Here is a 72,089-nt window from a genome sequence, read left to right as displayed (position 1 = left end):
ACAAAATACAAAAAAAAAAAAAAAAAAAACAATTTATCGTGTCAAATATACCTAAGCCATTGGACTCAAACATTTTGCATGCTGTAATTGGATTCCACAGAGAACATATAGTCATTAGATTCTTTCCCTCCTTACTGTGTCACCATATTAAAGGACTCAATACACTACCATATACTTCAACCACAATGAGTACTTTATAATGTCTCAAAGGCGAAGTACTTTAGGAAGACAATCTCTTCTGCAAGAAAAGTTGTTTTAATCTACATGGGTTTGTTTACTTTTGTGCGAGTTTACTCTAGCTAGTGTTATCAATAATATGATATAGTTGTTCAAGAAGGGCACTTATGATACCAAATCCAGCTAACGAAAGCGAGTTTCATAGTCCTGAAGCTATATTAGCTGATGTACAACACTGCTTCGACTTTCTCGTTGGAGACTGCACACAGTCATTACATTTTGTTTTCAAAGAAATCTCCATAGTCTTCTAACTTACTTACTTTATCATGCAAATCAACATGACATAGCATGTAAGTTAGCATCACTCTGCATTCCAACCCACAAAGAAGAGAAAATAAGACCATGGTCAATAGACTTAAACCATGACATCATCGGAACGGGCCAACTCCTTCTAAACCATCCAAGTAATTAGGCATTTTTGACAACGATCATGACACAATAGTTATAGTGCTTTTGTAATCCTTTTAGCGGCAATCATTGTCTGATTGCCATTGTCTTTCTTGTGTCCAACAATTTTACTAAACAACTAATATCTTAATCACAAATACCATTTAGTAAAGACAAAGTTTGTCTAGGCAATCCTTCTTTCAAATGAACTCTTTGGTTTTGAAAGAGACCCAAGTGCAGGTTCTACTGAAGTGGTATGTGTTAGCCTCACATCTACATTCCCTTTTAGCACTCTTCCTGAGTCAAATAGGTGGAATTGGTGGTAGTGCCAAAAACACACATGTATATGCTAGACAATAAATCTTCCATCTCCTGACAGATAATTTGTTGGCAAGTAAAACTAACAGATGGCATATAAAACATAATACGTAATGACAATGAACATTCAATAACCTGGACGACCTGCTTGTCGATTTTGGAGTGGGTATCAAATCGCTGAAGCGTCAGCCCATCAGTCCCACTTCTTCCTATGTAGGTTCAGCAACATCTTACCCTCAAATTCATTCATTCTTCCTGAAATTATATTGATTGAGTAGTAATGCATGTTCAACCCATGAATCAATGATCTTTCCATTCATGCCATCCACCTATTTGAAAAAATGTATATTCATAAAACCTCAAACTCGGTGAATAATCATATATGTTCGATTATGTGTATATAAGGAGTAGATAATTCAACAAAATCATAGCATCTGCTCTGCCCCAAGAGCATTAAGCATCACATGAACAAAAACAAATACTAAAACGGTGCATATCTAATAAGCAAAGGGATTATCTAATGGACCCCAATCCTGTTTTGCGTCTTTGTAAAAAATCATAAACTTAAATCTCTATGCAAAAATGCTATAAATTAGAAACATGTTTTCACTTCTTGACATGTAAAAGAATATATAAAAACTTTCAAGGGATTCAACTATACGTAAGCCACTTGCAAGGGTTGTAATTACCCTAGTGCAACTCGGCAAACTCTTCTTTCTAGATAAATATAGTAGTATTTTTTTTATTCGTTTTGATAACATAATAGTATAGTGGAAACCATTCTTAATTCTTAAACAATATGACCAATGAAAATAGGGCCTAAACTTACCAATCAAGTAAAGTGAAATGGACTAAGTAAGAGCATGGAGGGACTTTTGCTTACACATTTGGAGCAATAACACCACCAGCTAGTGCCAAAGATTGACGCCGTATGTATTAACGACAGTTATTTATTTCTCCTTTTCACCCTCGTTCTTCTAAGAGCATGTAGTCTCCAACTTTAGAAAGGGTATACATTGCTTATAGATTGGTTTTGTACCAACAATGAGAAGCAGATAAATTAAACCCAAAAGCATTAGCTCTTAACGAAAAACATGACAATCTTGTGGCTTATATTAAAACTAAATCCAGTTAGGACTCGAAGTTCGTGGGACCTTTGGTGGAGAAGGGAGATACCCTTCTGGAGTATGAAATTCTATGTACTGGTGTGATCAACAATTTCTATTAGCTATAAAATTTTTCTTTTTTATGGTAAAACTTCACTCCTCTGGTTCAATAAAAACTCAACCTAATAGATTGACTGAACACTCAAAATTGAAATTGATATAAGTGTTGGAAATTGATTGGAGGTAAGAGAAGAAGAAGAAGAAGGAACAAACCGTGAATTTGTAGATTGAAGAACACGGTTGGAAACGATTATTTTCTCTGCTGATTTAGTCCCATTGATTATTTTATCACTGTTCAACTAATCCAATACCAAACCAATCTTGAAATACAAAGACATTCTTAATCAGTACCAAACACCAATATATACTGTTTCAACCATATCGCAAACATAATTTTGAAGGGGGAAAAAAATCAATTCAACAGGATTGTTTATGCATATGCGAGATGGTATAATTACTAAGAAATTACACAGGAGATTTAGATTTAAATCTCAACTCTGAAATAATCTGAAGAGTTAAGATTTTACCTGATTCCCCAATGTTCATCTATAAAATTACATTATTGACTGATCTGTTTTATTTCTTGGGGTTTATGAACTGATAAGGAGAAGATGTATAAACCCTTAGATATCTGTGCGGAGAGCTTTTTAGCTTATGTTTTTTTTTTCGTGAAAGTATATCTATTTTCTTTCTCAGGGTTTTGTTTTTTTATCTTTTGTTTGGGTTACGAACAATTAAAATTGGGAAAAGAGGGCATAGAATTACTTTTTTTTCTACCGAATTATTATAAAAGCTGAGGTGACCACCTTAGAGAAAAAAGGGGGGCTGACGTGGCTTCCTGGGAGCATTCTCAATTGCTGAGTATTAATGGTTCAGGAAATTAAAAAGAAAATAATCAGGAAGAATGGTTTTTATATCCTTTCTTTTTTGGCATGAGTTTTTATAGGGTTAGAAGGTTAGAATTCCGAAGTAGAACCTCATTAGTTTGAGAGAAAGAAACTCGAAGAATGGATCGGAGGCGAATTTAGGAGAGCTTTTTTTTGGTTTCTATTAAAGCGAACAATTGAGAAAAAAGGGCATGGATTACTTTGTTTTTGCCGTATGTATGATCGTTTTTGCCCCAAAAAATTTACGTACATTTGAGAAACAGGGGGGTGGCGACGTATTAGTCACTAACTATCAATCAGACATCTAACCACAAAGTAAGTTTAAAGTGCAAAGCCATCGGTTTGAAACTACAAAGAAGAATATGTGTGGAACAAAGAAATTAAAACAATATATACACGGGGTACGCGAAACTAAGAAAAACAATGGTATACATTGGTGATGAAGCACACATGGTATATAGCTAAAATATATATGTGAAACTATTATACCATTGACTGGGCACAATCAAGTGGTAATATCTAATCATCATAATACTAAAAATACTTGGTTAAGCAGGGCTTGCTCAATAAGTTCAACAACTATCGTAAAAGATTTCTTCTATCTTTGTACACGTCAATCAAGTAATATCAGTGAATATTGAATAAACCTAGGATATGAGTTTGTGTAAAGTTGTCTCACCATTTGGAGTATCACCTCCATTCCTTTGTGATCACCATCAAACGTAACTGGGAAAATATCAATTTTCTTTGTATTAGCTTGTTCTCAATCCCATGAGAAATTCACCCATTAAACCTGAAATCCAATATAGTATAGTATTAGCCAATGTTTGCCTCTGGAAATCATAGACAAACTCACTAACCTAACCAATCAATTAAGAATCCAATGTGCACAATTATAATCCAAATGTTTGGATCATTAAACACACAGAAACAAAGTAAAAATAAAGTACTCAAAATAGATGAGCTAGTAGTGGCATAACGATTTTGAAAATGTTTGCACTGGCCTCTAATCATCAAGCTAAAAATTCTAAACCCAAGCAATAATTTGAATATCCCTATTCTACAGCTTAATTAGAAGACTTGACCAAAAAGTAACTTACATCTATCACCAAAAAAAAATTGGTAGATGAGTTAAAGTTGTGATAACTTCTTGCCAGTCTTCCTCATTTATTGTGACCTAAAAATGCAACCACACTTAAACATTGATAATCTTAAAGATGCCCGACTAAAAACAATAGAAAAAGTGTCAATTGAGTCATGGAATTTTTAATGCTCATTACTAAATAAATATTATGCTATAAAAGATGGGTACATTTGAGATGAAGTTAATCAAAGATGCCTAGCTAAAAAAGCAAAAACTTCCCTAACTCTAGCAAAGAAACAAATCTAGCAAATTAAAGAAATAAGCCACTGGTAGAGCATGAATCATATATAACACTCTCTAGTAAAGCAACAATTCTAGCAAAGAAATGAGCCACTGTAGAGCAAGAATTATATATTAAATATAATTGTCATGTAGCATATAGTCTTTCTTGTCGCATACTCAGCAAAATTTCATGTTATCCCCGCAAGAATGCTTTGTAAAATTCGTACACCTAGCCAATTTGTGAAATTGCTGAGAAGTCACTCAATCTAATTCTTTGAAACTTACATAATCATTGAATCCTCCAACTTCCGCACATCAATTGAATTCTTTGGTGGCGGCGCGACAACATCCAATCTTCCTCATCGAGAACACTCTCATTAATCGCACCACAGCTCTAATCAACAAATTCTTCAAAAATCAAACAAACCACTTACATCTGTAGGTGATTGAACATTATTCTTCAAGCATTATGGAGATGAAACCAATGATTTTTCCGAATCAGAATCATCTGTAAGGACCAACAACGTTCAGACAATATGAAAAACAAACAAACCAAGTGCAGTGAAGTACAAAAGTGATCAAGGACACTGAAACAATAAGAAATCAAATGATTATGCAAAATCAACATAACATTAAACAACTTTTCATGTCAGATCAATAAAAATTAGTACAACTAACGGTTGATCATTTCGACTGTATAAAAATCAACTCTCGTAACACTTCACACCAACTCAGCTGGCATAACAATGATCCATCTGTACACTATGTTTTACAATGTAGAGAATCTTAAATTATCATGCATATCAACGAACAAAGTAGATGAACTGTGAAGTTTGCTTCATTTGGCAAGTATGACAAATAAGAAAACTCGAGTGTACCTTAATTATGAGATAGTCCACAATTAATACTATTTCCCACATTTAAGAGAATTGCCTCAGAGCAGAAAACCATTTAGGGCCAAGATTTGTCATTTATAACCATCAAGTCATGTCTTCATATATCACCGAAAGAAATATAACACAAACTCATACCTAACAAACAAAAAGAGAATTGAGCTGAAAATTGATATAGCTTTAACTAATACTGAAACATCAACTATGCTACACCTGTAATGACTTAACTTGACAGTCATGCATGATCAGTAGTAGAGAAAATTGCATAGACTAATATCTCTGTTGATATGTTAAAAAATAAATCACTTATTTAATTAATACACAAAGATATATATATATATATATATATATATATATATATATATATATATATATATATATATATATATATATATATATATATATACTCAAATAAAGATGCAAATGTGGGGTTTTTTATATTATTACCTCTGAGAATTCTACAATCGTAATAAGTGAGCTGCTTCCAACCCATTTTCTCCTTTATTCTACACTTGCTCACTTAATGGTTCAATTTTCAAATCAAAGAGAGAAAACGAGTGTGATTTAAATAGAGAAGTGTTAGAATTGAATTAGGGTTTTCACATACCTTGTTTGTCTGGTCACAAACCAACTCGAGGTACTCTAAATAATTCTTAGTTTCTCTCTGAACATGGGGAACCATAGTTAAAATCATCTCGAGATTGCAGAGATACATTAAAGTAAAATATCTAAGATCTATTTTTGTGAGAGAAAGAGGCCAGTATTGTTTGGAGAAGGGTTGGGGTTTCTTTTTTGGGTTATTACTTGCCGAATAATTAAAAAAGGGCTGACTCGAGAATGGAATCATGGTAAAGTCAGAGAGAATGGTTGAGTATAACCATTTCTATTTTGTTGTTGAGAGAGGTAGGACGAATTAATTGACAAAGGGTTCTTTTGTTAAAATTTCCACCTTTCTTTTTATTGTTTATCAAGCTGGGTTTTTCTATTTTGGTAAAGGTGGGGAAGGTTTGTTTGATCTTTTTATGTTATTAGGGTTGTTACACGAACAGTTCCCAAAATTGGGCGTCAGTTTGTTTTCTTTATGCCGAACTTTTGTGAAATATGACGTGTCCACATTAGAGTTAAAAGGGGGCTGACGTGTTTTCGTGGGAACATTCTCAACTGTTCAATATTAATGGTCTTTGAAGTCTTTTGTTAATGTGCTTCTATAACGTTAGCTAAGCTTGTATGCTCCTAATATAAAATAAATCAAATACACTAAGTTTTGTAGTAATTAATTGGGTCTAAGTTTTTCGTACATAATGTCGATTAATCAAGTGAGCAAAGCAAACGTTTTTGGGTCGGGTGGGGGGTACGTGGCCCAAAATGTGGTTTGGTAGGTTTCTGTCTGTCCTCAATCTCTCTTCTTTTCTTCTTCTTCACCAAACACTCTTCTATCCAATATCGATCTCCGCCCGGAACCCTTCTTCTTCTTCTTCTTCTTCACCACCCACCCAAAGCCCTAACTCGCACTCTCTCTCTCTCTCACTCAACAACTCCGCTCACTCCCACTGCTTTGCAGTATACTAGTTCCTATCAACAAAACGAGTCTACTAGATGGTCAGTTTGGAGAGCACATCAGTTTCAACCCTGCTTTGAATGCTAGTCAATTGGTTTAAGTACACACTTTAGTGTTAATCAGCTCAAATATTTGTTAAGGGCATCTCCAATGGGGCGTGTAAAATTACACCTCCATTTAGGCTCCACGTAGGTGCCATTAGGATTTTACAACTCTAATTGCATACTATTATATAGCCTATAAATATCTACACTTTATACTCCCCAATGGAGAAGTGTAAAAACAATTTGATTTTAAATTAAACTGGGACATCACTTTAAGTGACGTCCGAGTTAAAAAAATTACAAATTATGACTTTAGAATTAGAAAGGAACGTGATGTCCGATTTTTTTTTTGTTCGGACGTTGGTTAAAGTGTCGTCCGAGCTATTTATCAACTGATAGCAAGATGGGGAATTCCCCACCTCCTCTATCAACTAATACTCTATTATCTACTCTATACCACCCCCATTGAAAAGAGTTTTTTGACATTTAGAGTGTAAACTTTACACTCTATATGGTTTACACTGTAGAATTAAAAGACTTCAATTCAATTCTATTCAGTGTATTGTATGATTCATCCCAAAACATGGGTTTATATACAAGTTAGTTTCTTGTCTACCAATACACACTATTCTAAATACATAATATTCTAAATATATCCTAAATATATTGTTTCCTATTTAGAATATATATACAGCTTTCTACACTCCCCCTCAAGTTGATGCATAGATGTCAATCATGCCCAACTTGTCAACTAAGCTGTCGAACACTTTTTTAGATACACCTTTGGTAAGAACATCAACTAATTGCTCTTCTGAGATTACGAAAGGAAAGCGAATAACCTTCCTGTCAAGATTTTCTTTAATAAAATGACGATCAACCTCCACATGCTTTGTTCAATCATGCTGAACTGGATTATGTGCAATTTGAATGGCGGCTTGATTATCACAATGTAAATCCATAGGCTTTTGAAGCTTGAAGCCCAATTCCTTCAAGACATTACGGATCCACAACAATTCACATACTCCATGTGCCATACCTCGAAATTCAGCTTCTGCACTCGATCTGGCCACAACTTTATGTTTCTTACTACGCCAAGTTACAAGATTTCCATCGACAAAAGTAAAATATCCTGATGTAGAACGTCTATCAGTTTTATCACCAGCCCAATCTGCATCTGTGTGTCCAACAATGTCCAATACATCATTCTTTCCAAACAGTAAACCTTTGCCAGGTGCGCAGAAGATTTTCTTTGGGCTTGCGCCACCATTAACGGCCCATAAAGCTTCAACCATTCAATCCCAGAGTTTCACAGTTCAGCAAATCAATATGCTAACCTTTAACAGTTTATCAATTCAACAATAGAATAAAAAAATATCGACAGAAGAATAAGCCTAACAAAAAAAAAATAATGAGCAGAAAAACTCTGACAGTAAAGCTTTTCCTCCGTACCTGTACAACTTTAGGTTCGGTGAAATAGAAAAAATATAACTATTCACCTTCGTATCGCGAAAAAGAGTATTTAGCAAATGAAAGAAAACCGATCCCAAGCTAGTTAGAAGACGCACGAATCCACCCGTTCTCCTTCTTATTTCTTTTAGTTAAAATTGTTTAATTCTTAAGAAAACCTTGTTTTTCTAAAAACCCTGAACTTATGATAAGTCATTCCATTCCAAAAATTATCTACCATATATTATGCTTAACTTTTTAGAAACTTCCTATTTTACCAAATATATCTATTAATAACTATAGAATATTTTTCTCTATTATAAGTACTATATTTATTATATACCTTATATTAATATATCTTTTGAAAACTTTCAAAATATTAAAAATCTCTACACAAAAATTCAAAATTCAAAATACTAATCTTCCCTCCTTTCTCTTTCTATCAAAAAGTCAAGCCCACATTTACTAGCCCATTGACCAAGAAATAAATATCAAATTTTGAAATGCTAATATTGTTACGAAATAATGGAAAAATAATTGGGGTCTTACATGGATCCATTAAGTCATTGTTTTTTTTTCCCACATACACAATTTGTAGTACTTACAATTTGCAAATTTATTTTCGATGTGCATCTTAGCTTTACATTCATCGAAATTAACCAAAATATTGTCTGCATGGATCTAAGTCTCCATTCAACAAATGATTGTTTCCTTTTCATAACATTGATTATTCCTTTAGCATTTCCTAGCTTCTATGATGATTATTCTGAGTTGTAGCTGTTATGCCAGGTGTATTGCCACCTCAATAGAAAATGATGTAAGCCTCCGTAGCATATTGAACTCCATTCATTTATGTCTTTGGCGCCACTCCCATGCTAACCTTGACATTTGATAAAACACCAACCACGACAACATATAGAGCCCCATTTGCAGTCAAGGTTGATGATATTTTGGTGAAAGACCACTGAAGATGATTTTCACTAAATTTTAGAAGATTTAGTGTTGATGTTTGAGTTGATATCACCATTGAAGATGCTTTAATATTGTAATTCAGTGTGGATCATGTAGTGGTGGGATCTAGGAGGTGACAGATCGACGGTGAAGTGAACCTGGGGTAACATATACTGCGAAAGTGCGGTGCACATGATCGATCCGTGAACCTTAAATTACTGTACGACACCCTACACGTGGAGATAGGCGTACTGCAAGATCAAGGGACAGATGGAGGGCTAGGGAAAAAGAGGAGTAGTATAAAAAGAAAGAAAGGGAAAGAGAAAAGAGGAGGCATTGTGAAAAGGAGGCTAGGCCTAGATAAAGAGAGAAGAGAAAGAGAGAGCGAAAGGAAAGAGGGAAATATTAGAGTGTGAGATATAATATTTGGTGTCGTCTGTGGGGACCGACAAGAACAAAAGTAGCATGAAAAGAGCTACAGTAGGAAAGAGAGGAGTAGGCCAACCGCGAAAGGTGGTGGCGCAGGAGATGGAGGCGGAAGTTGTAAGCAGCAAAAGGGGAGATCAACGAGAGGAAACAGACGCTGGAACGGCCTCGGAGGAGACACGGCTAATGCCGGAAGAAATCGCGAGATTGAGAGAGGAGAATGATGCACTAAGGAAAGAAAGAGAAATGGCTGAGGAGGAGGGGAGAGCGGAAGCAAGTGAGGAGTCTGACAATGAGGAAGAGGGTCCGGATCTCGTAGAAAATCCAGTAGTAGGCCTTACAATAGAGCAAGTACAGGAAATAATAAACAACGACTGGGAGGCAAATCTTCAACAGCCGAAGACCCAAACGGGCACGGCCAGTCAGGTGATGAGCTGAACCGCAACCCACTGGCGGATGTGATATGGGCTTCGGAGGTGTCGAAATAGTTCAATCAGCCAAGGTTTGAAAGATACAATGGTACAGGAGACCCAGCAGATCACATTCATCATTTTAGGCAACAGATGCCTCTCTGGCAAGAGTCGCGGTATGATAGGTTGCGATGCATGATGTTCCCGGCCAGCTTGAAAGGGGGAGCTTCGAATTGGTATTATCGGTTACCTTCGAAAAGTATAACCAATTTCCAAGAGTTGGAGCAGGCGTTTATAGATCATTTTATACATCAAAAGAGGCAGGTTGTGGACATTGCGGCCTTGTTCAATGTTAGACAAGGGTCTGCGGAATCTGTCAGGGAGTATCTATGCCACTTCAAGGCCAAGACATTGAAGGTGGAGAATTTGGATGAAAGGACGGCAGTGATAGCGTTCGGAAGAGGTCTGCGGCCGAGAACAGGGGTCCATCAGTCCATCGCAAAGAATGAGATTGCGACCTTGGACGAATTATATACGCGGGTAGAGAAGTACATTAGATACGAGGACACAATGCAGAAGGATTCGAAGAGGTCAACGAAAGAAGTACATTAGAAAGAAGGAGATCGCAGAAAGACGGAGTCGGCGGACTGAGGCAATGGAAGGTATCGCGGACAACCATCGCGTCCGGAAAGGAGTAGAGAGATAGCGCAAAGGGAACAGAGGGAAAGGAAGCCATACCGCGAGCTTGAATATACGCATTTAAACAGGCCATTGAGTGAGATATTGTTGTTAATCAAGAACGTGCAAGGGTACGAGGGACCGCGAAGCGTCCCTGCCGAGATGCCGAACAAGCCGTACTGTGCGTACCACCAGGTGCGCAATCATGAAACTAATGATTGTTATGTGTTGAAATGGTTGGTCCAGAGGTTGATAGAGAAGGGAATGATGAGAGAATTTATAGCGGAGGCCCCGAATGAGGAGCAGGCGCCAGCTCCAGGGAGAATATTAGGAACCATTAATGTTATTTTTAGTGGAGAAGTTCTGAGTCACAATGCCCACAGAGATAAGGTAAAAAGGACAGCAAGTATTCAACAGATCAATGAGGCTACCAGAGGACTGCGATCTAGTTCAGGGACAATGGACGAGGAAGATAGGATTGTATTTTCTAGTGCGGACCTCCGAGCCGTTCATACTCCTCATGAAGATGCGTTGGTCATTACTGTGGTGATGGGTAATTACATGGTCAAAAGGGTACTGATTGATTGTGGCAGTGCGGTGGACTTGCTGTTTAGGGGAGCATTGGATGAAATGAGGATCGACCCAAGGCAACTCAGGCCACCGCGGTCCAATTTGTATGGGTTTAATGGGAGTGTCACGGAGCCTATGGGAGAGCTTTTGTTACAAGTGACGACAGGGCCTATAACTATTTTCTCTCGATTTATGGTGGTCGATTCCAACTCCCAATACAATGCGATCCTAGGAAGGAGGTGGATCCACGAAATAAAAGCGGTGCCCTCAACCTATTACCAAGTTATCCGATTCCCCACCTTAACGGGAATGTATGAAGTCCGCGGAGATCAGGTGGCATCTAAGAACATTCATCAGGATACCGTTAAAAGGATGGTCCGCGGACCTGGAGGAGAATCATTGAACCCCAGGAAGAGGCAAGCATAGGAATTACAGTGCGGGCCGTGGAGGGGGAGGCGGAGGTAGTAATGGGACCGAAGACTTTAGATGAGATCGAGGTAGTGAATCTGGGGGCGGGCGAAGAAGAGAAATTTACATCAATAGGGTCTAACTTGACGGAGGAGTCGAAGAGTAAGTTGGTATAGTGTCTGTCAGAGAATAGGGATGTGTTTGCATGGGGGATAGAGGATATCACAGGGCTGGACCCTGATTTTGCATGTCACCGACTGCATATGAGGAAGGATGCAAAACTAGTAAGATAGAAGATGAGGAGTGTGAGGCCTAAGTACGCGGAAGGGATCCGGGAGGAGGTTGCTAGGCTGAAAGGAGCGGGAATCATCAGGGAGGTGGAATTCATGGACTGGCTATCCAATATAGTCGCGGTTCCAAGGAAAAATGGCAAGGTTTGAATGTGTGTTGATTTTACGGATGTAAACTTGGAGTGCCCCAAAGACAGTTATTCTATGCCGCGAGTAGGTGAGTTGGTGGACAGGACCACGGGGTTCAAAATGTTTTCATTTATGGATGCATCTATGGGATACAATCAGGTTGCGATGTATGGACCGAACCAGGAAAAGACGTCTTTCGTGGTGGAGGGGGGTACATACTGCTATACGAGAATGCCATTTGGGTTAAAAAAACACAAGAGCCACCTTCCAACGGTTGGGGGAGAAAATCTTCGAGAACAAAATTTGAAAGAGAATCGAGATATACATAGACGATATGGTGGAGAAGAGCATATCAGAGGAAGAGCACTTGGAAAGGCTGAGGGAGACATTCAGGATACTGTGAGTGCACAATTTGAAACTCAATCCAGATAAATGCACGTTTGGAGTCACCACGGGGAAATTCCTGGGGTACATTGTGACGCAGCGGGGGATAGAGGCTAATCCCGAACAGATAAGGTCCTTGGTGGAAATGCCATCACCTCAGACGGTGAAAGAGGTGCAGCAATTGGCAAGGAGAGTCGCGGCCCTAAACAGATTCATTTCAAAATCATCCGATAAATGTAGGCCGCTGTATAGGTTGCTGAGAAACACCACAGATTTTGCATGGACAGCAGAGTGCAAGAAAGCGTTTCAGGAGTTCAAAAGGTATCTCGGAGAAGCGCCTCTGTTGTCGCGGCCCGAACTAGGAGAGAAATTGTATTTGTATCTGGGGGTTACGGAGTATGAGATCAGCTCGGTCCTCGTCTGTGTTGTGGATAAAATGGAAAAGCCGGTGTATTTCCAGAGTAAAACTTTGTTAGATGGGGAGACTAGGTACAGCCGAGTGAAGAAGTATGCTCTGGCATTAATATTCTCAGCCTTGAATTTGAAACCATATTTCGAAGCTCATGCAGTGATCGTGGTGACAAATTTGCCCCTCAAAGAAGCTCTGAAAGCTGAAAAGTCTGGAAGAATGCTGAAATGGGCCATGATGCTGAGTTCATATGAAATCCAATATCAAATCAGGACGGCGGAGAAAGCTCAGGCAGTGACGGAGTTCTTGGCAGAGTTTCCTGCAAAAGATCCCGCTTGGGGGAAAGAGATGGTCCTGGAACTCAAACGAGAAGAGGAACAGGACCACTTAAACCCATGGGATGAGAGGAATGGTTGGAGGATGTTCGCGGATGGATCGGCGATAGATGTAGGCAGTGGAATAGGTGTGGTACTGGTTACGCCATAAAACAATAGGTTGGAACAAACAATGAAGTTGGGATTCACGACATCAAATAATGAGTCAGAATATGAGGCGGTGATTGTGGGCTTGAGGATGGCTGAGGATTTGGGCATAAAGAAACTTACCGTATACTCAGACTCGAATCTGGTGGTATGTCAAGCGAATGGCGGATTTGCAGCGAGATGTCCTCGAATGGTGAAATATTTGGAAGTCTTACATAGGTGGGCTGCAAAGTTCACATGGATCAGATTTGTACATTTGAACCGCGGGGAGAACCGTCATGTAGATGCTCTAGCCTATGTAGTCGCAGCCATGCCAAGACCGGAGGAGAGGATTATCGAAGTAAGGAGGTTGGACAGACCGAGTATCGAGGAACCTACGGAGATACTGAATACTGCGGAAGAGGATGGAGGATGGATGGAGCCTGTCAAGCAATTCTTGTCTGCGAATGAGGTGAGTGAGAAGAAAGAGAAGAAAATACTGGAACAGGCTTCACAGAGGTATACACTGATGGGAGGGGAATTGTACAGGAAGAATTTCAACGGGCCTTTACTAAAACGTCTGGGGTCGAGGCTGACGTAAGAGGTGCTAGTGGAGTTACACGGGGGAGATTGTGGGAGCCATTCAGCAGGCAGGACAACGGCCCATCGACTATTAACGCAAGGATACTTTTGGCCTCACATGAAAAGAGACGCTGTGGAGTTTGCCAAAAAATGTGAGAAATGTCAGAGGTTTTCTCAGTTGATATTTGCCCCAGCTGAGCCGCTGCACAATGTGTCTAGTCCCTGGTCGTTCACAATGTGGGCCCTCGACATAGTAGGACCGCTACTCATGGCCAGTGGTAAAAGGAGATTCATGTTGGCTGCTACCGATTATTTTACAAAATGGATTGAGGTCGTGCCGCTGCAGCAGGTAAAAGAGGTGCAAGTGGTCAAATTCCTGTGGGAGAACATAATATGCCAGTTCGGGCTGCCCTATGCTATTATCATGGACAACAGAACCCAGTTCACAGGCTCTAAGGTGAAGGAGTTTTTACAAGCCTATCATGTGAAACAGGGATTCTCGGCCCCATACAACCCCGAAGGCAATGGACAGGCTGAATCCTCTAACAAAACCATACTTAACAATCTCAAGAGGAAGTTGGAGGATAAAAAAGGGGCGTGGGCCGACGAATTGAACCATGTGTTGTGGGCTTATCGAACTACACCACGGACAACCACCAGGGAGACTTCTTTTTCATTAGCATATGGCATAGAGGCAGTGATACCGCCAAAAATGGTGGTGGCTACCACCAGAACCAGAGCTGTAGAAGATGGGTCAAACTGGGGCATTCTATCCAGGGATATGAATTTGGCCGAAGAAAGAAGGGACACCGCGCACATAAGGCTGGAAGAGTATCACTGCTGCCTCCAAAGGCAGTACAACAAGAGGGTGAAGCTGCGGAGATTCAAAGTGGGAGACCTGGTGCTTCGCAGAGTGACCCCCAACACCAAGAAAGCAAGTGAGGGAAAACTGGGTCCAAATTAGGAGGGACCCTATGATGTGGTCGACATTGGAAGGGCAGGCACATACAAGTTACAAACCATGGAAGGAAAATTGGTAGAGATACCTTGGAATGTGAGATTGTTGAAAAAGTTTCACTATTGAATGTAATATGAAGTTGTCATCAACTACATGAGCTATTTGTAAATATATAAAACCATAGCACTTTTGGGTGGACAATGTTGCTTTGAGTTTTGATTTCGCTTCAGAGTGGAGGTAGCGAGGGGGATGATCCTTTCGCGGACGTAAGGTCCAAAGTGAACTAAGGGCAAGCTGAGTTGCCTGTTCCCGAAAGAGAGTCCCAAATCTCTATCAAGGATAAGACGAGTTATCCCTCCTCAAACATGAGGTCTACTGCGCACTGGGGGCAAAATGGGTTGCCCTTTTCGCGGACATGAGGTCCGAGTTGAGCAGGGAGTACGGGGAACAAGGGGAGTTGCTCCCCAAAAAGACGACAATAATATGACCTAGACAGGAGAGGGCTTGGAAGCCCACAAAACATATCCAGGAGGGATACATGTGAGAGTTTGTCAAGGAAGAAAGACGAATCATTAATTGAGATTCAAAAACTGGACACTCCTTAAACTTAGCAAAATACATCATTGTTAATAGAGGATACACAGTAACAAAATGAAGCAAAATTACAAGAGTCGCAATAGTTAAGCATCTTCGGCAATTATTACGTCCGCGGTGTCATTAATGGCCGCATCCGCAGCTGCGTCAATAATCTCAGCCACAAAGACAGGAAGAGTGCCAGACTCCAGAGCATCGATAGGGCGGTCGGGGACCCCAGGGACCAGTGCAACTACGGACTCCTCAATAGGGGCAGGTTATTCAGGAAGGAGTCGGCCCTCTTTGATAAGGCGGTCATGATCTTCCTTGATCTTTTTGGCCACCCGCTTGTCTGCCAGGGATTTAAAGCGCTCTTGAAGTTTATCCATGTCTTACTCATGTTGTGTTAGAAGGGCCGCGGTTGCATCCTTGTGCTGCTGAGAGAAAGTGGGTAGGGCTTCGGTGTGTTGCTGAAAGAAGGTCTCTTGCTGGTTACTTAGGCGATCATTGACCGTGTCCATGTAGGCCTGATGAGAAGCCTCAGCCCCCCTGAGTTCATCCTGAGCCTTGACCTTATCCAGAGCTGCAGCCTCCAGGTCTTGCTTTAGTTGAGCGCAGGTCTCTTTCAGTGCCTCCAGGTGAAGGACTTCAGCCTTTAGGGATTCCACCTTGGACCGACCGCCGAACAGTCCGCGAATCATGTAAGAGATATCTAGGCTTACCTAAGAAAGAGAGAGAGGTTAACACAACCGAGATAGAAGGTAAAAACTAAGAGGAAGACAGAGTGGGAGTGCACCTTCTCCCAACTAGTGTAAAAAGAGGTCCGGTGTTGGTCAAATGAGCCCTCTTCCGCATATGCCATGTCCTTGGGAAGGTGGGACCCATAGAACATGGAGGAGGCGACTGCCGGATTCTCCAAGGCTGAGTCATTGATGTTGACGGTACGGCTGCGGACCTTAAATAGGGGGCGAAAGGCAGTTGAGGGATCTGCGGACTCCTTGCCCAGCCGCTGTGTATGGCGAACAGGAGCAGTGGGAGGGGGAGCAGCGACCGTTGAGATTGGTTCATCGAAAGCCGAGGTCCGCGGAAGCTTGGGAAGCGGGCCTGGAGGGGGAGCTGTGGGGGCGGTAGGAACAACTTCTATCACCGCGTCATCGTCTGAGTCACTGTCAAACAGCTTTCTCTTAGAAACATTCATATCTGAGCAAGGGGAGTCAGCGGTGGGGGAGTGAGGGGAGTGGTATTGGTCCTCCCAAGTGACCAGAGACTGGTAAGACCGAGAGGAGTGGCGAGCAGATGGGGAATGAGTAGTGAGGGGCACAGGTCGGCGAGTATTGGCAGGGAGTGGGCGATGCTTTCTGGCAGGGGCCCTTTTGGCTGGAAGAGAAGCTCGGGGTTTGCGTTCCTTCGGAGGAGGGGGACGGTAAAAGGGGGGTGTTGTAGGCTCCAATGGTTTGCAATTGAGGGTCGGACAGTAGAGGGGTGCAAGTGTGGGGGTCAACACCAAGGACCGCTGCTTGGGAAGGGCCTATGTCGTGAAGCTTCTAGAATATGGTGGAGTTCATGCCGGCATAAATGCTATACTTCGAGTCCAGTCTCCAACCTGAATAGAGAAAAGAGATCATGATATTAGGGTTCATACAGCGAACTGCACATGCAAGGGGAAAAGGGGTAAGGGGAACTTACCACTGGGCATAAAAGCGAGATGAGTGAGAGTTAAGGCAGGGGGTAGATCCGCAGACAGAAAATTTTCGGAGACATACAGCGGATAGTGGTGCCACATCTTGTCTGAAGAGGTGACGCGTAGGACAAACGACTGTTTCTTGGGATGGACACAGAAGGAATGATAGCCGACGCTAACATCCTTGGTGCTTCTCTTTATATAGTAATGAGCGACCATATCACGGCATGTTATTTTAGGCACACCAGATTTGTTATAATGGTTCGCGGCATACATGAGGTGCCAAAAATTACCGATACCTTGGCAGGGAGGGATGTTAAAATGGTTACATACCGCGACATCCAAAGGGCTAGGGGGAAGCGAAGTCCAGCGACAATCTGCCCAACCGTGGCCACCAGACACCCCGGCCTATGAGGGACTAAATGTGGAAAGTAGGTGAGGTCAGGCACGTGTTCCAGGATGACATCAGCTGGAATACCATAAGCCGCCTTGACTGCCTCTAAATTAGGTCTACGACTACGAGGCGGCGGTGCGGGAAGGGCAAATTGTTGCCCTAAGGTGGACGGGGCCTCGGAGGGGTCAAGCGGAGGGGGTGAGCCCACTGTGTTGGAGGTAGAGGGGGAAGAGTGGTCGGAATCGGAGTCCGACATTAGAGAAAGAGTCCAAATTGAGGGATAAGATGAACAGTTTTCAAAAGGGGGAGAGAGGAAGAAACAATTCTATGAAAGAAAACAGCGTAAGAGAGTGAGAGCTGGAGAGAGAGACAAACCTGGAAATGCTGAAAAAATTAGTCCTGTGTGGGAGGCAAGCGGGGGAACAAGCACCAAGAGCACAACCACCAACCAGTGAAACGAAGGTAGGGGAGGAGCAGAGGAAGAGCAAAATGCGAGAGGAAGAGTCTGAATGAGAGAGAGAGAGAAGTTTGAGCGGGCTTTTATAAGAGAAGGGGTAAAACCATAATCCGGAGGTGCTGAAATTGAGGAGACACCCCCAAGGACCAGCTAAAAAGTGACGCGTGGATGCACAAAGCTCGAAGAGGCATTGACCCATTGTGCATGTTGAGCACGCATGATCCAGTGGTACAGTAGGGGGGATGGACCGTGGCTGTCGAAGAGAGAGAGTGCGAGGACTCTCGACCTCCCGACCTCTGAAGATCGAGGCCTCGAGAGGGGGCATCTGTAATGGTAGGATCTAGGAGGTGATAGATCGATGGTGAAGTGAACTTGGGGTAACATATACTGTGAAGGTGCGGTGCACAGGATCGATCCGTGAACCTAAAGCTACTATACAGCACCCTACACGTGGAGATAGGCATACCGCGAGATCAAGGGACAGATGGAGGGCTGGGGAAAAACATAAGGAGTAGTATAAAAAGAAATAAAGGGAAAGAGAAAAGTGGAGGCATTGTGAAAAGGAGGCTAGACCTAGATAGAGAGAGAGAGAAAGGAAAGAGGGAAATATTAGAGTGTGAGATATAACAGATCAAACTTTTGGAATTTCCTCGTGTAACATGGAAAAATATAAAAAATTGTTTGGGGTGTTGCATTTGGGTCTTTGAACTTTAATTTGCACGTCACTGGTGAAAATTTAAACAGTGTACGCTTTAGCCCATTCCCTGAAAATAATATTCCAATAGTAAAAACCAACTCATAACACTTGCTCTCGAATTATTAGGGATCTGAAAAAAATAGTACCAAGCTTTCCCCAAATCTCTCAATTCCAAGTCTAAATCTCTCAATTCCAACCCCAATTCGTCCACTTCCATACCCAAAATCCCTCAAAGACAACCCAAATCAATCAAATCCCATCAAATTTCTTTCACCCCTAAACTTTCTATTTAATTTTCGATCGGTTTGATTTTCTTTGTTTAGAATCACTTCGGCAGAGATGAAGAAGAAGAAAAGGAAGAAATGGTGTTTCTGTTTTTAAACTTAGGCTCGATAAATCGTTTTTTGATCGGCAAAAGTCAAGTGCTCAGATGTATTTCCACTCATTGCGCTGTTTGAAGGAGTCAATCAATATGATTTTATTTTCTTCACCAGTTTGGGGTCAGCAGTGCATTATATGACCTATTATAAGCCAGATATGTATATAGTTTCTAGTGTTGTTTGATGTTTATTATCTGCTCTCTTTGGTTGTAGCAGTTGCAGCTCCAAGCACTCAAGTTTGAGTCCTCTTATTTTATCATAGAAACATGGTGGTGTGTTGTTTGTGCTTCTTGAAGTACCTGTTTCATAATTAATTTCATTTGCAGGCTTCCCGCTCTGTTTCCTCATTTCTATCCGCCATGATGTATCAATATCTTGGCATGGATTCCAGTTAGGCCACTACCGCACCTTTGTAGTGCATTTGGTGAGACGTTTTTCTTTTGGAAATGTCACTCTGACGATTTAGACTTTCAAGTCTCAAGTTATGACTTTCGGGTCTTGGTTAGGCTTTCGGGCCTTTTGAGCGGATGCATGATGATGATATGTGCTTTGAAGGTTTTGAAGTATCAGTAGATTGGTGGATGCACATTGATGACTCCATAGTTGCGGATCCACGACGGGAGGAGAAGCTCTTGGGGTTCGCTCACATGTGTTTATTGTTACTTATTTCATTATTTATTTTTTTTTATTTTTTTGAAGTGGAAATGTTATTGATACTAATAATGAATTTTACAAAAAAATTAGGACAAGCGTGCAACAAGCTACGCCGCAAGTCCTTTCTGAATAGCAAATCCTATCCTTCTAAAAACAAACTCGTTATCAGTAACCAAAAGTGTCGAAAGTGTCGAAATCCTATCCTATCCTTTCTGAATAGCAAATCATATCCTATACTTTCTGAAGTCTCTTGAGAAGCTCAACAGACTGTTGTTCCAAGAAACCAAAAGTGTCGAAACTAAACGGAATGAAACAATGTTTGTTAGCCCTACAAGCTTCTTCATGCTTCTCCATCTTCCTTGTCGCTGCTCTCTTATCTACTTCTCCCACCTCAAAGTCACCATTCCCCAACCCTACCAACGGAGAAACTCCAGTTACATCAACACATGCATATTTTCCCTCAGACCAACTGTAAATCAAGACATCCGTAGGCCGAAGAGTTGATATTCCCTCATTCGGATTAGTGAGAAAGTTAACAGGAGTTTCTTTCTTCACTTGTACCTCAGCCCTCCAAAATGCATCACATAAAATATCTCTGACATGATCATGTCGGTATTTGAAACCTGGAAAATGTCGACAATGTGCTGCATGGTCCCCAAAAGCATCTAATCTACTCTTTTTGCAAACAGGGTATAAACCACCGTAAGAGTACAAATGAATCATGAGACAATATCAGAGAATAGAATGATACTCTACCGGCGACATATGTTGTCCAAGTCCCTCCATCATAATAGCAAGTAGAAAATCTTTTGTGTGTTCCGACTGCAAGCATCCCATGATTGCCTTTTGACTGACAAATAAATCAAACTCCCTCTCAATACCAGCAACAATCTTACCGTAGAATGCTTATGCCAAAACGTTTTGTGGTTTTGAGGGGACGGTAGCATTCGCAGCCAGAGAATTAAGGTCAAAATCGGGTAGGCGGAAACTCAATGCACTGCTAGCAACATCAATAATCTCATCCAAAGGCATTGTACCACAACTCCTAAGAATGTGGTCCTGAAGCTTAGAAGTCTGAAAATGGGATGTTTTTTTTTTTTTTTTTTTTTTTGCTACATAACCAGCACACTGAAAGTTAGAGCAACATTTTGGTAGAGTACTTATGTCAGAAGAGCTATAAGCCCATTTAGCTAGATCATGAGCATCACCATTAAAACATTTTTTTAACCATCTAAAACATGAAAAATTAAATTTATTAGCAGTTCTGATAATTGATTTCATAATGCTTTGTAAATACCAAGCAATACTAGACTCCTGGGAGCTCAAACTATTGATAATGTTGATGTTGTCCCCCTCAAAAAGAAATTTTCCTCCTCCTAAGTGTTGTGCTAGCTTCACTACTACCTTGGCTGCAAGAATGTCACTCTCTCTGCTAACTTTGGTGTGAATCCCCTCACTGCAGCAGCAAGTAAAGCTCCTTCTTCATTCCAAGCCATAGCAGCAACAACTCCTGATAGAGATCTCTTATTAAAAGCAGCGTCAAACCTAACATTTATAGAATCTGGCATGTGAGCGATGTTACTTATATGATAATGCAAAGTAGATATATTATTATTGTTACTAGTAGATGTGGAAGCATGTGGGTTATGGTTTGAATTTATATTCCTACGTGTAGTGTTAACAGAAGAAGTTGGGTTTAGATTCTCCCTGTCAAAAGCTTTGAGTCTTCTTTCCCATTGAATCATTGTAGCTATTAGTATAGACCCCCTATCCGCTGCTCTATCAAACTTCTCCAGATTCCTATTATCCCATATAGTTTGCAGTAGGGTGCATGTATACACACCTAAATTTGCTATGTCAGGGGCCTTGTTTTCACACCATTCCATGATCTCATCCACTTATCTTCTAATTGACCATCCTCTGTTGACCTCTGTTCGTAAACCCAGTGGCGAAGCAAACCACAAAGCTTTTGCCCAATCACATTAAAAAAAGATGTGTTCCACAATTTCTTTTTTCCTGAAGCAAAAGCTACACATAGTATCATTATTCCTAATCCTCTTCTGTATCTTCTCTCCAGTTGCCAATATGTCCATGTATAATTTCCACATGAAAACTTGTTCCCTAGCTACAAGACGAGCTCTCCAAATCCTTCTGATAGTTTTTGCTTGAAAAGTAGAGTCACATCCTTTCCAATCCTTTGCTTTAAGCATATGAAATGCATATTTGACAGAGAATTTTCCTTTAGTAGCAGGCCACCAGGTTAACTCATCCTCCCCTCCATCCTGTGGTCTTATGTGCTTTCCCTTGATAAGCCCTGCTACTATAGGATCAAAAACTTCATCAATAAGTTGATCATTCCATGCTGATCCTTCCTTATCCATGAGATTTTTTACTTTCCAGTATTTCTAGATCCTTACTGGTGGGTGCACATCCTTTATCAGTATAGGATGATCATGGAACATAAGCCTAGGATCATTGAACACGGAGGTGCGAGCACCATCCCCGATGGTCCAGATACACCCTTTTATACACCAGGTCAAAACTTTTATTGGCCCCTCTCCAGAAGTAAGAGGCATTAGGCGGTAACTTTTGTTCTGTCCCCATACCTTTTTTTCCATAAGCCGCATGAAAAGTTTTAAACTAGATGGAATTCTCATCCTTTAAAACTCTCCAACTCTGTTTGGCCAATAGAGCTTTGTTCATATCAGAAAATTTCCTTAAACCTAGTCCTCAAAGGGACTTAGGCTTGCAAAGTTTATCCCACTCAATAGTGTGGATACTCTTAGATTAATCATGCCCATGCCACCAAAATTCCCTGTACACTTTATCCATAGTCACAAATAGATACAAGGAGGGAATACGAGGTCATGGCATAAAGGGGTGTAGCTTGAGCTGCAACTTGGATCAAAATTGTTATGCCAGCTTGGGATAAAAGTCTGGCTCTCCAATCTTTTTATCTTATTATGTACAATATCCGCCAAGTAATCAAAATCAGCTTTCTTACTGTCAATGAGTAAAATAGGTACCCCTAGGTACTTATCTTCAGTTGAAAATTCTCTCGTGTTCCAGTATTTTCTCAAAATTTTCCTATGTTTAGCATGCACATTCCTATTAAAATAGATACTAGATTTATCAAAATTAATCTTTTTGCCAAAGGCCAGACAATACTCATGCAGAATATCTTTAAGAACACCTGCTTCACTTAAAGAAGCTTTAGTGAAAAGTAGTAAATGACCAGCATATAGTAAATGAGCAATGGGAGGAGCATACTTCCTAATTTTAATACCATGTATAGCATGATCATTTTCAGCTTTATTAATCATGCGAGAGAGAGCTTCAGAAATAAGAATAAAAAGATAAGGAGATAAAGGATTCGCTTGTCTCAATCCCCTTTGAGGGAAGAACTGTTCCAAGGGAGACCCATTAAGGAGCACTTTAAAAGAAACAGAAGATAAACATTGGTTAATAAAAGTTCTCCATTTTTCACATAAACCAAACTTTTCAAAAATATTATTTAGAAAAGACCACTCTGCTTTATCATAAGCTTTAGCCATATCAAGTTTTAAAATTACAAAGATGTTATGGCATTGAAATCCCCCAGAAGAACCCAAGGCCCAGGAATTTTGGGTGCCAAATCCCTGAGCTCATTCCAGACTCTAAGTCTATTACTTGAAACAGGTTCACCATACACTAAGGTAAAGCACTAAGAATATAAATTAGGATAGTTTGTGATGTTACCTGTCACGTGATTTTGTGTTGCTCCCAAGATATTCAGTTGCACTTCATCCTTCCAAAAAATTGCTAAGCCACCACAAGCCCCAACAGCTGGTAAACATAATCTGCCCATATAATTAATCTCATTACCTACTTTTTCTATCTTTTTCTCCTTGGCCTTAGTTTCCAAAAGACATATCATATCTGGTTGATGTTGCCGGATAAGGTCCTTTAAATTATGAACAATTGTGGAGGTTCCTATTCCACGACAATTTCATGTTATCATTGAGAGAGAGTCAACTGTTAGGGAATAGCCACCGGAGTGTTCAGAAAAAATATCTGGTACGGCCAGCAAGTAACTACTCAAGTCGTTGAAGACAGGTGATCAAATCAAATAAAGCTTTCAAGTCTCCATATCCACGCCCGACAGTAAAACCTCATATATTTAGAGCCTAGCTCAAAAAGGATCTGCTTAGGTAGAGATGCTTTTCCCTCAAGGCAGGGCTAGCCTCAAAGGGAGCAGTGGACTCTGTCACTCCGATATTCCTAAAGGGGAGCAGGCTCCGCGGTGTTCCAATTTTTTTTAGACGAAATCAAAGAGCGCCCACTTTAGATTTCCGATCTTTCCGGCAGGATTGAGGAATCAAATTTGTAATAGCATATAGAAAAGCATCAACCAAGACCAGAAACATTTTTATCCTGCTGGAAGATGAGACTTGCTAGACCCCCGTTGGGAGAGAAGCTCAAGAGAGCTAGTGGTGGTGGCCGAGTTAGACAGAGAGAGAGATCTCCGGGTGATCAGATACGGTCGTGGTGTTGCGTTGCCGGATCACAAGGCAGTGAGAGAAACTGTTGTGAGTTGATTAGAAACTCATGTATTTTAGTTACCAAAAAAAACTCGTGTATTTTATTTCGGTTAAATTGGGGCCGTCGATGTAATCTTTGGAACAGTTGATGAATACGAAATACATTCTTAAAGCAAAATAATTCTGAAATCAATAGACGCGCCATGACCGTAGCCACAAAATATCTTTCCCGCGGCGTATTTCATTCCGGAATTTCGTCCCTATTCACTTTCAAGCCAAATTCTTCCTATAATTCTATCTAAAAATAAACTTATTAGTTTATGAGCTCTCAATCCTCTATTCTTTCCAAACCATGATAATTCTTCAACCTTCTCTATTCCCAATCTTAAATCTCAAACCATTTTCTCTTTGTCCATGTCGGCAAACTAGTAGAAAACCAAATGTCTCATTCCACACAACAATTGCCGTCTACACCCAACAACAACAACAAAAACAAACAGTAATCACCCAACCAAAAAGAATCGAGTCCACGTCAGACGATGACATCACTCTTTTAAACGAACGTATCCGCCGCGATTTAAGTAAAAGAGAAGGTGCTTCTAGAAACAACAACAACAACACAATAAATTCAGAGGAAGCAGAGAAGTATATACAATTAGTTAAAGAGCAACAACAAAAGGGATTACAGAAATTAAAAGGAGATAGAACTGGTGGAAATAATAATAATAGTGAGGGTGGGGCGTTTAGTTATAAAGTGGACCCGTATACATTACATTCTGGTGATTATGTTGTGCATAAGAAGGTTGGTGTTGGGAGGTTTGTTGGGATTAAGTTTGATGTTTCCAAAGATGGGGTTAAACCTATTGAGTATGTTTTTATTGAGTATGCTGATGGTATGGCCAAATTACCTGTTAAACAAGCGGCCAAAATGCTTTACCGATACAATCTGTAAGCGTTTTATTTATTTATTATATGTACTAGTTCTATTATTCATGTAATATAGTTATTAAGTTTTATAATACATTCGTAGTTTGGGAATTTAAACTTTGATCACTTACAAATGAGGCTATGTTAGAATTAAGAAGATTGGTTATTGCTATATTCTGTTAACATTTTTATACACACGGGTTTTTATGGTTTTTGATGATGTTCTTGTTTCTATGTGTACTTTTTTAAGTGTTACAATCGATTTGTAGTTTGAGAATTTAAATTTTGATGTTTCACACACTTAAAAGTTAAAACTACTATATTGAGGCTAGTAGCAGAAATCGTTACAATTTTCTGCTCATGTACATTTTTTAAGAATCTTTTCTGTTTCCAAATGTCTAGGTTGAATGATGAATAAGTTTCTGATAGGGTGAATGAAAAACTGTTCTCTTGCTTTTCCAGTCCAAATGAATCAAAAAGGCCAAGGACACTGAGCAAATTAAGCGATACTAGTGTCTGGGAGAAGAGAAGAATAAAAGGAAAGATTGCCATTCAGAAGATGGTTGTTGATTTAATGGAGTTGTACTTACATAGGCTCAAACAGAAGAGACCCCCATACCCGAAAACAACTGCAATGGCTGAATTTGCTGCTGAATTTCCATATGAGCCAACTCCAGATCAAAAGCAGGTACGACTTATATTTCCAAGTATTTTCTGTTTGATGAATTATTATTACTTTAAGTGGTTAACATTTGCATTCAACTCTGGTTTTTTCTCGTCATCAGTCTGCAAATAGTCTTTTGATAAGTCTACTCATATTCTAGTTGTCCATGCATGCGTTGCACGTGTATATTTGAATAAAAATATAAATTACATATCCGTACAATTTATTGTAAGTGTTTTTCGATAAGTTTAAGCTTTTAAAAAGGGTAGAAACAAAAGGAAAAAGCACTGGCAAAAATAACAATACTCGATCTTTATAATAAAAAAAATAATAGGGTTATATAAACTTGGGCTTTATAGTAAGACATTCACTAAGGCTTAGTCCATTTAGGGAACTACTATCTTGGCTAGCAAGAAAGCCCTATTTATGAGCAACGGTTTTTACCTCATTGCATTTAACTTTTTTTTTTTGAGTTTCTCTTATTGAAAGTGACAATCATTGCCTCATTATGTTGAGTTATCAGTTAGGGCTCTAAATCGAAACCCAAACTTCTAGGAATGATCACTGATCAATCTTGTTCCACTTCCAAGCAAGATTTGCCGGCTTGCAGCACTCCTCATGGAGCCTGGAAATGAGTGACTGAAGCTTGGTTCATTTTCTCGCTGGTATTTCAAAACTGAGATGTGCATACAAATGCAGAAAATGGATCAATATAATTTACATCATTTGATATACATGTTACTGTAGTTGGTGACATAGTTTTGGCACTATTTAAGATATATTGATATTACTTTCGGTCTGAGATTGATGGAGCAATACCTTTCAAGTTCCATTTGGCTATATGCCTATTACAATTTACATATACACTGTTTCACTTATCATCTTCAGGCTTTCATTGATGTTGAGAAGGATCTGACTGAGAGAGAAACCCCAATGGACAGACTAATTTGTGGAGATGTTGGGTTTGGTAAAACTGAAGTTGCACTTCGTGCAATCTTTTCTGTTGTCTCAACAAGTAAACAAGCTATGGTTCTAGCACCAACTATTGTTCTAGCGAAGCAGCATTTTGATGTTGTCTCTGAGCGGTTTTCTCAGTATCCTCACATCAAGGTTGGACTTTTAAGCAGGTTTCAGGTGAGAATTTTTTTCTTGTTCAGAGTTTATGGTCAGGTTTAGATCCACCCTATTTGAAACAAGCTTCCTATGAAATCTTAGCATGATTTGATTTAATTCATTCGTAAGTGTAGTTCGGACCTCTGTTTTGAATAACGTGCTAATATTCTTTGTATTAAGTCTATAGCAAATGTGACTTCCATTTAAGGATCTCTACAATGAAAGCCTGCCCTAGGTTCACCTATTGTCATCTATCTCATCTAAACCCTGTGCTCACCCAAGCACCTACTCAACACCTGTGCCTTTTAGATAGTGAAGGATGCACGTTGGTGTGCGGTGTATATGTACTAGTCGTTTTGAAACCAAACACTGGTGAAGGATGTTCCTATCGTTACCATCCTTAGATGATCACTTGAATTTGTACTTTGATGTCTTTGCTTATTCTATGTGTTGGTACATTAAAAGTATGAGCTCATTTCTTGTCTCATTTCATTCATTAGTTACTAGTATTTGCCCGGCACTGATTGGCCCCGGCCTGTAGAGAACCAGGCCCATAAGCAAATTACCCAGCAGCTAATGTTGACTAACATGGGGGACAACACTGACCCACCATAGTAGGTATTTTTTTTGACTTATTGCCAAGTGTGATTGAGTGAATCACACGTAAAGAGACTAAACAACTCAAAAGTATTGAATCCATTGATATGGCCACGTCATAAGATGGGAGAAAGAGTGTGAGCCGTTAGATGGGGCCCTGCGAGTCCCACACCAATGTATTTTGTTAGATAGATTTTGTGCTGAATGAGCTACTTCTTAGTTGTATATCGTGCAATAAATAATAAACAAGAATACAAGAAAGGTACGATAATCAAATAGCACATGAACCATGACTGTGGGCTTCGTGTTACTTTGGTGGCACACACAAGTGCACAAAGAATGATCTTGGACTCGAATTCCTTGATCTATGCCGATTTTAGGGTTTGTCATCCGTGCCCTTTAACAAGAACACACACAAAAGGAAACTTTTTCCTTAAACAAAACCAAACATATCAATGAAATCAATTATAACTTTTCCAAAGGCCTACAACCTTAGATTTGAACAACTTGAAAATGAAGATTTAAACAAAAAGCAATTCAAAATCAAATCACAATTTCTCTTAAATGTAGAGAATGGTGGGGCAGGCCATCAATTTAGAAAAGAAGTTGGCGTGAGGTGGAAAGTAGTAGGACCGGCTGGATAAGGTAAAGGTCAACTGTTTGGAAAGATAAATTACTTGGCCAGCCTCACCATTCCCTACATTTATGTACATATGAGCAATCTTTTGCTTCTTTTAACCAGCCTAGTCCCATAAAACATTCTATTAGCCTACCAAAATTAGTACCGTACCAAATCAAGACTTTATCCTAGTTTAAGCTTGCCCTACCACTGCACTTTTATTTTCTGCTTACACACTTAATGTCCAACAAGCCAATCTTTTACAGTTTTGTTTTCTTTCCAATTAATTTTATTAAGTCAGCCCTACCACTATTATACTCTCTCGACTTTTGGTTTTGTTACACAACTACCTCAATTTTATTTCAATAAGCTGGTCATATGGGCCGGTCAAAAGCTTGTTTACTAAACTTTTTTACATATAGAGTTGGATTTATATTTGGTCCCATTATTTAACTTTTCATTACACCTTTTTAAACAAGGCTGGCCCTTACTCCTTAAAGTGGTAATTTTGTGTTGCACCACCCGGTCTTAAAACTTCTACCTTTGTTCATGACTACCCATCCTTTTTCTGCATACACTTCTTTGCCGCATGCAGGGGCGGATCTAAAGGTTGGCTGACCGGGGCTACCCCCAAACTTTCCCCACAAAAAAAAAATATTAGTATGAACACTAGCCCATAGGCCCACAAGTCGCAATCAATCCCAGTTTGTTCTCGTCTTGTTTGCTGTTCCTATTAGCGAAAAAAAAGGGAATCCTAGAGGTTTCATTTCTCACAAATCACAACTCACAACACAATCCCCCCGGCCCACAAGTCACTATCCCAGTTTCTCACAAGTGACAATCCCAGTTTCTCAAGTCACGTTCCTAGTCAAAAAGTAAAACCGAAAAAAAAAAATTGAAAGGTCAACAAAAAAACAAAATAGCCCTTTGTGTCGTACTGTTCGCAAAAGAAAATTTTGTTCTCTATTATTGTCTTCTTCCAGTCAGCAGTTCCAATTCCACACCTAATCTATTTATCATTTTATTTCATATTCGGCTATTCATTACCTAAGGGCTAAGGTAAATTGTTTTGCATTATGCCTATATTTTTTATTTCGTTTTTGTTTTTCAATTTTCAAATACTAATGTGTTCTCTACTTGACTTATTGTCTTGTTAACTTGTAGTTTATATTGGATTATTAGATTGTCATTTAATTTTTGGTCTTATTTAATTAGTTGAATATTATTGTAGTTATTATTGTGATATTTTTTTTTGTTTTTTAGTATAGAGCAAACTATTGATTACGAAATTATTATGATTTATCTTAGGTAAGAATGTCTGAACATCAAGCTCGTAAGAAAATGAAAACCATGTTTTCCTTCCTTAAACCCAAAGATGTCACTCCGGAAAATGATGTAACTTCTACATCATCTAGTCTTGATATTTCAAGACTTGATAGAGATGGCCAGCCTCCTTCACAAGTTCAAGTTGTTGAAATTAAGCAAGTTGAACCTTCTCCTCAGGCCCAAAAAGTTAGTGTTGAAGAAGTTGACTCCACATCATTATTTGAACGTGATCCGGGTAAACGTATTCCAATGTATAATTGCCCGGTTAATCAACAAGATGATGTTCGACGAGCTTTTTTTGGAAAGGGGCGTTGGTTACTTGAACTTCGGTGAGAAAAAGTATCCATCCACCATATTCGAAAGCAAACTTCGCCGGTTCAACTCCTCTTGGTTCACACTCTTTCCTTGGCTAGAGTACTCACTTCATCTGAGATAGAACTTATTGTTTTCCATGTTTTATATTTGAAACAAATCCGCCCGAAGCGTCCCCGCATTCACCGTTGAAGGTTTTAAATGTTGGAAGAAGATTAATAATGGAAAGAAGTCTTCCTTTTGCAACATGAAGGAGGTCCATGCTCACCCCATAGGAGTCGGCGATGATAGCTTGTGAAAATTTCATGAATCCTTCTCGACATATAGATAATGTGTTAAATACATTATCTATCTAAAGAAGAGGTTGTTAAGAACCGTTTGCTAGTCAAAGCTATTCTTCGTGTATTTAATTTTTTGACTACAAGGGGATTTCTTTTAGTGGCCATGACGAGTCCAAAAGTCAAAAAATGGTGGAAATTTCAAGGGGTGTTGTGATTTGCAGCGATGTTGAATGACAAGGTTGCAGAATTATTAAAAGATGTTCCGAGAAATGCCACATATACCTCACATTCAATTCAAAAGACACTTTTGTATATCTATGCTGATAAAGTGAGAGAGAGAATTCGTGAGGAAATTGGTGATGCAAAATTTTGTGTTCTTGTTGATGAAGCACAAGATAATTCAAACAAGGAGCAAATGACGATTGTCCTAAAGATTTGTTGATAGAGGTGGTTTTGTTATAGAGTATTTTCTTGGTATTGTTGGTGTTAAAAACACTTGCACTTTAACTTTGAAAGAAGCTATATGCAATATCCTTGCTCGCCATAATTTGCATATTATAAATATGAGAGGTCAAGGTTATGATGGTGCTAGCAATATGCGTGGTCAATGGAATGGATTACAGGCATTGTTTCTGAAAGAGTGTCCATATGCATATTATGTGCATTGCTTTGCACATCGTCTACAACTTGCTTTAGTTGCGGCTTCTAAAGATGTTTTTGATGTTTGGTTGTTTTTTTCCAAGTTGGCTTCTATTGTTAATCTTCATGTTACCAAGCCGTAAATGGGAGTTGGAAGATACTCGGAAAAATGAAATTGATATGCTGGTAGCTAGTGGTGAACTTGTTACTGGAAAAGGAGCTAATCAAGTTTCTACTTTGCAACGAGTAGGAGATACTAGATGGAGTTCTCATTTTGCTTCGGTTTATAGCCTGAAAGAGATGTTTGATTCAATTTGTATAGTTCGGTCAAGCAACTCTATGCGTGGGGAAGCTAAAGGTGCTATTCTTGCAATGAAAAGTTTTGAGTTTGTCTTTCTTTTTCATTTATTGCATAAGACTATGGGAATTACTAATGTTTTGTGTAAAGCCCTGTAAGAAAAGTCCCAAGACATTTTAAATGCTATCAGCTTAGTCTCCAGTACGAAAGCACTTCTTCAAGAATTAAGAGGATCTTCTTGGGACGCTTTCCTTAGTGATGTGATTTTGTTTTGCAAAAAACATGACATTTATATGCCGATATGGGTGCTTTCGACACATGGCGGTACAGTCGTTCTTGCCCGGTGAGAAAGATTACATTACAGTTGAGCATCACTACCGCGTCGAGTTATTTAATGCTGTAATAGATTTCCAGAAGAAACAATAGAGCTTCTTTATCTTAGTTCTGCTTTGGATCCGAAAGATGCTTTTAAGTCCTTCAACATTGATGACATTTGCAAACTCGCAGAAAAGTTTTATTGTGGAGACTTCACGAAACAAGAGATACATCATTTGAGAAGTCAATCAACAAACATTACAAACTTGATGTGCTCAAGCATCATCTTTTTCAGAAATTGTCTACCATCTCCGAATTATGTCAAAGACTAGTTGAAACAAGAAAGATCAAGATCTATTATTTGATTGATAGATTGATTCGTCTTGTCTTGACACTTCCCTTTTTCCGGCAACTCTGAGCGAGCATTCTCAGCTATGAAATTGCTCAAAACACGACATCGTAACAAGATGGGGGATGAATTTCTTGCATATTGCATGACTATTTACATTGAACGGGAATTTGCTAAAGAAGTTGATTTAGATGCAATAATAGATATATTTGATAAGAATCCACGCAGGTCAAAACTTCACTAGTGTGATGCTAATGTGTTATGTTATTTTTGCATATTTATTTGTTATATTTGTCTAGGTCTATAGTGAAAATACTATTTTGTCCATTTTGGGTAAGGTAATAAAAACGATAATTCTTTTGTTTATCAATGCTAGCTAATTATAAACTCAAATAGATATTTAGATAATTTTCCGTAGACATTGATTATTGGTTCCTAAAAAAATCTTTAAAGGTTAACTCCATGACAGCCCCCCTTATCTAAAATCCTAGATCCGCCCCTGGCCGCATGGGCTTTGCCCATCTGCCAAAGAGGGGGTGATGTATAGACCCCCACGTTGTGGCTCATAAAGCCAATAAATCCAGGCATCCAGCCTAATACTAGGCCAAGTTCAGCAGTTAAGCCCAGTGGCTTAGCCCTAGCCACATCCAATAATTAGTCTATTTTTGAATATGTGTAGGTTCATTATTATAAGAGATAATGATAGAAGTTCAAAGATCATGATTTTTGTGATTCAAGCAAACAGTCCTCTTAGGACTCAACCTCTCAATTCATATAAAAACTTTTTTCTCTCACAATATGAACTATGTTGAGACTTGATTCCTAGAAAAACAGATCTTGTGTAGGTAGACAACCATTTTCTTGGTTCAATCTCATCTCTCCCAAGTCCCAACCTTTAATTTTCCTCTGTTTCTTAGTGCTTTATTCATCATATTGCTCTCAATGTGTTGAAGCATATTGTTGTCGAAACAACTTGCTCACTCAGTTGAAAGGAGATAGCAGGCTTTCACAATTTCCACTGACTGAAAAAAGTGGTAATCTTTTTTTTCCCCTGAAAAAAGTATATCACAGTGCATGAGTTCCCTGAAAAAGGGCTATCCTAGTGCATGAGGCTCTCGTCAGTGTTTGGATCTGGGGAGGTTAAGATATACGGAGCCTTATGCTCGCATGCGGATAGGCTGTTTTAACGATTCAAACCCATGCCTCCTGGTCACAATGGCACACCTTACTGTTGCGCTAAGGCACACCTTCATGGTTTTCTAACTTTTGGTAAAGTTATAGCTACTATCATGCCACGTTCTTGCGATCAAAACTCATGCATTTACCAGTGTTCTCTGTGATTTGTCTGTGTGGTTTCTCTAGTTGAGGAACACTTTTTATGTCTTACTATTGGTCGACTGGTTGTGGCATGTTTTGGCCTCCTAGTACGTGATACTAGTGCCTCTTTTCTTGCATGAAGCAATCTTTGGTTAGGCAGACCTGGACCAGATTTTTATTAATAGAAACTAAATTCTTGAACAAGAAAGCATTTGACATCCTTACATACCCATTGAGTTTTGTCCTCATACTTAGGATTACAACAACATAGAATTTCCGCATTGTCAGTGCATAAGTTGGTCATTATAATTTACATCTGACAACTGGCTGGCTTCTACATGTATGCGTTACATTCAACTTGTTGATCATCCTTCTAAATTCTGCAACTAGACATTTCACCCTCCATTTAGGCCTAAGAATATCTGTTCTCATTTTGATTGCTTATCTTGAGTAAGACTGCATCCGTATCTTTCTTAAACCAGTTTTACCAACAAACTATAGTCCTTTGGCAACAGACATGAGTTAAAGATATAGCACAAACTTTTTTTCTTCATTGGCACTCTGTGTCTTATGCACTGCACCTTGGTCATCTCATATTACCTTGGCAATACTAGTGCCCGTGAGCCTGTCAATGTTTTGTTTGTGGATGCTGGTGATTCTGCAGTGCCAATTGTTTTTTGGTTGAAGTTTGTGGCGCCTGATTGAGGCTTGGGGGAGGTAGGTGATGTTGTGTTATTTAAAGAATGTGCTGCTACTTCTTTATTGTACAAATATGGAGTCTGTTATTTCAGCTTGAGGGGGACTGTGAGAAGGTATATAAATTAGGTATCTTAGGTTTTAGAGTATATAGGTTTAGTCTACAATTGGTCAAGTACGGTCGTGTCTTGTAGTCCCACTTTGTAACGGAGGCGAAGCTAACAAAAAGTTCACGTAGTAATAAGTTTTAAATATTAATTTTATTTGCTTCTAATTTCTTAAACAATGTTAAATGGACCATCCAAGACATTAACACACCATTTAAGGTATGTATTGAAGTATCAGAAAGAGATGTCACACACTCACACCTACTACATGAGGATCATGCAAATAAAGGCTTACAAGTTATTAACATTACAGGCTTATAAATCTTGATGCAATCAAAATCTAGGTTTTTTGTGCCGCTTTAATCAATTTCTTTTCTGAGGAACAGTGTATATACTGGCAACTCATTTCTCATTCTCCATTTCAGAGTGCTGTGATGATTCTGATTTATTGAGATGTATTCTGTTGCGATTTGCAGACCAGGTCTGAGAAAGAGGTGTATCTTTCAATGATTAAAAATGGGGATCTGGACATCATTGTTGGGACTCATGCACTTTTAGGGAGCCGTGTGGTGTATAACAATCTTGGTTTACTTGTGGTTGACGAGGAGCAGGTGTGCCCCTCTCATTTGTAATGTTTTCTTCTTTTTCAGCCCTGCCTGAAAAGGCCTACGTGGTGTATAATTACTTGCTTAGTTTCTTGGATAAACAAGAAGATTGTAATGATAAATTATGATTAAGTTAAGATTTGAAGGCTCAGAATGTCTTTTTTACACAACTTCACTCCAAATCCTAGTTGTAATTGGTTTGTAATTGAAAACCTACAAGAGATTATTATTTTTTTGAATAAGTTTTAGGGTAAGGCTGACCCTTACTTGTATTAGAATCTAAAATAAACTTTTCCGCGTTTGTCTTCCTCTACATATGATGAGAGTTCTAAACTCAAAGGAGGTACAAAATATAAACACCCATTACAAATTTCCAACCTATAATGACCCGCCTCATCCTACCACGTTGATACTGTCCCTACTTAGTCACTGCGGACCTCTGGCAGTGTGGGGTTTTCGGACTCTAGACAACAACTTCTATGATGAGAGTTCTAAACTCAAAGGAGGTACAAAATACAAACACCCATTACAAATTTCCAACCTGTAATGACCCGCGTCATCCTACTATGTCAATATTGTCCCTACTTAGTCACTGCGGACCTCCGGCAGTGTGGGGTTTTCAGACTCTGGACAACAACTTCCCAGGAGGTCACCCATCCTTGGATTACTTCCGCCCGAGCACACTTAACTGTGGAGTTCCTACGAAATCCATAGCCAAACATTCCGGAAAAGGCCTCGACGTTAGAATTTGGTAGATCAATTACTCATAGCTAGGATCTTTGGACAACTAACTAAGCGAGGTAGGATCACACTATGGCGCAACCGTCACCCAAACCCAGGCTAGGCGCCTTTCTATCATACCCCTCTTGCCCAGGGGTATCAGTATCACACAACCCTGTAAGGTGGTTTGCAGCCCTATTTGTTTCTCGAAATACATGACAAAATTCTACACTAGTAAAACTATTAACTAAAGCAAAAATAGCATTTACTACATTCTGGCGGTACCAAGGTGCTCTCTCTTTTAGTTGTAAAATCCTTATAGCATTTAGAGAATCCGAGTACAAGAGATTATGTTATCAATGTTTTTTGTTAAATTCTTTACAGAGGTTTGGTGTCAAACAAAAGGAGAAGATTGCTTCATTCAAGACTTCTGTCGATGTTCTCACCCTATCAGCAACACCTATACCAAGGACTTTGTACTTAGCTTTGACTGGGTTTCGTGACGCCAGGTAATAGTTTATTATGGGTACACTGAGTGTGATAGTGTGTAGATTTTCATGTCATTGTTACTTAGTTGCTTTGTATGTTTTAGATAAGTTTTTGTTTTTCTGGACTGTGAGATAAATGGAAATTACTGAAGAATATGTTCTAGTGGATAAGTAACGAATGTTTTAATGGCCAACCCCAGTGTCATTGTTTGTAATAACTACTCACTTAGGTTACTGGCAACTTCTAAACCCTTTCTTTTTTAGTTGTTCACGTTACTTTCCCTTGAAGGCTTGAAGTGGTGTTCATCAGTTTTATGGGCTCAAATTCTTGCTGTGGTGCATCTATGCCTTTGATGCTATTATCTTATTCTATCCTATGTTGAATAAAGTGTGGCACGGGTGTGAGTTTAATTAGGATTTAGGATCCATATAGGAGTTTCTGTTTGTGTATCTTACTAGCTAGTGCCCGTGCCTTCGGCACGGAATTGAAGGCATGGAATATCTTTAAAATTTCTTACGGTGCTGTCAAAAGTTAAAGAACAATTGAAGGAATAAACATTCCAATTCATTTGTTCTATATGATAAGAGCTATCGTATAATAACATGGGTAAAGTACTTCAATAACAAACTTCTACATTGATTTTTAAATAACTACAACATAAATGATTTTACAAAAATGTCGTATTGTCTTTCTCCGGTCATATTCAACGAAGTGTTTAACAAACCCTCCCAATTCGCAAATGACAATTCAATCTTGGAACCTCCTCTGTTCACATTCGTTCAGCTAATCCAATGCAATGCTAATCTTGAAACACAAAAGACATACTCAATTAGTACGGAAAAACAACATTCCATTGCAACGGTTGAGAAAATAAATATTACAACATAAAAGTAGCCCAAAGCATGTAATTGACTATGCACCTTAAACATTGGCCTTTACCCTAAAGATTGAAAGATTAAGCACAACATATTAGTTCAAAAACTAAGTCAAAACTTAGGAGTTTTGGGCATAATTGGAAATGTAAGGGTGATCATTTAATAATATTCAAACTCCAAACAATATCATAGGGACGATCAAACAAAATCTGAAATGTAGTAAATTAGGAAAATATTAGATATATAGTAAGTATTTTAGTCCGACCATCCAAAGCGAACAACAACAAAGAAAAAAAAAAGGTTTTAAGCAATTGTTCTTCATTGCTTGTAGTACATCAAGATATTTCAAACCATCCTTCTAGCAAAAGGCATCAGTCCTGCACTCATGCTATTTTAGCTATCAATTATGCAACTTTTAATTTCTTTCATTATTGCCAAAGCTTTGAACTCCCTTGATTAGTTCAATGCATATTTCACAGATCTGTCATACAAACTAACAACTCATATGTCATGACAGTTGGGGACACACCCATTTCCCCATTTCTTTTTAGAATCAATAACACCCTAGTTACCCACTAAACCATAGCAAAATAATAAAAAATAAGAAGTATCATATCAAGGAGAACTTATATAAACACCCTAGAGATGTAAGCAAGTACGGGTCAACTTTCAAGCGATGAACCACCTTTCCTCTCTAAGTACGTAATCTACCCATGGATTCAATTGTATAAAAGGTGTTCCTGTTCAGAAAGGAATAGGAAAAAAAGTATAAAATTATAATATATCAAAGCATGTATTTTTGTGTGATTCTTCTACAGGGACAATACAATTAAAAAAAAAATGGGCTTTATTGCTTTTTGAAAGAGAAATTAGTCGTACTTATTCCATGCAAATAATAATACATATGGAGAGAAAGTAAATATAAAACAATGAATAGCCCCTTCACCCAAGTGTCATGGAAACAGCCTTCAACTTCAGTTTTAAGTTCCTTGTGAGCAATGGACAACATCTGAAGAAGCAAAATGATTTTCTGCTCATGTCCTTGGGGGGTACAACGATGAATATAATAACAGAGTTTGTAATGGGAAAAGCTTGAACAGGTCTGATTATGAGAAGTTAGCATTCTCCAAAACTTGAACACGACATATGACCACAATAGGCATGAAACAAATCAACATCAATGTTTGCAAGAAATAAGCATAACTTGTACAAATTGTAAGAAATAAATCTTCGAGTAGCTTAATAGTTTACGGATTAATGAGGAGCTCTAATAAAATAGCAAGAAGAAGACTCGGAGCCACCCAAATTTTAATTCATCTTTCAAATGGTCTTTGTGCTATTCCTAGATAGAATGGAATAACGTTTCGGGCTACCCATATCCGAAATCAAAGGAAATTAGGCTATACTTATATGTGAACTTGAGTCCCAAACCAACTCAAACTATATACAGCATATCAATCGATTTAAAAGAATAATGTAGTCTAGCACCCATCACATGGAATCTAAGAAGGAATAGAAAAGAATTTGACATGCTTTAAAGAGGTTCTCACAATTTTAGCAACATGCATAATAATATTAATGTCAAACAACCTAACTCACCCAGAAAGAGGGTTCAATGATACGCATCAATATAAACACTTTAGAAGTATTCTACCCCCTAACTTGAATAAAAAGTATCGAGGGGATGTGTGAATGTATCAAGAGTATAATTATCTTAAGCATTATAACTTGAATAAAAGAAATAGTGACAAAGACTATAAACACTATAGAAGTATTCTACTCCCTAACTTGTCCTTATGCTCTCTCGCGTATATTTGTCCTTATTCATTTTTTCTCCCCATTATTATTGATGAGCAAGGACTCCCGGAGTCCCAGGGCATAGAGGATCAATAGGTTAAAATATATCACTGACAAACATTATTTTTTGTACACTCTTCTTTTTGCGATAATTAGAGAAGAAAGTAGGTATTGGTAAGTAGATAAGTTACGGACCTTCTTCTCCTTCTGAATCTCTGATATAACTCCAGTGATTCCGACCAATGATTAAGAACTTGCCAAGTGAACAATGATAAAATCGTGTGTGGGTATAATTGTAGAACCATTTTGTTAAATCCTTTTTTGGCGCCATTTAAACAACCACACTTAAGTCGAAGTCTCACGCCACTTAAAAGAACAGTTATACGTGAAGCTCAAAAAAGGAAACAATTAAGAAGAAACAATTTCTTTGTTACCCATTTCTTAATTCAATCCATACTATGCTTTGGAATTTTTAACCCTCGTAGCTCAATGTCATATAAACAGATTGTTTACATGGTACCTATGCTAGATAATAAACTTGTATATGTACCATTTGCATATCAAAATAACAAAATTGTACACAAACTGACATACTATTTACAACTTCATTATCCTCCCCAAGCATCACATGCCCACTACTCATAATCTCGCCTTCCTGGAATCAAATTTCACAATAAACAACACTCTGTAAACATACGACAACGACATATACAGATAAATTATTAAGTTATGAGTACACCAAGCAGGAGAGTGTACCAATTGTCCCTTTCCAATCAGGTGTGAACAACGCCAAAAAGAGCTATCCAGAGTAGCTTTAGTAATGATACTCGAAGTCCCCTTCTTGAAATTGAAGAATTGCGAAAAGGGGAAATAGTCATTAGAATTAAAAAGAGAAATTCGAAAGCATTACAACCTATTTTCATAATTGTTTTTGTGAAATATTAGCAAGTTATGTGTGGGTATAACCATAGGATCATCTTTTGACTCCCCTTAAACAATACTTAAACAACCATTATAAAAGTTGAAGTCTAACCAACGCCAAAAGAATATTTGATGTCCATTTCTTAAACAACCACCAAAAGAACAGCTTTTATGAAGCTCAAAACAACCCCAAAGCAACACCATTAAACGTTCCAGCGACGACGCCAGCACGAAGCTAAAAAAATGGTACACATTTATTTGATACCCATTTCTTAATTCAAAAAGAAAAAACAAATAAGAGGATTCAATAAAATTCACCTCAAACGGCTTTAGATCTCTCGGAAGCTGTTCTTTCCCTCGCAAACTAACAACGCAAAATCATCAAACCAAGCAATAGCAAAAGATTAGAAGAAGTTGTGGAAGTGGAGCAAGACCTGTAAAGGTGGGAAGGAGAAGCTTTTAAGAACCAAGTTTGGAGAGACGAAAGGTTTTTTAACAATTAAGAATCTAATTAATTTGTAATCCAACTCACGGCTGTCATCGTGGCACTCATCACGATCCTCTTAAGATAAATATATTTTTTCAGGAAAAAAGAGGCGAGAACACAAATTTTAGTGAGGCCTTTGACAGACCTGGAATTTTTTTTCTTTCTTCAAGAATTCTTTCAACAAAACATTTATCACATTCGATTAGATGAAGAATATCTCAATCAATTTAGACTATTGGTATTAAAATATATGACAGAATAGACTTTCAGGTGAAAAATGATCAAAACACATTTAAGGAGATTATTAACTTATGTATAACACACACCTTGAAGAGGTAAATGTCAGCCAAAACCCTTCCTGCGACTAATTGAGGCAGCGTGCGTCTGGACAGCAAGGAAAAGCCAAAGGAACTGAAAAAACAGAAAAATGAATGAAGAAGAACTGAAAAAACAGAAAAATGCATTAATATCCCATTTAATTTCTAATCCAACTCACACGCTTTGGTGGCACAGACATCTTGTGTGAGTAAATATATGCAAAAAAGAAAGGAACGACATTCACTCCACTCTTCATTCAATTCAAAATTGCTTGTCATTTTACATGAATATAAATTTTTATACATTATACTATTACCAAGTCTTTGGTGTCCCTATCCTATTCCTTTGCTTGTGGTGTTTGAGAACTCGGGCAATGTGTGATCAAGAACTCTAAAGTATTAGTTGGGGAAGCTCACAACCTTAACTGCTCCATTCAACATCTCTAAATCAATTTTCTTTGTGTTTGTGTTTGCTCGAGCTATCAATTAGTCCACAACTTTTCTCACCGGCTCACATTTGCTTTAATGTCGGAAATTCCGTTAAGTCCTAAAAACTGAGTGTGTCTCACTACATATCAAGTAAGTGTATTGACCATGTTATCAATACTTATACTACAGTTGGTTCGTCCTCTCTTACTGCCTATCCATGAGAATAAAATAGAGGACAATGAAAATTTTGCAATAATAAAATTCAAGTTTTAGGAATGGAACTGGAGTTTGAAAACAATGAAAACAATTCGGTTCTTAAGAATAAAATTCGGTTCTTAAAAAATAGACAGCTATTTCCCAGATTAACAAACTTAACAAAAGTACAGTGATAAAAACAGATACTATGGATACAAAATCCAAAACAAATATAGCTTCAGTGGTTGAAAAGCTTTGAGATTTGCAATTTTCCAAAAAAGATTAAGATTCGAAACGATGATTAATTCAAGCTTCAAGCTAAAGGTAAAACTAAGCTCATTAACGACAATGAATTGAATCACTGATTCTGAATCTTCAACACAGCCCAATCTAGTTTTCATACAATCCTAAGTTCTAAATAAGTTGCAATTTTAAATTTAATATAATACAAAACCTTTTGTAAAAGCCTAGGAAAGGAATCTATAGTTCAAAATGACTATTCCATAATTCAACTATGTGTACACTGGACCTAGTTAGTCCCAGTCCGTTTAAGACACCAATAATGCATGCATTCGTCTCAACTCTACGCAACTAAGTCCTATAAGGTTCAGTTCATTGCCAGGAGGTCCTCGTGTGTCATCCAAATTATGTTAAGGAAAAAGGTGACTGAATAATATATGACCCAACCAAATCACAGACTCAACATCAAACAAATTAAATAAAAACAATGCATTTTTTTTAAGTGGCATTTGTCTGTAATAGGTATGTCCCTTGAAGAAAAATGGGAGCCCAATCACTAAATTGAAAAGCTATATGGTCTAGGACATTACAGGCTTTAAAGGACCTGAAAGAACAGACCCTTTTGAATTGAATAAATATCGAGAACCATTCTCTCCTTCCGAACAACTATTAAAGAATTTAACAATTGAAAAATGGAATCAACAAAGAAATTAGACCAAAGTTCAGACGATAGTCATATTTAAACCACACGTTGCCCCCTCCCAAATAAAACTTTGCGAAATCATCTAATTCAAAGCATCCTAGGACTAATAAGGTTCCTAAGAAAAAGCAATCATAAATTAAAGTTTAAGCTGTTGAGGCTTACCAATTTTGACGTAAAACGTACGCTTTCCAGTGCAATTTTTTATGTGTAGACTTGCTATTGAAATTTGTCTCGCTTCCCTTCACCATTCATGGTGTTGTGGCTTTGGTACTCACCGTTTTGTTCATTGCAAATTTAGCACACATTAGTTATGTCCATGCCAATTGATTAAGCGCACAAATCTTCATGAAAAATGCTCAAGCCTGCACCAATTCCCAACAATTTGAAATACTTGAGTTCTCAAAAGTTCTACAAATTATATTTAATGTAGATACACCGTGGATTTTTCTATTCTCACAATATAATGGAACAACAAAAATAAGAAAAGCCGGATGTGTGAAAGAGGAAAACCAACATATTGATACAGATTAACACCCAGTGATGCAATCAGGCCTAAATCAAGCAGTGAGAGCGTTTTATATAACAATATGCAAGAAAGGAAATTAAAAGGTATAAATAATCGCAGAATTGAACATGAGTATGTTAAATATCACAATTGAAGGAGAATTTCGTGGGAAAACTTTCGCATGCGTAACAGGAATTTAGAATAATTTGATTGATAGTTACGATTTCAAGAGCATTGCACATCTTACTGGATACTAACATCTTAAAATGAAAAGTAAAGTGTCATAAAGAAATATGCATGTCATGAAATTGCTCACCTAGACATGTAGACATGAATGGAAAAACCACTATGAGCTAAATATCATTGTAATAAGCAATCGGTTACCTATGTGGAATCAGCTAAAAAAGCACCATTAAAATTTGCATTAAATTCAAATTGGTCCCTTACGTGATATGAAATACCCATAAAGAATGCCCCATCATGCAATTTCTTCTCCACTCCTTTGTCGGTGAAGAACACCCCAATTATGTGTTGCAAAGGTGGAGTTTTTTGTGAACCAAGTAATTCAATGTGAAAAACCACAGTTCGTCAATAAATTAAACCTAAACAAATTCAAGCTCTACAAAATCAATCCTAATATTGCCCATTCTTAAAGGGAAATATCCAAATTTTAAAAAGACCAACCATACCTGAATTATAAGCAAATAGAAAATTTGAGAGCTGGCCACAAAGAGATTGGTAGAGAGACCATAAATTAAAGGTTCTGGAAGTGCAACAGGTTAGAAGAGTTTCGGTTTCCAGGAAAAGAAACGAAAAAATCAATTAGTGTTCCTCATATTTGGTAACAATATGGAGAAAAAAACAAACAATTACAATTGATCGAAAATAAGCAGTTTATACAAAATAAATGTTAAATTGCAGTCCTTTGTATGTTCATAACTGCTCAAATAAGTTATCTTATGGGGAAAAAAACAAACAATTACAATTGATCGAAAATAAGCAATTTATACAAAATCAATGTTAAATTTCAGTCCTTTATATGTTCATAACTACTCAAATAAGTTATCTTATGTCGTGTGTCAATGCACTACTACGCAAATATCTTTAAAAAGACACATCAAACGCCAAACCTTTCTAAACTCAGATAATAGTGAAAATCGATACAATGCGAATTACAGGAAAATTTGGAACAACAAAAAAAACATGAAACTGAAGTGACAGGTCGAAGAAAGGGGAGAAAATAATACCAATTGTAAATAAAGAACCTTGCTTGTACACATTCTGTATAATCAAAGATCAGCAGAAATCCATCAATTATTAACTCTTCAATCAAGAGGAATGAAACCAAAATAACAGATAAGTGGCTATGGAGAAGGCTACCTTGATTAAAAAATACTTGCTCTGTCACCTGCTTCAAAGTAAACACACAACTTGACATACTCATATGAGGCATTGGAAGAAGTAACATTGCTGAAAAAATATATATATATTTGCAAATTAAATAATATATTGCAATGCAAAGCACCTGCCTACCCAATTCAATTTCCGCTCAAACAACCTGCATTCATTTTCCCAATCTTTTTCCACGCTAGCTTCAGCTCTTGCAAAGCTTTAAAGAATAGATCGCAACTGTTACTGCATATGAAGTGTGAGCAATGAAGTTCAAGTAGAAGGAACGCCTCCAATCCACGTCTGCATAAGAACCCCTAACAACGTTTTCCAACTGATTGACATAAACATACTAAGTTATTATTATTAACCTATAAATCATGTTTCAGTATATGATGAACACCATTCATTTCAATGCAATGAATATTGTACAGAGACAAAATATTTGATGCCCTCATTAAAACGAAGAGCAGCATGAGATTTCCCAGCTTTGTAGTCTCATTCATTACTATACATAAATGACCAAAGAATGAAATTTACATCTCCTTTTTTCCAATACCTGAACTACTTTGAAAACTTTAACAACAATTGAGCGCAAGAGAGAGATATACCTCAGCAGCAAGGTATTTGAAAGAACCCCAGCCCCACTACCAACACGTTCAGTTTATTTGTCAGATTTCGAAAACCGAGCAGCAGCGCCAACACCTTTGCTTGTCGTCAATGTTGCCCTGGTTTCACCAGACGAAACAATTTTCCTTAATCAGATAAAGAAGAGTTGGGAGAAGAATAAAGGGTAAGAAGTTCAATACCATCAGTACCTTTTGTTCATGTGCAGAAAAGAAACCGCTCCCTGAATCAATGAATGCAATGGACACAAAAGCAATGAAATTCTTAAAAAGATTAACCATACCTGAATAATATGTTGATAGAGTGATTAGGAGATGGCTGATTTGTTTTTGACTGTTTGCAAAAGGTGGGGGGGAGAGACATAAAGTGGAGAATTGAGCGAGAGGGAAACGAAAGTTTGGAGAAAGTAGAAACGAAGGGGTTTTTTTTTTTTTTTAATGTCACAATTAATAATCTAATTAATTTCTAATCTAACTCACGCTGTCATCGTGGCACTCGTCCCGACCCTCAATTTATACTCCCTGAAATCGAATCTCAGCCGTGAGTCAGAAAACAGCCCTGTTTTGTTAAGTTGATTGAATAGGAAGACAACTAATTCTATAGAAAGAGAAATTAGTTTTTTGTACGTTACTTGATATCCAGTTAATAAAAGAGAGACTTTAGTGTTTTCTTTGAAAACCTAGGGTTGTTATTACTTTATAAGAACACAAAAGGAAAGCCATCTGGACCTGGAGCCTTGTCACCACCAAGGCTATAATAACATCTTTGACTTTTTCAACATTAATTGTTGTGTCCAACATCTCCTTCTCTTACATTGAGACTCTGGAAGATTAAAGAATTAGTGGATCATATGGAGAAGAGGAGGACAAAGGGGTAGCAAGGACTTTGAAGACGGAGGCGGAAAAGATAATGAGGAGCAGCTGACCCGGAATATTCCGATGAAGGCTGGGATGATGAGGTTAATAATAGATTCAAATTTGTAAGGCTAGTTGCTGGTGGTGGTGGTTTTTTCGTGTGGTGTTCGTCCTTCATGGATGTTATTGTATTTTGGTTCTTGAATTTGTGTTTTTATTTTCCTGTAATTTAGGCCCGGTGTCTTTGATTGTTTTGTTTTTTGCGTTGATTAGGTTTTGGTCTGATTTAATTAGCTTCTTGCTAAATGCCTAAGTTACATTGACACGGACACGGGTACCCGTGTCCGTATCCGACACGGATACGAAGTGTCTGACAGGACGAAATATAAAAACTGAGGTATATCACATACAATGTGTCCGTGTCGGACACATATTATTTTTGAGATATGGCGTGTCCATGTAACATAGCTAAATGCATTAGTGTTGATGTAACGGATCTTTTTGTTATGTTTAGCGGAAGTTATCTTTTATTTTTGTAAAAGAAAAGATGAGAAGAATGTAGATTTTGAGAGTTTAAAACGTCACAAAACAATATAAAGATCCTGAGGCCGCTCCACTATTGCCAGTTGGTTTTTAATATGGTATCAATGTGGGCTATTTTTATGGCCCAAAGAGCCGATACTCCACATTACCCATTAAAAAAAGTGTCCACATGTACACCACACGTGAGGGTGTGTGTTGAGAATTTGTATTCTCACATCGGGAGTCTCAACCCACTTCACTCATTACCAATTGGTTTTGAGTTGGATGACCAAATATAAATAGTAGTTATTGGATGCAACTATACATATTTGTCCAGAGGTCTGATTGGAAATGTAATTGCTAGTTGTTGGAGTAATAGTTAAATATTGGATTTCCTGAAAATGCCTGATTGAAGTGACATAAGATTGAAGTGACAGAACAGGACAAACTTGGAAAACAAGGTTCTATATATTATTTTGGTGAAAGAATGTAAGATTTGGGAAGTTAATATTTTTTTTCTGGAAATGATTCTCTTACTAAATTTAACAGATATTCAAATTCAGTGTGCTAAAACATCCATGTTGCCCTAATATTTGTTAAATGTTTATCGAAATGTGAAAGTCTCCTCTTGAATATGTTCCTTTTCATTTTCAGTTTAATTTCAACCCCACCGCCTGAAAGGGTTCCTATAAAAACTCATCTATCAGCTTATAATGAAGAGAAGGTCTTATTAGCAATTAAGTTTGAGTTGGATCGTGGTGGAAAAGTTTTCTATGTTTTGCCTCGTATCAAAGGTAATTATATTACAAAATGTTCAATGAGCAATTTATTTTATAATTCTAGGGTTATTTACCCCCACACTCTAGTTTTCTTTAGACATGCCCCCCACTTTGATGCTTGATGTCGGTCAATTAGGTTTGACTCTCATTAACCATTAGTCCAGGTTTCTATTTTCTTCCAATAAAATAATAATAATAATAATAATCTAAAACTCCTGTGATAAAATGCCGAATATGCCCTCAATGACCATCAAATATATGAATTAAAACTTTAAACACCCGTTGAGTGCGTTCATCGGTTCATGCTTGTTAAATAGTAGAATAGAAAGACTTGATTTTAAATAGCAAATTGCATACGAAATAGAAATTATTGAGGGCATATTCGGCATTTCATCATGGGAGTTTTAGATTATTATTTATTTTTTTATTGGAAGAAAATAGAAAACCCGTACTAACGGTCAATGAGAGTCATCTAAAGAAAATTAGAGTGGGGGTTTATGTCTAATTCCCAATTATATATGGGGTGGAGTAGGTCTAAAAACCCATAATTCTATGTTAGTCATATCTACATTTCGTCTCATCAAGTTGTATTCGTAGACGTTAGTTGAATTTTGCCATTTTCTGGAGGGTTGGAAAACACTTAAACACTAAGGGTGTCTGATTGCACATGGGAATTCTTCCCAAGGGAAGTTACTTTTTAGTAGAAAATTTTATGAGAAATACATGGGCACTTTCCCTCAGCTTCAAGAATTTTTACTAAGAATTCTTCCGTAGAATTTTCAGCATACCCTTCCTAATGTAATCTTTTCCCACGAGATTGCTCTTGATGGTAGCTATGTTTGCATTTACGCATAAAATTTTGACTACAAAGTGGGTTTCCCATGGGAAATATTCCCATGTGCGATTAAAAGCCTCGTAAGGTGGAGTTGATTGGCATTTTGGTGTTTGGTCAGTTCATACTTCACAATTTTTAATCCAGGACTTGAAGAAGTGAAAGAGTTTCTTGAGAAGTCATTTCCAGATGTTGATATTGCCCTTGCACATGGAAAGGTACAGTTTTCTTTTATTTAACAAATTAGAGGTACTTCTTTTCTGTATTTGCAATAGAGGTTAATTAATGCAAGCAAGTATTCAACACTTACAAGAGGAAATGCATAGTTACTATTCTTTAAATCGATAAAATACATTTCTATTACAAACAAAAAAGTGTTACAAGTACACAAAGATGGACTGTCCATGGCAAAGCTAGTCACCTTTATGGCCCAAGTTGCTACAAAAATACACCTGTTGTCATATAAATACGCATTTGCTACAAGCACATGGCAACTGGTGTTGCACCGCTATGCTCATGGGGGAGATTGGCTGGTCCACATTACAACTTACTCTTTCTCTATTAGTTAACTTTACATGTTTTACGATTCTGTTTACTCTTATCGTGTGGACAAAACAACGTCATCTAGGCAATATAAAACAAACTATTTTTTGTTCGAAAAGTAATGTTGAGCGAATAGTCCTAATAATAGCCATAATTAGACTTGTTAGAGTGCTTCTTTTGAATTAAACTTCCATTGACCTGTTTATAGATCACCTCGATATTTTTACAAGTGAACTCTAGCAGTTGGACTTATACATCTCAAAAATTTCATGTATTGATACTTTGTTCTACAATTTGTTAGCACAATTGTTAACAAATGACAACTAATGCAAATAATGTAATCTGGTTCCATATCTGTTACTTGCAGCAATATTCTAAGCAGCTTGAGAAGACGATGGAAAACTTTGCGCAAGGAGAAACTAAGATCCTTATATGCACAAACATAGTTGAGAGCGGGCTTGACATTCAAGATGCTAACACAATAATAATCCAAGATGTTCACCAATTTGGCTTGGCTCAGTTATATCAGGTCTTGGCACCTTCTATACTTAATATAAAATAAGAAATTGTCTACTCTGGATTGCGCTTGTGTAATACCCTTTTTGCATGTTTTATATAATAAAGATAGTCGCATAAATCAGTCAATTGCATGCACTAAAGTTTGCTTCATCTATTTTCACCCTTTTTTATTGGTAATTTGGTCTTTGTTTTTGAGCTTTTATTATTATAACAGCTACGTGGAAGAGTGGGACGAGCGGATAAAGAAGCCCATGCGCACTTATATTACCCTGATAAATCACTGCTGTCTGATCAAGCTCTGGTATTTTCTCCATATCATCTCCACTTAGTTATTTAAGATTACCCGAGGGAGCCTCTTCCGCCACCAGCACCACTGATATATTATTTAATGACCAGTGTAGTGTTCATTTATCTTCTCGTTATGTAATCCGCTTCTATTGAGGCTTCTATTTAATTTGATGAAAATTTAAGTAATTGACAGTTATTTAATTTTAGGAGAGACTAACAGCTCTTGAAGAGTGTCGTGATCTTGGCCAAGGATTTCAACTTGCAGAGAGAGATATGGGTATAAGAGGATTTGGTAATATCTTTGGTGAACAACAGACTGGGGATGTTGGAAATGTAGGCATCGATCTGTTCTTCGAAATGCTCTTTGAGAGCTTGTCCAAAGTATGTTCAGAACTATCTTAAAGTATTGAGAATTTCCTGATTGATGTAGTGCAACATTTCCTCCAAAGTATGTTCAGAACTATCTTAAAGTATTTAGAATTTCCTGATTGATGTATTGCAACATTTCCCCTAATTTTAAGATTTTGTACTTGAATAAGAGAGACTTGCATCAATGAAAATAACTGGAGCTATAGTTTTTTTTATTTAGATGCTCTAACTTCTATCTGCTTGATTCCCAGGTTGAAGATCATAGGCTAATCTCAATTCCGTACCAGACTGTACAGGTTTTTGCCTACATCATAATAAGCATTTTCCAATATATTCATGCTCAAGTTTTTTTTTTCATTTCTATAATAGAAAAGAATTATATACACAACACAGGGTGCTTGGCACATAAACAAGCTTCATCCATGATGGGTGTCACACTGCTGCCTAGCAGGTTTCTTTGTGATAGTATAAACTCAATCCGATGCACTTAAGCATCTGATGGATTAGATCATTCGGAATTGTTAAATATAAGAAGCAAATCAAATCTAGCTTTCTGACCATGAACGAAATCCACGTGCTTCCTTTCTGGTTAGTCGTTCGGCAATCACCTGTGTTTTTGGACCTTATGAGCATACCAAATACATTCATTAATATCCAGGTTATGAAGTTATAAACTTTCACTTCTTCATTTGTAAGTATATCCTAGGATCAAGTCTCTATGTACATTCACCAAAAAAATAAAATGCAAATAAAAGTAGTTCTTATTTCTTCATAAGAATCGGCACACGAATGAATAGTAGTTTCTTGCTATGTTTGTTCCCCTAATATCAACATTCAACAGTTGGATGGCTTATGCAGCTGTCTTACAACATGTTTTCTGACAAACATGTCAGTTACTTTACCTCAGTTTGATTTATTGCTTACACATTTTACTGCTACGTCTGCATACCACGGGTTATGAGGCACCACAAAAACCTCTTACTGGAGAATAAGTTTCTAAAAGTTATAAAATTAATTTTGCTTCGAAGAATGATAAGCTGCAACCTTAGTCTTACAAAAATGTTAAGGTTGAAACTTAGTTGCACAATGCCACATGGTATTTAGTTTTACAATCAGAACCATCTTTGGTATTTCACACCCTCAGGGCAGGGTGCAAGGAGTGTGCTAGTAAATAAATAATTAAAAGAGTAAACGAACTATGCATAATGATTGCCGCCAGTAAGCAGGGATTTCACTAATGTTTTGTGCCTTTATGGATTGGCAGCTTGATATAAACATTACTTCACATCTCCCTTCTGAGTACATAAATTATCTGGAGAATCCCATGGAAATTATTAACGAGGCTGAGAAAGCTGCTGAAAAGGACATATGGAGTTTAATGCAATTCACAGAGAATTTGCGTCGGCAGTATGGGAAAGAGCCACGATCGATGGAAATATTATTGAAAAAGCTTTATGTGAAGAGGATGGCAGCAGATCTTGGGATCATCCGAATATATACTTCAGGCAAGATGGTGGGTATGACAACAAACATGAGTAGGAAAGTGTTCCAGCTGATTACAGAATCAATGATTTCAGATATACATCGCAACTCTCTGGTTTTTGAGAAGAACCAAATAAAGGTATCTAATTATTAGTTCTCTCCTCTCACCGTTTACTAATTACTAGAATATGATCTTATAGAATATGCGTGTTAGATTTCTATTCACAACTGGGTTCTCTGTTTTTCAAACCAATTACTCATGTAAGATAGTGTCCGAAAATCAAAAGCATGTGAGCATGCTCTACCATACTAGTCTTATTCACATTCTTTATCTTGGATTACTTATAGACTGCATATCTGAATGAATGTTTAGTTAGTTGTATTGATTCTTCTGCTTTATATATTTAGAATGAGTCAAGAATTTATCTTAATTGAGATTCTAAACATTTATAATCTGTCGACGTGTGATGCCTTTTTTTCCCTCTCTTTCCGTTTAAGTTACATGATTAGTGCCAACTCAGTTCCTCCTCCCACTCTGCCATAAAAGAAATTTTTTATTTTCTAAATTTTATTTCGCTGAATAGAGCTTTAGGTTAGGCAGACACCTTCGGCCCTTCCAGTAAATTAAAAGATGCAATTGCATCACTCCCAAATAGATTTCATGATATTGTGGGGAGGGGGCGAGGGGATAATAATACATGAGTGCAAACCACATAGTCTCAAGGCTTCACATTCCTACAAGCTAGTCGCATCCTATTACCTTTTAAGTAACGACATTATGAGGAACTACAACTCTAACATCAGACATTAGAAAGTCCCAACAAGAGAAGAATACCCAAGGCAAGGATATCCTTTTAGCCCCTTACTATTGCAGTATTGCTAGCACAATGGAGCTTCCATTGTCACCCTTGACTTCTGACCTCATGTGTTGATGGGTTGCCTCCAATGTTGTCGAAGTGTCTCCAGCAATCTAATCAAGAACTAGCACCAGGCCATCAAGAAACCTCAAGGACACAATGACACATATACATGCACTCCTCCAATCAAAACCACAAACACAAATGCGTCAAGGAACTGGTCTAATATCATGAAACTGGTGTAAATTCATTCAAGCCCATTGTCCTTTCCATTCACTTTCATGAATGATAGTTACCTAACATTCCAATTATTTAGTTCCTACATGTCTGACTGACTGACTCTGATAGTCCTAGAATTTAATATTAGACAGGGTTACCGATCCACTTAACTTGACAATACTTACTCCAGAAAGAAAGAGGAGAGGAATCTAACATGATTTCTTTGGTCTGGTTTTTGTTTTTACTATTTTGTCTCACAGGCGGAACTTCTTCTGGAGCTACCAAGAGAACAACTCCTTAATTGGATCTTTCAATGCTTGGCTGAACTTCATGCTTCTCTACCAGCGCTAGTGAAATACTGAATCTCTTGACAAAGAGATCCTATGTGCAATTGCAGATTCAGATAGTGTCTTTTGCAATGCGTGGTATTGTGAAAAGATAATACAGGACGGGATGCCAGTTCTCTGAAAGAGAGCTTTGAGATGCCACTCGCTTGATGCTGGGGCTGGTGGTCTTTTATAGATCCCAAGCGCATTGGCAGTTGCCAGGAAAGGACGCCCTAAGATGATCGGGACAGAGTCGTTAGCGACATCTCAGACGAGGATGACAAAATCAGTTCTGGATAGTAGAAATCCCCGAATTTTTACCAAAGATATTTTCAACCACACCCTTAGATACTTAATAGACCGATCGACTAATTTGCAACGCCATTTTAGTGGGTTCAGATCTCGCCTCTAGACCTATTTGTCTATACAAATAAACGGAGTAAGTTAACACTAACCCCGTGTCTAATAATGCGGTTGTCGTGATAGGAATCTCCTAAGGTGCATTGTATAGTAGGGGCTACCGGGTCCTTGTAGATTAACAATTCCATTATGTTCGACAGAGTTGAATTGTTCGTTAAAAAGGCGTCTTTTGGTATATTTGGTCTTACGCTGGTAGTACAACTCCTTAAGAAACTTAGCATGGTGTGGTAGTTTTTAATAGCTTCGAGGAAGGGAAGGTTTATGGTTAGATTCTTGAAAACGCCCCTAATCTCTCATAATTTGTATCCCTAGTTAACATGGCTAATTTTTGTGGAAACGGTGGTTTCGCCTATATTTAGCAATGGTATCACCCTGATGTTTAACCGCCGCTTTGTTTCTTTTAGGTTGTGTTGTAACCGGGTACCTCTACGGTGGTAGGCTATTCAGCTTTCTATTTCAAGATTCTAGTAAAATAGCGGTGTAGGGCTACCGGTGGGATAACTATAGGCATAGTCACTTTGTTATCAACCACTCTGCCGTATCCGAGAGTGGTGATGGCATTTAGCTCACCTACATTTTCATATTAATTACTAGTATTATCGGTTACCTAAAAGGTCAGATTTGTTGTTTTAGGATTAGGTATTTCGTGACTGAAAACACACCTTTAGGTTGGGCTTTATCTTGAGCCAACCGTTGGGTTAAATTATTAACGGATTGTAGAAGTTTGTTGGTTAGATTGAGCCATGGTTTGGAAAAGTTTTGGCTCACTTGTATGAAGGTGTCAAGACGATCCGGTTGTGTGGGTGTAGTAGTCACCGTGGTGGTGTGGACTGAACTATTTCACGCGGAATTATTTATGGGTGGATTTTGATAATTATTACTTACCTAACGATACCTCTATTAGCATTATAATTTTTATAACTACCTTGACTTTGTGCTTGACTTTGTCGAGGTTGCACTTGGTTGTTATAATTATTAAAATTACCCCGACCGTCCTTGTCGTGTGGTGGAGCTTGGTTAAAACTTTGTGTTGGCCTAACATATTGATTATTATACCCCTGGAGGTGTGGCGTGTTGGTTATTTCTCCAACCGAAGTTGGGATTTTGTCTCCGCGGCGTTAGGTTCACTATTAATGGAACAAGCCCGCTCATATGCTATAGATGATGGGTGTCTGGATGGTCGGGCTCCAAATGTAAACTACATGGATTTGAATTTACGCTCATGACGGGGGATAGGCTTTTGTGAACGTAAATGGCCTCTACCTTTTTAGTGAGTGATTCGATTAGAGTTTTAAGCTCGGGATCGTGTTTAATTTCAAACATACCGGCCTTAATCAGTATTTGATGAACTAGCGGGCGGTGGATATCATCACTACCCCCAGTTTGTTATTTCGCTTTAGTTTGATCCTTTAAAAATTTATAAGCCTCCAGGGCTCCTTTGCTTAAGAAACTACCCCCATTCATTATGTCTAGGACTTCTTTATGGTGGTGTAGAAGTCCTTTGAAAAGGCACGAACTAACGTGTCTTTCGCTAAGTTATGATGTAGACACTCTATAAGGAGATCGGTGAAATGATTCCAAGCCTCAAAAATGATTCATGAGGATTTTGTCGAAAGAAATGAATCTTGGAAAGCATCTCATCCGTTTTTTTAAAGTGGGTAAAATGTTCCATAAAAGTTGAACAAGTTTAGCCCACGAGTCCACGTAATTAGCGCCAGCGCGGTTAACAAAGACGCCGCCTTTATCGGCTAAGGTGAAAGGGAATACCCTTAGTTTAATTTGTTCCGCACCAACCGTAGGATGGTGGAATGTTGTTAGGACTTGTTCAATCCTACGCGTAGCCGATAAGGTTTTTCATGGTCTAATCCATGAAAAGCGGGTAACAAATTAAAATATTTGGGGGATTCGAAATCCCCATGGGTCCGCTTGAACGATGCAAGATTTGGGGCTATCGCCGAGGCTTTGTAGAAGTCGAGAGAGAGGAGTCTCTTTCTTCACCATTATATCGGTGGTGTGTGTGAAATAGTAGCTAGAGGTGTAGTGGGTGGTATACTAGATAGACTTGATTGTTGATGTTGTTGTGTATTTACGCTCGGTGTTTTGTTCGGCCGCACCTTAACCTCATACAAGGCTAAGACCAAACTTAGCTAAACACGCCAACACTCTAAACAATTCGATATACTAGTATAAACCTCTAACGGGAGATCGCGAGGTGTGGAAGAAAGGAATACCGATTGACAAGGCCCTTGCTTCGCTTTATGAATAAGCGTCTTGTTTTACGCGTGTTCGGTGTTTATAACAAGTTAGAATACTGAAAAACTTGAAAAATCAAAGTTCGAATCAAAACTGTAGAATTCCAGAAAAATTAGCTTAGGGCGCGGGTCGCTTAGAATCTTGATGCGGTCGCGTGTAACTTGAAGTTACAGTTGTTTAAGGCTGGTCGCTACCAGCCTGTATACGGGCTTATATGCGCAGTCGCGTCCTTATAAAGCGGGTCGCGCTTTAGTGTAATTTTGTCGCGAATTTTTTTCAACAAACGGATAACCACGATTATGAATCAAACAAGGGTGGGTGGGTGAAATGGGACTTTTAAGAAAAGTACTTACACTATGAAAACAATGCGAAAGTGAAACTAAGAGATGGCGGTATGCCATTTGATAAATGGTAAAATTGAATAGTTTACCTACGAAATGAACGATGAAACTCAAAACGTAAAGTAAAACTAAAACTATCTTACGTCTTTAGATTGCTTATCAAAGATTCTACTCGATCCTATGAGATATAGTGGAGTAGAGTGATTCGCTCCACTCCTAGTCCTTCCGCAGATCTTTGTTCTCTACGATATAAGTATTCTTAACTCTAAAGTCTAACGAGATTTGACTTGGCAACTAGACTACGATCTGACTACCCACAAGATGCAACTAGTCGATTATCAGAACAACTATGGGAATGCTACGTTGATTCTATAATAAGGAGTTAGAGGGGGATTGATTCCACCTTAACTCGACTTAATCCTACTAACGATGAATCGTCGTAATCCGAATTGAACTGCTTCGCAGAACAATATGGTTACTCCTAATCCCTAATAACTCATAGCATTCCTACTAATTCATAACTAGTATGTGAACGATTAAACCATTCTCATGGTGAACTAATCGTTTCTAGAGTGGAAAGGAAATTACGACGACTCTACGATAAACGGAATCAAGCTTTCATCAAGGCTACTCAACCCCCTCAATGGAGGTTTAGCCGAGAATCATTACGCAATCACTTCCGATTAAATTAAAACTAAGCATAATATAAAGAATTGAAATTTACTAATCTAAATTCAACAATAATTAAAATCTAATTAATAACTAAGAATTGAATAAAAAGTAATAAATGAAATCAGATCTAACACAAATGTAAATGACAAGAATCGAAATTAACAACTAGCTATTTTATTTATCAATACTAATGAAGAACAATGATTCTAAGAGTTTAATCTAAGACAAGAATTGGATTTGAAGCTAAACTTAATTAAAAACAATTAAATAAAAACTAGATCTAGAATTATCTATTGGTTTAGGTCTAACTAGCTACCCTTATTTTCTAACCTAACTATCTACCATTCACAAAGAGCTAAGCTTTTATTTTTATATGTTCGGATCCAAAATCGTGCATGGGCTTGGATCCATGTTTCTAGGCGAGAATCGGGCCTAAAAATCCATACTTTCAATCCAAAAAGGCCTCTTCACCGCGGTTGGCTTCAATAGACTTTTTCGTCCCACTTCCGATCCTCCGATTGGATCAAGGCTTAGACCATTGTAAAAGCTCTTTCCGGTTTCTCGTTTTTTGACATAAGGTAGGCCCCATTCCGAAGTCCGAGTCCAAAGATACGACGCCTTTCTAAGTTCTCACGACTTGTGTGTTGTTTACGCCTCAACGACTTTTTCGACTTTTGGACCGGGTTTCGTAAAAGACTTTGTCTTCTTGAATCTTGGCCTTTAATCATGGAACTCCTTAGTAACGGACCTATGCTCCTTTATCTCGCTAAAGTGGCACATTTCTACACATAATGGACTTTGAAGCCCGAAAATGCATAAAAACACGAATCGGTGTTAACTCTTAATTATTACTCACATAATTGATCTAATAGTATGATCATTTACGAGGTTAAAACTACGGAGTTTTTGGGCTTATCATATAACAATATTATATATTCTGAGTTGGTAATTTTTTTCGACTAACAAGGAATAAGTAAACTTGGCGGTTTCATAAATAAGCAAGAGGAATTAAAGCTAAAGAAACTAAGTCGGTTCGAGATCCCAAACAATAAAAGAAAAAGGAAGAAATCCAATGTTCTAGGCATATAATCTACCCCTCACCTCAAATTACTTACCTCAATTTTCTTAAACTCCTAAGATCAAGCTTACACTAGTACAAGAAAAAGACTTCATTTGAAATAAGACAACTATAAGCAATTCTATTTTTACTTGGTGAATTTCTAATTATGAAAAAAATCTATGGTAAAGTTTGTCGGATAAGTAAGTACTTCTAATCCCAAACTCCTACTACGAAATGGAACAAGCATCAATCCCAACATCCTCTAGCTCTACTCGATTAACCATGAATTTCATTCAAACAAGCATCAATAATATTATATCGAACAACACCAAATGACTATTAACTAAAGCCTAAACCACTAGTAGAGAGCATAAATAACAATGCCGATGACGGTAAGGATAGGATGTTCAAAAATAAATTATCGGATCATTTGTCTTGTTGTTTTGTGGTCATGCCAATGAAAACTCAAAGCACCCTTATTTGTCCGTTCTTACACTAAGAAGGTTTGGGTGTGTCAAGGTGGCGATAAGGTCCGGAAATTTAGTGTTTACCTCAAACTAATAGTGGTATTCCATTTTCTAAAAATTAGGTGGATGGTTGCCTAAAGATTGGGTGTATGGCAACCATCCAAATCTCGCACCAAGTAATCTTTAAGTTTCTTTCATGATTTCTACGGGGCTAGTACATACATATCTTGTAGATAAGCAATTACCAAGGTCTTGCTAGTGGACTATGGATGAATTGTAGAAAAAAACACAATGACATGAAAGAATTTTGCATTCTTGATAGGCTTGATGTATGGGTGAAAAGTTCCCTAGCAGCTTGATCCAAGAAGTGCAATCGTGTTGCTCCAGCCGGGCAATGTCATCAAATGTAACAATCATGGATCAACCCAAGGAGTTTCCAAGAATGGCGGGCCGTATAGTATGCCTAATAAGTATTTAGATGTGGTTGGGGTTCTTGTTGTGGGTCTCGGTCGGGTAGATAGTTATCATGCATGCCAAATGCACGATACCATAGTCATGGCGGTGAGAAAGCGGTAGAGATGAATCGGGGTTGCATTTGGATTGAAACCCAACTCGGTCAGGCTTCTAAAGGCCTTCAATGGCGTCTGATTCCATGGATGTTTAGAGTGAGATGGATGGAAGCGAGCAATTACATTTTTACAACACCGAAGCTATCCCATGTTTGGAGAGAAGGCAACTTTAGTGCGGATGCAGCAACAAGGAAGGGATCCACCTTATTGCCCGACACTTCAGTATGGAGCACTAGTAGACCAGACTTTGTTACTAAGATAAAAAGTCCCTTTAGGACCTACTATCGATTTAGATGAAAAAGAATGTAACTTGTATTGTCTTTGACAATTTCTTTCATTAATAAATTTCCTTAATTGCGTGCAAAAAAAAAAACTATGGATGAATCGTGAACTCACGACTATACCACTTGGAGTGAGACCACGACCATTTGGAATAGCAACCCTCCACGTTGGGAACCACTTCCAACCTGATGAACTTACCAAAAGACCCAATATTGTGTGTGAAACCCATTGTTTTCCCTTTTTTTCCCGCAAAGGTTATGTCTGATTTATAGGTTTCTTCTTCTTTGCTTTTTGGTTCTCTCAATTTTTCGGTTTTGTTTCTGTGTCGATGTTTAAGAATGAAACAACAATTGAAAACAAGAATTCCCTCTGTCTCATACACTTACTATCTGTTTCAACTATCTATTTTGGGTGATGAATTAGTCTATTATGTTTTAGGGCTCTGAAAAGTTTCGGATATTTGCTATTTTGCCCCAAAGCAAAATTTAGCGAAATCAAATTGTTCACAAAATTGTAGAGCGGGGAATGAACTTGTGCAGGGCTCCAAGTATATAAACAGACAAGCACAAACTATCCTCAACAATATGTTTATCCTCAAGGATTCATACAGTACTCTCACAAACCATATATGCTACAAAACTCACTAGAATAAGCTTAACTCCGATTACTACTTAATTAAATTCCAATCGTAGTTCGGAATGTAAATAAGCTTCCTATAAACTAAACATGATCATTATATATAAGCTAAAAAATAAAAACCCCACAATCATTTCAACTATAATGATCAAGGCATCAAGCAATAAAACTCAATTATCCTAACTAAATCTCATTTCTTATATACTTCAACTAACTTCATACAACACTTATTCTTCCATAAGTTCAAAACTTTACTTATTGTTTCTCATTTCTACCATTCAAATTTCACAAAACAAGACAATCGGAATAGCAAATAGTTAAAAACAATAGAGAAACATACATCTTGTTAACAATACGATGACGAGAATCAGGTTGTAATGTAGTACGCCAATCAGGAGTTTCAACCATAGTTGGTTTAGGTTGAGGAGTAGGTCTCCAATTATTACAATCCATTATTGATTATTGATTATGATTATGAACAACTCAAGTCTCGTTCCAAATAGCTCAAGTCTCTACATCCAAGTATCTAACTCCCTAAAAATTAACTTAAGAGGACATTGAAAGGTTAATACCTAGAAGGAACAAAGGTGATTAGTTGTGTGCATTACTACCTCTTACAATTTTGTTTGAGCAAATTAATCATTAAATTCGTAATCTTTGAGGAAAAAATCAACCATTTTGAAAAAAAAAATGCAATTGGTTAATATAACAGCAACAAATTTAATTTTTCGACTAATAAAAGAACTGTTGGGAAAAATAGATAGAAGAATTGAAATATGAAAAATTACCTGAACTAAGAGATGGAAACAACAATGAATGACCCTTACTTTCTTTTTTCTCTCTCACCCTGTTTAAGAATGAGCTGAAAGAAGTAGTAGTATTGACGAAGGTGTATTCTCTCTCTCTAGCAAAAAAAAAGTATTCTCTCTCTGGCTATATTTTAGGGTTCTCAAATTTTTTTGGTTATTTGCTAGCTGAAATTTAGTGCGAAGTGTAATTTTTTGCGAAATAGCAGAGCGGGAATGAGCATGCCAAAGCTCCAAATTCTAATCTAAGAGTATGCCGGCTATTGAGTTGGACAACGATGGCTATTGGCACACGTTTTATTATGAGGGCCATTAACCGTCGTTTATGCCCGATTACAACTATTGTATTTTAGCCCATTTGGTGTAGTGTGATTTATTTTTTTGTAAAAGGTCTTCTCTTCTCTTTTTTTGATATCCATCAAATTCTTAACTCATCAGTTGGGTTAGCTTTTTATTGTGTGTTGTAACGGGTCAGGAATTTATGGTAAAGAATAAAAAGGCTTTTAGAAAATAGTGAAGGCCCAAAAGGGATAACTAGAGGGAAAACAATTTTGTTGGGGTTTTAACGTTTATTTGGCTATATCGATCCAAAAAGGGTCTAAATTCTCTCTTAGGATATGGCTTGGTGATTGAAGTAGTGTTGTAGTGAGTACCTCAAAGTTTGTTTTTTATGTGGTTCATCCTAGATTGTTTAGAGTTTGAATGTTGGGAGTTTGAGGGAAGAAGGTAGACTCTTAGTTTAGAACTTGTTTAGTTTTTAGTTTATGAATGAAGAACATTGAAACTTAAGTTGTTGAAGATTGAAATAACACAAAACATTGAAAGAAAGTGATTGAAATGATATATTGAAATAAAGAACAACAAAAGAATATTGATTGATTGATTGAAATAAAACAAAATAACAAGATTGAAATAAAAATGAAGAACAATAAAGTAAATGACTTGAAAAATAAAAGACTAGAAATTAAATCCTACATGATACTAGATTAAGTCTAGGTGCATTCTACTCCTACAGACCAAATAGTTTGAACCCTAAACGCAATGGATACCTAATTCTCTACATCTCTTTGGCTCATATATGCCACTATTACAAAACTACCCCTCTCCTATAGATTCATGACACCTCATATCTTGCTTTTACTTTATGCTTTTCTCCTTGACCAAGATAGGTTTTAGAGAAAGCCATCTTTTGAGTGGAGGACATCTATCTCTGGTCTTCTGAGTTGAGGAATTTGACTTTGAGCTCTTTGGTTATGAGTCCTTGACCTTTGACATTTGACTTTGACTCTTTCAGCACTTTTTCATAGCAGTTTCGAGTCTTCATAATAAACATAATTAAGGCCCCTTTTGGTGTTAAGACGCATCTTTTATGATAAGTGGTATGAATTTCTCTGTAACCTGAAAAAGGAAATAAAAGCTATGAGTTGTCTTTTCATTAAACATAAGAAGGGCTATAATGCAGTAATATAAGGGTAATAAAATGTACATTTGGGTTGGTTGAGTTTGGGTTTTGAAGAGAGGAGTTGAGGTTGAGATTGGTTTTTTTGTTGCTTGTCTTAACATAAATAATTGTTGCAGATCTGATCTACGCTAGAGTTCAAAACCTAGATCTAGCATAGTTGTTTGGAGGCTACAAGGAGTATTTGAATGCGATTTTGGTTTAACTTCTCGATTCGGAAGGTCAAGCTTGGTGCAGTGGCTGTAACCAACGATGGAGAAGGTTGCAAGCGGGTAGAGAAGGTGATGTTCGGGTCACACAGATCCAGATCCACTTTCACATTTTGCCTGAATCTTGTTGGGATTTAGTGTCTTTGGGCTTGGATATGTTGATTTTATCCAATAATCTATGGCCACATCCCTTGAAACATAATGGACCCGGGCTTCTGCTGAGATTTCTGGAGGCGTCTTTTAGTGGTTTCGGCAGCAAGCAAGACATGGACCAACCCTGGAATAAAAACACCTAGAATCCGAATCTGTTATACTTTAGATTCATCTAGAGTCCTTACAGATCAAGTTCTAACACAAAAAAATAGCATTTGTACGGTTCATTTTGGGCCCCTCTAGATATAAATTTTTTAGCCTATGTAAAGGAGGAGGCTAGTGGACACGTCTATGTAAGATGTTAATGATTTTAATATAGGTGAGGGTCTGCCTAACCCTAGCTTAATTTTTCTTTTTAAAAAAAAAACGTACATTTGGGAGCTAATCACCACCCCCAAATAGCATCTTGCTTGTCCTCAAGCAAAGATGAGAGAAAAAACTAAGATCACAAATGAGTGATTTATTATAAGTTATACTAATCTCGTTTCACATAGTGTGATTGCATTGACCATATGCAATAAGGACTTAAACCACTAGGAATTCCCTAATGGACGAGCTTTAAGCCTCGAGAGAGTTTTCTAATGAAGGTACTCACAAACTTCTTCTATTTAGTACAAGGGTCTTGTTTTCTTATTTATTCTCGAAGTTCATACATCTCATTAATGGAAATAAGGACAAGCTCCTTCGAACTTAGAATAACATATGTACAATATTTTAATCTCTAAAGATAAATGTGCAAAACATGAGCAATGAAATGCAAAAGCAGTCGTTTAAGAGACTTTTGGAGCGTCCTTAAAAGTGGGTTCTCGAGGGTGTGTTATGATCCAACTGACTCTCGATAGATTCACTCAAAGTTCATTCTCTCAAGTCGTGGGCACTTATATTCCTTGCATACTCAAATGATGTCCAAAGAAATGCGTGGTCAATTGATCATGCTTTCCACTTACTATCACAACATCCTCTTCCTAATTGAGCTAGAAGTATTTTATTAGGACTTACGGGGCTAGGGTGATGGTTTAGAAAGAAACAAGAAGGGAAAAACAAAATCTGATAAGTTGAGAAACTAGGTCTTCAAGATATTTGTAACCAGAGAAGAGCCTCATTTTGTTCTTTTGCTTCTGAATTGTGATTCATTCTTTTAGCCCTTTGGCTTTATGACTCCATATGATTTTGAAACTTTGGGAGTTCTAACTTTGCTTTTGTTTTTGATATCGTCTCCTTTCAATTTTGAACTTTTGGGAGATTCGATTTTTGACTCCTTTGATTGTTTTGGAGTTTTGGTTTTTGATGGGTTTTTCTTTTCTTTTCTTTCCTTTTCTTTTCGAAGCAAATAATTGTTCTATTTTTGTACAAGGTTTTCTCTTCTCTTTCTCTGATATCTATCCAGTTCTTAACTTGTCAGTTGGGTAAGCTTTTTATTGTGTGTTGTAACGGGTTAGAAATTTTTGGTGACGAATAAAAAGGCTTTTAGAAAAGGGTGAAGGCTCAAGAGGGATAACTAGATGAAAAACTATCTTTTTGGGTTTTTAATGTTTACTTGGCTATATCAATCCAAAAAGGGCATAAATTCTATTTTAAGATATGGTGTGGTGATCAAGCAAGTGGAAGTGTGGTCTTTCTATCCGGACATCATTTGTGTCATCACTCAATAATCATTCAGATGAGGCTTTTGGCTAGATTCTCACAGGATATTGAACTTAATTGTTCTAACCTTGGTCTCGAAAACTCATTACTATATACAGACAAATGGTGATGCATGTCATTCATGAAAAGACGTAGAAACTATTGTACGTATATTAGTCTAAGTTCGAAGAACGAATCCTTACTCTATTGCTATAATGAGACTTTTAAACTTTTTATTCATTATAGAAAAGGGAAACAAGACTTTTTAATACTAAATAGAAAAATATTTTTGGTATTTTTTTATTTTTTTTTAGAAAGGAAGAAATATACTATTATATCTACTATATAGAAAATACCTAATTTTTGCAAAATGTTACTATACCACCCCCAAATAGAATTATGCTTTGTCCTCAAAGTATGAAGAGATAAGGAAAGAAATTACCATAGAAACATGAGCAAAAACGGCGATACACACCTGTGATACGTTCTTCATGATGAAAATACATGCACCCCCAAATAAGTTTAGGGTATGGATTGTTTGATATAGAACGAGAAATACATGGTTTATTGTACTAGGGATTAATATTCTACTATGAAATATTTTTGGTTTTTTGTATTTTTGAAAACATATATAATGCAAAAGATCTAACATGCATGCATGATTATGAGTAGACTACGATTGAAGAAATAAAAAGTATGTAAACAACTATCTATACAGACACATGAAATGTGTGTGGTTTTTTTTAAAGTAATTATTTTTCTCAGTCTAAAGATATCTCAAACCATATAGAAGTTTGGACAAGAAGATAAAATTATACATGAATCCGGTATCATTTTGGTTACTCTGGGGCATATAACTTTTATTTTTATATCCTCTAGTTTTGAAAACTATGGAGAGATATTTTAAGAAACTCGTACTTAAAAAGCTGTGATGAAAAACAAACCATAATAAGAAATCTTAGGCAACTTTCGGGTTGGCTCTTTATTGAAGCCAATCCAGTCAGACTGTGGCTTCAGTTATGTGTGTTTGGGGGTTTACTGCACAGGACATAATAGAAGGATTTATCTGATTAGACACTAGTAGGTGGTGGAACTAGGTCTCTTTGGTGGATTTTGGTAGTTCTGGTTAAAATGGGATGGAACCAATACTCTGTTCTGATTGTTGTAGGTACTTTGTCCATGTTTGAATGTATTTGATCGTTGACGTGATGATATGTTGGTGCGGAAGGGACAATTGGTATCTAGATGGTTTAAGTTGAGACAGAAAGTGCATGGTAATATGGGCGACCCTTAGTAACACATAACTGATCCTCAAACCGCCCTTAGAAGAATGGAGGTTGCTTACTTCTAAAGGTTGGTGTATGTGAAATCCATTGCCCATGTTTTTGTTTTTAGAAAATCACATAACTCTTGATGTATCGAGAACCTTTCATAATAAGAATGGAGAAAAACAACTATTTTGACAAAGAAATGTAAAATATAGAAAAAGAAAAATTGTATACTAAGCCCACAAGTTCACACTTATTAAAATAACGAGTTAAAAGTGTTTTACAACAAAAAAATGAGATATATCGTGGACTAATTAAAGGTTCTCGCACTTACAACCACATACTCCAAGAGGAGGGTCCGTTTACCTTAATGATGCACTCCATAGAATGCATCGAGAAAACATAACATGAATCTTTATAGTAAGATATTCAAGACTATATGTGAGGTTATTTTAAGTCAGATTCCCCAAGACTATGCATAAGATGGATGACATGATGTTAACTATATACTAATAGTTGAAATAGGTGAGGGTCTTTATAGAAAAACATATGAAAGCATGCACCCCAAATAGAATGAAATGATGTATTTGGAGTGTAAGATCTTGAGAATAATAAGAGAATGCTTGTGTAACCCATCATGGAACTTATCTGATAACCCGTCATGTTTGAATTGTCCAAAAGAGTGAGAGGTTGGTAGTAGTTGTCCTTCATGATGCTAAAATGTTAGGGAATAGGACATACCATGTTTCTCAACAATTGAAATGATGGACTCTTGCATTTATATATTGGGCAAAGTCTATTTACTGGGAATATTTAGAAAATTATGAATGATCTCAAAGGCAATTAGCTTAAGTGCGAATTTAAGGTTTCTTTAAAATGGTTTTGTGGTGCGATCCTAAAAAATTAGTGGATTTTTTATGAATGGAGGTTGGATTTCAAGAGGTGTTAAATTGGGATGGTGATGGTTGGGTGGTGGTTCTTCACATGATCTCGAGGACTCAGAGAATTCTTCATCTAGTTAGCGCAATGTGAATCTCAATTTAGTTTGGCAGATGAGGAAATAATAAATGAATTTCTTAAGGATAAAGCCAATGACCATAACCTTGTGGATTTAACCAAGCTAGATGTACAGTTCTCAAGAGTGTATGAGGATCCACAACCAACCAACCACTATCCACCTGAGTTACAATCTCTTGAAATCTAACAATCTACCATATCTAAGCCATCTATTCCTCCACCATATCAAAGGAACCTCAAATTTGCACTTGAGCCTTTTGTGTCAGAGATCCTCTATATTTTTTTCAACTCTCAAGATGAAGAGTTCTTGCCTAGCACACAATCCATGAGTACACCATTCCTGTAGTTGAGAGCCAAGCTTTGACTGAGTGTAGTGAGAAACCTAGTTTGTCTTATTTTTCATCATCTGAGCCTCATGAAAGACATCAGGATCCATACTTTATAACTTTCTCACCTAAAGTATCACTAGTTCATTTTTTGGGTCATTCTAACTCTTTAAAACAGCTATAACATGGTGGTTTGCATATGTTCTTTGATGGGTTGCATAAGTTTTCATTCATTCTTCTACATGATTACTTCCAATTATACCACTTCATTCTATTTGGGGGTGCATTTAGTATCATGTTTTTATGGCTAGACCTCCAACTCTTTCGACTATTAGTTTATAGTTGACTGATAAACACTCAAAATTGTAGTTTAAACCCCTTAATTAATAGTATTCTACTTAGGCCAATTATGTTTATAATAAATAAGAGTTAATACTGCTTACGTGTTTTTGTACATTTCAAGACTTAAAGTTGATTAGGTGGCTAAAAGTACCACTTTTGCATGGAAAACGAGTCAAGATGATCGCTGAGGAAGTTCTACCTTTAAAGCCCAAAAATCATGGAGAAAAGCCTTTTTCAAGCCCAGCCAAAGTTGGGAAGTCAAAGTCAATCCGGGTAGAAAAACACAAAAAAGTCAACAGAATTTCAACAGGCCGTATCTTTAGACTCGGGCCTCGGGATTGGGCTTACGTTATGTCAAAACGACCGGCTCAGAATATGTTTTCCAATAGACTTGGCCTTTCCCTAATCAGAGCTATAAACATAGACGAAAAGGGCACAGAAATAATTTCCAGCAGTTGTGACCTCTTTAGACTTAACCTAATGGACTTTGGACTCACATTAGAGGCCCAAAGTCCCCCTTTTTGGCCCTTGCACGAAAATGTAACTCTAACCCTCTCCTATATAAAGAGGGTTAAGGCTAAACACTCCATCTCCTTCCCCTCCTTAGTTAATATGTAGTTTAGTTTAGTTTTAATTAGTTTTACTTTCTTTAGGGTTAGAATAATTTAGCATTTGTAGTCACCATTAAACCATTCAATAAAAATCCTTTATTTATTTCAATTCTTGTTCTTTTACATTATGTCATATTTTATTATCTTAGTTAATTCCAATCCGCTGACACAAGGTTAAACCTCCATTAGAGGGGGTTTATGAAGCCACGTGAAGATGGTTAGCATTTAGTTGGTTACCATCAAGTTCTCCATTGTGAGTGTCCAGAGATAGAGCACATAACGTAGAACTAGAGTTTAGAACCACCATCAAAGAGATTTGTGGTGGAGCTAAACTCTCATGCTTATGAAGCCTTGATCCGACAAGCGATTCGATAACTAACTAATAGTCAATCGAATCGCGTGGTGGAATTTCCCCTCTCTAATCTCTTTCATCATCATTATATCTACTGTTTTCACATCATATTACTCTCACTAGTAAAAGCATTCATCTAATTTAAACTTGCATTCAAGTAGTGTACGACTAGAGTGGAACGAACATGACTCTCCTCTTTATCACATGATTTAGAGAGTTTATATCTTGATAAGTATTGTTTCTCCTCATCATTTAATTCATTGTTTATCTACTGTTCTCTAATCTAATTAAATAAAATCTTATCAATATGGCGCCGCTTGCCATCTAGTTTGTTTACATTACGCATGTTTAGATTACAAAACACTGTTTTTAATATTCACAAAACACACACTGAAAACACTGTTCGTAATTTCTTCGAATTTTTCTGCTCTTGTTCGAGAGCATACGAGTTGTTCAACCAGCTCCCTGCCCTCTCGTGACCTGAACCTGAAAATTTCAAACCCTAGTTTTAATTCACGAGCGCACGCGCCTCAATTTTGCCTTCGCTGAGTGCGACCCACACCTTATTTTAACTCGCGCACCGCGCCCAAGTTGCCCTATTTCTAAGCTCGCACGCGCCCTAAGTTAAATACAGTCAATTAAATTTTTAATATTATTTGCTTTATTGATAAAAGGTAAAATGATAGTTTTACCTACGAATAAGCGATGAAACTCAAATGTAGGTAAAGCTAAAACTTTTTTCTTGCTTATATATCAAAGTTTTCTACTCTCTTTATCAATGCAATATGTTTAAAGTAGAGAATTCGTTCCACTCCTAGCTCGTTTAGATGTAAGGTTTCCTAGTTCGTGTAAGCTAACAAAGTCGTGAGAGCAATGGAATTGAAATTAACTACGATGGTAAATCAACTAATCAAGATGCTATAAATGAAATGACGATAATTTAATACTAAATTGACAATATGAGAATAAATTAGGAGAATTTGATTCTACCTTAATTCGACTTAATAAACTAACGAAGAATTGTCGTAATCCGAATTGAAATGTTTTTGCATAACAATTGGGTCTATCTAATCCCTAATCATTCATGGTAATCTCTACCAACTAACAATCAGCATGTGAAGCAATCAAACCCATTCTTATGGAGAACTAATTACTTTCTAGAATGGAATAGATTACTCACGACCATTTTCTACGCTTAATCGAATCAAGTTTCATCAAGGCTTCTTTAAAACCCCTCTAATGGAGGTTTTAGCCTTGAATCATTATACTATCATTTCTAACACAAGAACACATAGAACAAGTCATTATTGAATACGTATTAAACTTTATTAATCTAATTGAACAAGAGGATAATGATTCAAATTGAATTAAAACTGAATTTAAAACTAATTTAGAACTAAGATTATGAATAACTAATTATCAATTTAAGACAAACTAAATCTATGAATTAAATATTGAATTAGAAACTAAAACTTGAAATACAAACTAAGTATTTGATTATTAACTAAGTAACTAAGTCTAACCAACTAATTTATTGTTATAAAGCTAATTTTTATGAAGCAAAACTAAGTAAAAACTCACTAACTTAAGAGCTAAGTCTTTGTCTCTTCATATAGAAGAGACTAGATCTACAATTTCGTGCATGGGTTGAGGAGCCATGTTTTGGGCTGGAAAATCGAGCCCAAAACCTCATTACTTCAGTCCACAAAGGGGTTTTCAGTTGGAAATGACTTCAATAGCCTTTTTGTCCACTTTTGCTCTTCTAATTGGGTTAAGGCTTGGACCATTAGAAATCTTTTTCCGAGATGGTCGTTTTGACATAAGGTAGGCCCAATTCAGTGCCGAGTCCAAAGATCTGACCTTGGGAAGTTAAATTGCGACTTTTGTGCGCTATTTCTACCTGCGTTGACTTTGACTTTTTAGCTTTGACCGGGCTTTAAAAAGGCTTTTTCTCTTTGAATCTTGACCTTTAATCATAGAACTTCTTAGCAACCAACCTTTGCTCCATTATCTCGCAAAATGGGTGCATTTCTGCACATATTTGACTCCAATGCCTGAAATACATAAGAACACGATAACAGTACTAACTCTTACTTATTAATCATATAATTAGTCCAAAAATAATATTGTTAAGGGGTTAAAACTACAGTTTTGGGCTCTTATCAAACCACCCCCAAACAGCATTTTGCTTGTCCTCAAACAAATATGAGAAATTAGAATAAGTGACCAAAAATGGAGTTCTAAGTAATTTTAGTTTACGCGAGTCGACATTTGTATTGACCATATGCAACAAGGCCTTAAACCACTAGGAATTCCCTATTGGACGAGTTATAGCCTCGTGAGAGTTTTCCAGTGAAGGTAGTCACAAACTTCATCTATACTACAACGACTACGAAATAAAACTATTGTTTCCTTACTTATTCTCAGATATCTATCCATCTCACTAGCAATGAATACAGAATAATCAAGTCGAAACCTATGCTAATATATGCATAATAATCAATCATCTACGAATAAATATATATACAATGAGTAATGCTATGTAATGCACTAACAGGTCCGTTTATGAAACTTTGGAATAGTGTCCTTAAGTAGGTCCTCACATAAATGTCAAAACAAAAATACTCTGATTTTTCCGCTCAAGTTTTCTACTCCAAAGGTGTCGCAGTGGGCACACTTTACCTTACAATCTCAATGACACACAAGGACGCCAAAGTCGATTAAACACATCTGCCACTTGCTATCACACTAACCTATTCCTAATTGAGCTAGAGGTCTTTATTAGGTGTTGCGGGTATATTAGGTGATGGTTTAAGAATGAAGGAAATGGATATTCAAAAAGAACCAGTCTGAGATAATAGAGTCTTCATATTATGTAACTAGAGAAGACCTTGTTCTTTACTTTGCTTCTACACTTTGTTTCCATCCTTAGCCATTTTTTTTTCTTTTTCTTTAGCTTTTGACTCATTTGATTATGTTTTTAGAGTTCTAACTCTTTATTTTATTTTTATTTTTTTCTTTTATTTGGATGGAAACTTTCTTTTCTTATTTGAAGCAACTAACAAATTCTTGATTTCAAAGGTCTTTCTCTTTTCTATTCTTCATCTCTATTCTCAGACTCATTCAAAGAATGGGTAGGCTGATTTTTATTTTTATTTTGTTTTGTAAAAGGGTAAAGGATTTGCGGGTTATGAAAGGCTAAAGAAAGGCTCAGAGGGGAGACTAACGAAAAATAATTTCATAAGGTTTGAATTTCTGGCTATATCAATCCAAAGAGGGCCTAAATTTTCGCTTAGGATATGGTATAGTGATCAAGCAAGTGGACATGTGATTTCTCTATCTGAATTTACTTGTCCCTTGTGTCATTTCTCAAATATTTCACTCATATAAGGCTTTTCAAATATATTCTCCACAGATTTGTAGAATAAGTACTCTAGCCTAGATTTCATAAACTTACTGCCAATACAACATAGATACTTATGCAATATATTTATAGAAAGATGCAAAGATTATTACCTACATATTAACCTAAGTTTCTAAAACTATTATAATGCAAAAGCTAACGTGAAACTTCTAGATTATTAAGAGCATAGAGAAAGAAACAATACCAATATTCCTAAGTGTATAACATAAACTTTTTATTTATATTTTCTTGAATTTTTGAAATTTTTACTAGAAAACAAGTGCATATTGTACATATCTATATCCTAACAGATGCCTTAAATTACGCGTGTTTCTATGCCACAACCAAACAAGAAGCATGCTTTGTCCTCAAAGTATTGAAATAAAAAGGGTAGAAAAATACCATGAAAATGCGTAAAATTTTGGAACATCTGCAAAACAAAGTTAAAACATACTAATATAGATAAATAAAAACAGACGCAACTCTATATGAGTTCCACCCATTATGGGGTTAACACGAGTGAATTGTTTGGGACATAAGCAGACACGAACAAAAATAAAAACTTACCTCTTATCCAGCATTTAGGCGTTGTCAACCTCTTCTATAAAGAAATGAGGTTCTTTCGCATCCTGCCACGCCATGATAATTTGCCAGGCCTCACGCCATTTATCATCTACAATCGCTAGCCTATTTAGCACCACTTGGTCGGATGGGGTGTAGGGGGCAACCCAATGAGGTTGTATCCTCCAGCCCGGCCAAGTCATTGCACGTAAAGAACGAATAATGTAGTTGGTGGGTCGCACAATGTAGACCCCACCCAACTCGTGAAAGCGGGCACAAAAAAATGGGAAAGAAACATAGCATGATTCGAAAAACTAAGACAGACATAAGAAGATACTTATGCCTCATACTCTAGGCTCGTGCTAAACTAGACATTAATGTCTTGGGAAGGTCGTATAGTAGACGTCCCTCAGCTAGAGCAAAGAAAACGTTGCAAGTGGCGCCATTCGCAGAAGAAAAATGCCACTCCCCTAATATGTTTAGCATGATAAAGAACATCACCGTGCCCACGTTAAGGGACAAGCTACCAAGGGCTACGTTATATGTCCCTTGGTCCTTTACACGGAAACTTTCGGCCCCATAAGTCTCATGCAAAAGCTCGTAGTTGTATCTGAGAGATATTATCAACTAAATAGCCCCATGAGTCTTGAATCTCAGCCAGGCATAGGAAGCTCAACAACAAAACCAACAAGAACTTGGTTATTTCCATTGTTTAATTCATTAATGGTGATGGAGAACCGCGTGTTCTCCATCCATCCGATAAAAGAATTTACAATGGTCATAAAAATACAAAGTAAGTGCAGGAGAGTAAAGTTCATCAGAATTTACCATTAAAGATTGCATCTTGCTTGTATGATCACTTCGCGAAACCAAGATCCGTATGTGTCACTCGAGAACAAATCTTCGAAAGACTACTCCCGTATGAGTGTAGGAGAGTTCATCATAACAAATACACTCTAGAAGTATTGCAAACAACCCTAGAAAAACTCACAAAAAAATCAGAAGTTTAAGTGGCTGTGTAGGTCAGGGCATGGGGCGTGGTCCGAAATGGCCTGCGAAGGGCGCGGGGTGCGCTCCTGTCTTGGGCGAGGTCCAGACACTAAAACATAAGGTGCGCTCAGAATTGGCCTTACAAGGGTGCATGGCGCGCTCTAGTCTAACTTGAGGTCCGTAGGCTATAGTCTTTGTGCGCTCATAATTGGCCTTTACAAGGCGGTAGCTCTCTTGTCTAACTTGAGGTCTAGAGGCTATAGCGTAGGGTGCGCTTTGATTTAGCCTATATAGGGCGCGGGGTATGCTCCGTATATCTTGAGTGCTCTGCAGTGAAAAACTAAGAGAAAAGTGAGGAGTGAAAGGTGAGAGTGCAAGGTGAGAGGTGTGGGTTGTGAGTGTAGAGTGAATGAAGTATTTATAAGGTTTTAGTTTCTAAAACGAATATCCACAAGTTGCCAAAATTTTTAAGGCAATTGCTGGAAACAAAATATTCTAAATTCCAA

General features: G+C 37.5%; 1 protein-coding gene and 2 long non-coding RNA genes across 5 annotated transcripts; 1 reads left to right on the top strand and 2 right to left on the bottom strand.

Moving 5' to 3' along the window:
• Positions 1–1,133: 1,133 nt before the first annotated feature.
• Positions 1,134–4,778, bottom strand: LOC147515689 (uncharacterized). Its single transcript, XR_015210780.1, has 3 exons — positions 4,647–4,778; positions 3,675–3,788; positions 1,134–1,271 (listed from the first exon to the last, which is right to left on the bottom strand). It is a non-coding gene; the product is annotated as an uncharacterized LOC147515689 (long non-coding RNA).
• A 19,731-nt stretch (positions 4,779–24,509) lies between these two features.
• LOC147515687 (DEAD/DEAH box helicase) lies at positions 24,510–51,966 on the top strand. 3 transcript variants are annotated; one of them, XM_086588537.1, is made up of 13 exons: positions 24,510–25,262; positions 25,704–25,929; positions 26,794–27,039; positions 34,351–34,485; positions 35,584–35,708; positions 46,204–46,343; positions 47,308–47,378; positions 48,071–48,232; positions 48,437–48,523; positions 48,718–48,891; positions 49,131–49,175; positions 50,144–50,500; positions 51,698–51,966. In XM_086588537.1, the coding sequence occupies exons 1-13, from the start codon at positions 24,667–24,669 to the stop codon at positions 51,797–51,799; spliced, it is 2,466 nt and encodes an 821-aa protein (XP_086444663.1). In that variant the 5' UTR covers positions 24,510–24,666; the 3' UTR covers positions 51,800–51,966. The 3 variants fall into 3 exon arrangements, 2 of the variants coding, with proteins under 2 accessions (XP_086444663.1, XP_086444664.1); XM_086588538.1 differs by having other exon boundaries at positions 24,608–25,262; positions 25,644–25,929; XR_015210779.1 differs by lacking the exon at positions 51,698–51,966 and having other exon boundaries at positions 48,718–48,958; positions 50,144–50,236.
• Positions 39,497–40,181, bottom strand: LOC147515688 (uncharacterized). Its single transcript, XR_015210781.1, has 2 exons — positions 40,095–40,181; positions 39,497–39,645 (listed from the first exon to the last, which is right to left on the bottom strand). It is a non-coding gene; the product is annotated as an uncharacterized LOC147515688 (long non-coding RNA).
• Positions 51,967–72,089: the final 20,123 nt, after the last annotated feature.

The sequence above is a fragment of the Coptis chinensis genome, chromosome 2, assembly GCF_015680905.1.
Source record: "Coptis chinensis isolate HL-2020 chromosome 2, ASM1568090v1, whole genome shotgun sequence".
In the NCBI taxonomy this organism is placed as follows: Eukaryota; Viridiplantae; Streptophyta; class Magnoliopsida; order Ranunculales; family Ranunculaceae; genus Coptis; species Coptis chinensis.
Note: the sequence above shows the minus strand (reverse complement) of the source record. Positions and strands in the feature narration are given on the sequence as shown.

Bases quoted from the DNA above. Each gene is read 5' to 3' on its own strand.
- LOC147515687 (XM_086588537.1), top strand. From the start codon at position 24,667: ATGATAATTCTTCAACCTTCTCTATTCCCAATCTTAAATCTCAAACCA. The intron at 25,263-25,703 runs GTAAGCGTTTTA...TTGCTTTTCCAG, and splicing joins ATGCTTTACCGATACAATCT to TCCAAATGAATCAAAAAGGC. The intron at 27,040-34,350 runs GTGAGAATTTTT...TGCGATTTGCAG, and splicing joins GACTTTTAAGCAGGTTTCAG to ACCAGGTCTGAGAAAGAGGT.